General features: G+C 38.5%; 1 protein-coding gene across 2 annotated transcripts; it reads left to right on the forward strand.

Moving 5' to 3' along the window:
• Positions 1-6,385: 6,385 nt before the first annotated feature.
• On the forward strand, positions 6,386-55,510 carry AGTR1 (angiotensin II receptor type 1). Of its 2 annotated transcripts, XM_081063438.1 has the most exons (4): positions 6,576-6,669; positions 12,654-12,788; positions 15,843-15,927; positions 53,509-55,510. In XM_081063438.1, the coding sequence occupies exon 4, from the start codon at positions 53,549-53,551 to the stop codon at positions 54,626-54,628; it is 1,080 nt and encodes a 359-aa protein (XP_080919564.1). In that variant the 5' UTR covers positions 6,576-6,669; positions 12,654-12,788; positions 15,843-15,927; positions 53,509-53,548; the 3' UTR covers positions 54,629-55,510. The 2 variants fall into 2 exon arrangements, with proteins under 2 accessions (XP_080919565.1, XP_080919564.1); XM_081063439.1 differs by lacking the exon at positions 12,654-12,788 and having other exon boundaries at positions 6,386-6,669; positions 53,509-55,490.
• The last annotated feature ends 16,579 nt before the right edge of the window (positions 55,511-72,089 follow it).

Genomic DNA, 72,089 nt, shown 5'->3' on the forward strand with positions numbered 1-72,089 from the left:
CCAGATGTTGCTTTACTTGGACGCCCTTCAAGAAAGCAAGCTGAGTACATCCAAAATTAATTCATTCTTCCTCTAAAATATGCTCTCTTTTTGTATCATTGATTTTGATTAATAACACTGCCATCCACATGCCTCCCAACCCAGAAATCCAGTCATTTCCTCTCTACCTCGTCCTCACCTTTCCTGTCCAACAGGTTGATAAACCCCTTCCACTGCATTGTGGAAGCATGTTGCCCCATTCACAGAGTCAGTACTTTGAGCTCTCTTCATCTCTCTCCTGAAATTTTTAGCTCCTCTCCTGGAATATCTAACTCAATGTAACTGCAGGCTGGTCCTATTTGGAAGTATCTTTCCACCAGAATTACTTTTCATCTTCCTCCTAAACAAAGGGGATCGTAGGACTCCCTGCTCATTGACCCCTGTGACTCTCACTGCCCACAAAATAAGTCCCAACACTTAAACCTGGCTTTTCACAATCTTGTCTTCACCATATCCATTCATCCCCTCAACAAATATTTATCGAGCATGTACTATGTGCCAGTGCCATGCCAGACTATCGGTACAGCAGTGAATAAGACCAGCAGAAAAGGGGATTCCGATCAAGCAGAACAGATCAAGATTGAACCAAGAACCACTGCATTTCCCTCCTACCCATATTGGAAAAGGCACACTGTCACAGTGCCATCTGTATGTGTAGTGACCTTTATCCAGAATACTCTAACCTCAAGTCCTGGCCCAAATACCTCCTCTGGTATGGACACCTTCCCCATGTGTAACTGTCAGAGTTAATGCTGGCCTTCTCTATATTCTCTGGGCACATCTCTAGTGTTTAAACACAGCATCATACATTCCTCCTGCTCTTGCCTCACTGGATTATCAACATCTTCTATTTACTGGCTGTGTCTTATGGATGCTCCAGGCCTAACCCAGTAGTCATCACAGGTGCTTTAATTAATTAACTGTGTCTCTTCTGTGACTAAAGGCCAACAATTGACTTATATGCACACTACAATAAGAAGCAATATTTGAAAATATCAAATAGTAAAAAAATATTAAAGAGACAACATGTTGCTCATGAATAAACAACATGATAAAATAGTACTTTGCATTTTTAAATAATTAATTTTAATAATTTGCTTTTATATATTTGTTTAATTCAGGAAAAAACAAATAATTTTCCAATAAAAGCATATTTAGCTGTTAATGCTTGATTTTTATCTGCTAATTTTGTTTCTTATTTTAGTATGTTCAAAGCATGTTTTAGTGAAATATAAATCTCTTTGCTAAGAAATATTTGAGAATATCATCCTCCCAATAAGATATTTGTTTTATATGAATAATATGTTTATACCCTGTAGATCTTCAAGTCATAAACAATGCAGAGAATAGAGAATGATGGATAGGATGCAGAAAGATTCAAGGACATAATTATAATAATGACTATTCTAATCTTTAAGACGTGCCAAAGGGGAGTTCCAGGAAATTACCAGTTAACATCAGTACTAAGAAAGCATAAGAACAAATAATAATAGAATCGATCAGGAAGTACTTAGGCAAGAACAATTTAATGAGCAACTAGCAGCGTGTGTTCCTCTGAAAAGATCACGGAATACAAACCAGACAGAAAGTGTGAGTACAAGCAGAGTCAGCCAAAAGAACCTGAATGTGTCTATTTAAAATTATGCCAATAATCATGTGAAAAAGTGTCTTGAATCAAGATAATCCTATAAGGATAAAGGTAAAATTAACTTTGAGTTGATATACTAGAAAGAAAGCAATTAATTTTAAAAACTAGCTATCCAGAAGATAACTTCAGCCCAACCACCCCTCTCCACCACCAGACCCCAAGTGGTGTATATGCGTGCCAATTGTATTACTTCAATACTCTTACTCCATCTCCCAACAAAATTGCTCAAACCTTGTTATTACGCGATTTTCAAGTCAGCCAAATATGGACTATTAACCAGGCTGTCTTAGCGAATGCTTCCAGCATGAAAACTAATGTAGATGAAATCCTGACAAGACGACAGCTGTTAGTAATCCAGAGGCTGCAGGTGAGTTCACTGAGTTTTACTTTTGTAAAGATAATTTGTTTACGTGTAAGAAAGTATTTGGACTGACAGTCAAATTAAACATTCTAAATGGACAGGAGGAAGCTTAATTCATTAGGAGTTGTCTCTAACCTAATGGAGCTCAAATAAGCTATCACATCTCCCCTCTGTCAAAGACAAGCCTTTCACTGATTAGTGAGGAGCCAGGAACCGGGCAGCTCACTCAGTAGGGTGGGATGTGCCCTGGGACAGCAGGGGTGGTCCAAGGTGCCCGTCGTCAGAGAAGCAGCAGCCCAGGGGACAGCCTGATATTCTGACCTCTGTAGTAAGTCAAAGACGGCTAGCATGACTGTGGAAACAAACTATCTGACACTAAAGAAGGGCCCACTCACCAAAATTGAACCAAAATACAAAAATTGGGATTGTATTCTGAAGACAATGAGAATTTAACTAACATTGGACAGCCTAATCTCTTTATTTTTCCTCAGTTAATTCAAACACAAATTTGCAAATGTCACCCATTTTTCTAGAATTTTTAATCTGAAAGTTTACTGAGTTCTTTATATGGGTCAAGATATATCCTCTTTACCATCCACCTGATTCTTTCTAGGTACTTTATTTCTCAGCACCTCCATTTTTTTAGCATTTATTATATAAATTTCCTTCTTTTAAAGTTAAATATTCAGAAAAGGGAACGCTAGTGCACTGTTGGTGGGACTGCAGATTAGTGCAGCCACTATGGAAAACAGTATGGAGGTATCTCAGGAATCTGAAAATGGAACTACCCTATGATCCAGTAATTCCACTCCTAGGCATCTACCCGGAGAAATCCAAAACTCCAATTCAAAAATCTGTATGCACTCCTATGTTTATTGCAGCACTTTACACAATAGCCAAGATATGGAAACAACCAAAATGCCCATCGGTAGATGACTGGATTAAGAAGCTGTGGTACATTTATACAATGGAGTATTACGCAGCCATAAAGAAGAAAGAAATCTTATCATTTAAAGTTAAATATTCAAGAAAGTGATACCAGTCATGTATATCAGTTCCTTTGTACAGAGTATGACGTATTTATTCAATGATTATTAACAATAATGTTCATACATTTAAAACGCTCATATATTACAACTCTTCTGTTGGGAATTTTATTTGTATGATTTTTTTTCATTCTTTCCTATCATCTATCAACATTTTTATTGGTGAACATAGTAATCCTGCTTTGTTTTTAAAAAGTGAAATTAATTAAATCCTAAATTGATCCATCTTCACTTATAATATCTGATTTCATCTCTAAAGTTAAGAGTAGCTTTATTCTTGTTATTCTTCTCTTTCCTCATGAAAATTTAAATATTTTTAGATGTTTTATTCATAATTAAAGCAAAATATAACTTAGAATAATATTTTCCTCTTTTAGATACTTCCAAGCATCTACAAATTTTACAACATTCACCAGCTTATTGGATAATACCCTTATGCTGTGGTGAGTTACAGAACGTTACAAATATTCTTTCTCCATCTTTATAAATGAAGGTGATCAGAAATGGTAGAAATATTGTCTGATTAATGATCTATAAAGTTTATAACTTCGTTTTTTTTACAGACGTTATATTTGTAAAAGATAAAAAATAAGAAGGGTAAAGCAGTTGTTAACTCAGGCTACATATTAGTTTCTGACAGTATGCTACTATACGGACAATTGAACTAAACCACCTGAGACTCGAGCCTTCATTGCAGCACATAGCATTGTAACACTCAGTGATACTTACTGAGTCTGTCTGCATGCCCTGGCCAGGAACGCTCGGCAATGCCGCTTTGTCCTCAGTCATCTCTTCCTTCATATTTCTGTTAAACTATTTAAAGCAGGATACTACTTTGGGTAAAGTATATTAAGTAAGATAGATCCTTTAGGATTTCTTAGAATAGTGATTGTATTTGAATATTTGGACAACATAATGTTTAGAATTATTGGGGTTAATAATAATAATAAAAAGCTAACATTTATCGAGCACTAATTACAGACCAGGCATTGTTCTATTTGCTTTACATGTATTAATTCATTTAATTCTCATTCACATTGAATTAGGTGCTCCTAGCACCCCCATTTTACTGATGAGTAAACTAAAGCATAGGAGATTACATAACTTGCCTAAGTTCACACAACTAGTAAACAGGATATTGGAAAACCCTTATTTTCAGGAAAGATCTAGATGTCAACTAGCTTGGCCACGCTGCACTGATGCTTCTTGAGAGAATGGAAAATGGACTCAGGGTCTCAGCTCCTCGTTCACGTCTCTTCCCATAAAAGCACGGTCCATTCTATTTTCAGAAACAGCATAGTGATAGGCCCAGTCACAGGGCGGAAGCAACTGGGGCTTCAAGTTTAATGTCAGCAAAAACCATCCACAGAAGTTGCCCCTCATTTCCCTTGCTTTCCAAACTGTTCCTGTGCTAAGTTCTGGCCTTCTTATTCATTCTAATTTCTTAATAGTGATGCAACTGTTATATAAAATTTGGATAATATAGACAAGGATAAAAAGAAAATATAACTTAAAAATACCCTTAATTACCACATTCAGAAATAGCCACTGTATGCATTTTAGTGAATATACATCCAATTTTTCTCCATGTGTTTGCATGTGTGTATATGTGTGGTGTGTGTGTTTTAGATAATTTGAATAACAGTATACATAGTGTCCCACAGGCTGAGTTTCACTGATTTGCATATCATGAACAGGATCCATATTGTTACACGTACTTCCACGTGACTCTCAGTGGCTAAGATCTACTCTAGATGTATCATAATTGATTTAACCAACCCTCCATTTGGGGAACATTAAGGTTGTTTCCACTTAAGTGCCATCATGCATAACCTAAAACATTATGATCATTTCTATCACCAAGTTGGAATTTGGTATAGGCATGACTATGATTAACGAGTTATAGCACTAAATAGATTCAAAAATATAAAGCTTTCCTGAATTCTAAACAATAATCACAGGAGCATTTCCTCATTTTACCCACAAACTCTGGAATTTGGTTGTCACCCACTTTTGACTTTTCTACAAGGCCATCTCTCTCTCCATCTTCTGTGCATAGTCTTTACATAAATAAACCTGATCAGCTGCCTATCATAGCCAGCTCAATGCATCTCCCCCCACCTCCCCAGTTATGTTACATGCAGGTTCTCCATTCTGTCTTGGTTTCTAGTTCTAATGTGTGCAGGCTCTGGTTGTGTCTTGCTGATCCACTGCTACCCTTCTTCCAGCGTCTGATACTTTGATCCATACTACACAGCGTACCCCTCCTGAAAAACCTCAGCCACCAAATTCAATTCAAACCCCTCTACTAATTTCTGCACTCCACACTCATGGAGAGCTGACATCTTTGTTTTGTTCCCGAACTTAGACGTAGAAATATTGTCTTTCACCATTAAGCGTGATGGTAATGAGTTTTTCATACACAGACTACAGTTTGAGGACGGACGTTCCTGTCTATTCCTAGTTTGTTGAGTGCTTTTATCATGAAAGGGTGTTGAATTCTGTCAATTTTTTTTTCCAATTTATTAATATGAGCCTGTGGTTTTGTCTTTTGTTTTATTGGAATGGTACATCAGTTGATTTTTGGTAATCTTGCATTTCTGAGATAAGTCTCACTTGGTCATGGTGTATAATCCTTTTTATATGTTACTGGATTTGATTTGCTAATATTTTGTTGAGGATTCTTATCTATATTCATCAGAAATATTTGCCTGGAGTTTTCTTTTCTCCTGATAGCTTATCTGGTTTTGGTATCAGAGTATTTGGTATTGGCCTGACAACATGAGTTGGGGCGTGTTAATGAAGAATTTATATTTTGTTTTTTGAAATAGTTTATGAAGAATTTATATTAATCTTCGTTAAATATTTGGTCATATTTTGTTTTTCAACTTTTTTCTATTTTTCTATTTAAAAAATGCCATTCTGATAGCATGTCCAATAGGAAGAAAGAATTCTACCCTTTCACCCCGTAACCCTGAAATTAACCTATGGGATGGCTCTGTGATCCACAATGTAATGTCAAAGTCTGAGTTACAAGAAAGAGAAAGGAGTCATCTAATTCATCTTGAAAAGTTTTCCAAGTTAAAAAAAAAAAAGTAGAGGAACATTAATCTCGGCTTGACCCGCTGCTCGTGTACCCCCAGCTGGCTTCCATTTCTGGACACCTCCCCATGTGGGGTTCCGGGCCAGGTGGACGCAGACCTGACACGGGAGATGGCCGGCGTTGTCCCGCTTCCGTCAGCATCTGGAGAGGAAGAGGGTTGGGCCGAGAGGGTCTCCTGGGGCGGGGCGGAGGAGGAGGGAATGCAAAACAGAGCCTTGCCCCTGGAACCCAGGGTGCAGCAACGCCCCACCCTATAAATCCGGAGCTGCCTGGGCGCGGACGACTCGGCATCTGTCAGCCTGTGCCCGGGCAGTGGACGACAGGGCTCCTGGACTGGCGCGCGGCCAGCAGCCTTCCCCGGCCCGCGGCGGCGGTCGTGGGGAGCAGCACCGGTGACCGGGGTGGCGCGCCCGAGCCCCGCACCAGCGCCGCCAGCTCGCTGCCCAAAGTGGGCGCAGCGCCGCGGGCGCGGGTGAGTGGACGCGGCCTTGGGGGCTCGCCGGGCTTGGGGGCTTGGGGGCTGCGGGGCGGGGTGGTCAGTTTCGTGTCACGGGGTCCTCGCTGCCCGCGCTGTGCTGGGGGCCTCCCGGGCTCCACGCCCGGAGCTGGCCTCCCTTCCCAAAATCAGGTGACGCGTCTGGGTTGGGAGGGCACAGTTTGCGCTTGTTTGCCACGTGCTCCCCAAATTTCATTCCCATTTTACCAAGCTCTTTCAAGGACAAGCAAGAAACCTGCAGAAATGGGATGAAACCAAGTGAACTTTCTTTCCCAGGCTTTTAGCTAACTAACTCGTGTCTTGTAACCGCGCGACCTGAATGGAGAGCGGGTAGGACTCTGACTAACGTCCGTTCCAAAGTTGTGCTGCTTTTAAGGCGAAGTTACAGTGGTCCCCACACTCCCCTTCCGCTTTCCAGGCGATGCCGCTGCCCCGCTCATCTCCCCTCCCCGCGAACCATACCGAAGAGTCTTGGGCACCGGACGCCGCCAAGACCTGGGGCAAACGCTTCCACTTTCAGGTGTTCCCAGATGTCCTTTGATCCATCAAATTGAGGGAAGGAGAAATCCCGGGCATCTCCGCATCTTAATCCCCACAGCCCTGGCCAGTGCCTAATTTGTAACTGAGTCAGGATTTTAGGAAAAACTCTTGCTGGCTCCTTCCCTCCACTCCACCTCTGTCTAGCACGCAATTCTCCAATTCTGTTAAATGCCCATCCCAGTCACTCCGCAGTGTCTGCCTCCTAAGGTCTCCAGGGTACCTCAGCAAGTTTTACCCAACGCGTTCCCTGCCCGGTTGTCTGTGGGCAGCCACAGACCTGACTATTGAACCCATCTGGCACTTCCTTACCATATCGTGGTTTGCTGATGGCTCCATTCAGTACCCACTAGCGGCCCCCAGGAGCCCTTTCTTTTGGAGAGTCTAGGTGGTCACTCTCTCCTGAGATCACTTTAGGAACTTGGCTACATTCATTTCTAGTGTCATCTGGGGAAGAGAAAGTAACAGTGAAGGAGGCAAGAAATCTGGCACCCTGCTGTTCTGTGGTATAAATCTGTAGAGCAAATGTACCTCCTCCTGAAGGGACCTCATCCCCATCATGCTTCTCTTGGCAGTTACCCCCTGAGCAACATGGGTCCCCAGGCCTTTATTTCCCTTTGCATAACCTGCAGCCCCCTTACAAATCTTCTCTAAAAAGGAAACTGCCTGCTTCCCTTGTCTCCTTGTTTCCCTACCTCTAAAGGCCTGGTGGATAATCCCCCCTTAATCCAAGCGCCAGGAAGCACCAGCGACTCCACTTAACTGCTGTATGCTCTTCAGAGATCTGTTTCACAACTCTGAACCTCAAGGCCCTATCCATAATGTCCCTCCAGTGATAACGTTCTTTGATTCCTTTTGTTTCTTAGTTATGGCTTGGAAACAAAAGTCTAAAATAATTGCCCTTTTAGTTCATGTTTGGTGTTCGCAGAACTGTCAAAATAACTCTCCTGTAAATTACTGACTCTGGAAAATCAGTAGGTTTTCCAGTACTGACTCCAATTGTCCATCCCCCAAATTATGGCTGACAGTTCCTATAACTTGGCTTGAGGCCCCAGGAGTGACCCCAAGTTGCTAGGTCTCAACATTTGCTAAAGTTTCATGACTATTAGTGTCAAGTCTATTGTCTACTGTCTCTGCCGTGGTTTCCTGACTTCATCGGGTTTTGTGCCCATCTTGAGGCCTTGATTTCTGGTTTGACCTTAAACTAAATCAGCTGCTCCATCATCCAACTCAGAAGAAAACTGGTTTTCTTCCACTGGTTTCACTGATGCCAAAGAAGACTCATCTTTGAGATTTAGAAAGTGTCTTTCTGTCACCATTGCTACGACAATGCTCCATATCCCGAGCTCTGAGCTGAAATCTTTGCTGTTACTCTCAAACCCCAGTTCAGTGTTCAGAAAAGAACAGAATTGTGGATATTTCAGGTTTCTTATTTTGGTGTTTTTTTAGTTTGAGGTAAGAATTGTATATGATTTTGAGGTTTGTTTGTTTTTTGTGCTACTGCCTATACTATTGTTGTTATTACTAGGACTAAATGACTAATTATTTACCTTATGCTAGAGAAAAAGTAATGAAAGAAAATTTGATCTGCTGCTTACCCAAAGGCCAGGTAAAACACTTAGCTGAGAAGCGTTTTGAAACTCATAGCGTAAGTGCATGATGCTTGTCTCCTGTAGTTTTTTCTGTGCTGTCACAGTGTCATTTTGAAGCAGTTGCCTGGGAGTTGCTGTATTTTGCATTCAAATTTGTTACAGGGACCAAGCTCAAGAGTCTTCCTCTCCACACCTATTGGTTTACCTAGTCCTTTTGCTGCTCAGTCTGGCAAAAGGCATCGGTGGATGTCAGAGAGCCTCTCAAACAGGCTAGGAAATTAGGAATTTTATCTAGAAGTTTGAAGTAAATCCAAATGTTGTGAAGATTAAAAAGCTGTCTTGAAGACATGCTGTGGCAATAAATAAATACAAAACCAGAGCAATAAAATATGACAAAGTACCCAAGGCCGGTGAGCAACACTTTTCTCCATGTTCTTTAGCGCTGGACAAATCAGCTTTTAAACACGTTGCCACTGAAAAGTGCTATGATTTTTCTTCAAAAAAGTCCTATGCTTTCTCTTTCAAAATTGCCTAATGACGTTGGATTACATGGTTTGTGTTTCTTTTGATGTAGGTGTTTATTAAAACAATATACTAAAACTCCCATAAGCAAAAGTAAATTTTGTTGCATTCCCAGTGTAAATTTAGTTCACTTTAAATTTTTGATTTTATTTGTGATATGAATTTTTTCTATAGAAAATCAACTTTTTAATGGCTCAATATATAAAGCCATCTTAAATCAAAGAGTATCTACAGGGATTTAAGGTAATATTGAACTGATTTGACAAGTGAGTTCCATTATCCTATTAAAGCTCTAAAATATGTTTTCAATCACAGCAAAAAAAAAAAAAAACAATCAAAAGAACTATGAATTTGCCAGATGTGTTGTGTCATTAGCTAGTGGTTAATTAATGACAAATTGACAATTGGAAATAAAAAACAAAGTATATATTTAGAACAGTCATGGAAATGACAAGTGAATCTTGCTCTCAGCTCTGGTTGCTATTTGATTTTGATTTTTTCTCTTCATAGCAGATGACCACAGGGGGAAAAGAATTCCCTTGAACATGAAAACCAAAATTGTCTTCCAAAACAAGGAATTCACTATATACTGTAAATACTGTATGACTGCATTATTTTACATTATTCTTATAGCTCAATTTAGAAGAGTTGTTTTTTGTTTTATTTGTTTGGTTCGTAACCTGGGTGCGTCATCTAAATGTCTTAAGTAGAAATAAATGTCTAGAGTCTACCAGTTAAACTTTCCTTCTTATAAGCAAGAACACTTTAAATTGTGTTGCTAGTCTCACATTTAATTTTGTGACATTTACAAGTTTTGAAAATGGGTAAGAAATAGGCATGCTTTGTTTTTCATAGTCTCATTGTGCCTTCATATCCCAAGTTCCAATTCTAGATGTCCTTACAATTCTAAATCATATAATTAATAATCATTCAGCTTGAGTCAAATTTTATGGGATTTTTTTTTTGTTCATTTTATACGTATATAAGTTGCTTTGTTCTTCACCAAATGATGTTAAAATCTTATTTAGATCACTGGATTTAAGTACTTTGGTTAATTTCCAAGTAAGAATATTGCAGAATTATATATACTGTTGTATATTCTTATGAGAGTGTATGATTGCTAATTTGCTCTCTAAGTTTTCTTTAGATATTTCCCATTTTATATTAATCAAAACTTGTCTTATCTACTTTGGAAGATGAAGAATTATACCTATGAAATATATTAATATTGGTAGAAGATACTTACAGAAGGAGTACTATGGGTCTGAGTGATATTAAGCCCTGAGGACACACCAAAGTAGTGAAATGATCTTTGCCCTAGTGAGATGTTGGTCAAGCTAAGTGCAGGTTTAGATATGGGTCTCTCTAAGCATCTCAATGCCACTGCGATGGGAAGCCACATAGAAACAACTCTCTTTCTGTCCACCTGTCAAACCAGTGGAATGTCTGATGTGGTCACATTGTTTGATTCTGGCCACTTCCATGATAACCACCACAATTTTCCCCTGCCCATGGAATTATAACTCCTTTGATAGCATGGACCACATCCCATGCTTCCTTATATTCTATTATTAAATGCTTCGCAAGTCACTTGCTTGCCTGTTTGTTGTTTGTTTCTTTGTTTGTTTTCTGCTTGAGCTATGGGAAATATTAAATACATTTTCAGATCCTTATGTTTTAAAAGACAAACGTTAGAAACCCTTTTCTGATTTCATTTAAGTATACTCTGTTTTCCTGAAAATAAGACCTAGCCGGACAATCAGCTCTAATACATCTTTTGGAGCAAAAATTAATATAAGACCGGTTAAAATAAGACTAGGTGTAACATAACATAACGTAACGTAACATAACGTAACGTAACGTAACGTAACATAACATAACATAACATAACATAACATAACATAACATAACATAACATAACATATGGGTCTTATATTAATTTTTGCTCCAAAAGATGCATTAGAGCTAACTGTCCAGCTAGGTCTTATTTTTGGGGAAACACAGTATTACCCTGTTGTAATGAAATGACTTAAAATTGATGCTCTAGTCTTACTAATTGGGGAATGAAGTATTAATACCTTTTTTTTTTTCAGTCTAAAACTGTAATGGTAAGGGGCAAGTAGAGGAGAGAGTAAGAAAAAGAGAAATGAAAAAGAATAAAATGTTGAACTGTTAAATCAGTGGTTCTTAACATGTTAGGAAACAAGTAAGGCAACCATATTACAATCACCTGGGGGGAATTTTAAATCCATACGTATTGTCTGCACTTTCCTTTCTGCCCTTTCCCCATTTATTCTATTGAGAACCACTGTATCACAAGTTAGGAGTAACTATCCTCAATTATCTAAGGTATCAAGGCCCACAGATGAGCACCACAACATAACCTAGGGGCTTGTTAAAAATGCAGACTCTCAGACCCCACCTGGACCCACTGAATAAGAGTCTGCATGGTAACAAGACCCTCAGGTAATTCAAAAGCACGTTCAAGTCAGAGAAGCATGAAACCCGTGCCTTGTCCAGAATGATCACCCAAAAGTTCTTTTCTTTGTAAATGAACAAAGAAAATGTTTGTTAATGAACATTTTAAATAAAACTAACAGCACACGTAATGTGCCAAACTCAGTGTTCAGTCTTTAAACATTTTTTAATCCTCACAACATCTCTATGAAATAGCCACTGCTTTCTCGTCACTTTGTGGCTTGGAACACGAGACAGGTAGCTCACCCAAATGGAGTAACTGGTGGAGTCAAGACTTAAAGGTGGGGATTCTGATTCCTGCGCTCTTAGCGACTACCCCACCAGGTCCGCTCTACACCAGGCTGCCTGCTTTATAAGGCCAGCTCATTACTTGGGACTTGATATTAAGTTATAATTTGAAATCAAGTTCTGTTTCTCTCATAGAAAAAAAACAAGATCTACTCCATTTTAGTTATAACATTCGCCTGTGATCTTACCTGTAGGTACAATAATGAAGAATTCTAGAAATTCCTTCTTTAGTTGGGAAATACTAAAATGGACAGCCCTTTATTTAAAACTTAAGGTTGGATATCTCTATGTTTCCCTATAACTTCACTAAAATGTACTGTTTTTAACCTTTGGCGTTTTGACGGTATAAAAATAAAGTTATCTCAAATTGAGCAAGTCATTTCCTACATACATAAACTGTTCAGCATTCCAACTCAAATTGTATATCAGTCTTTCAGCTTTTAATGTAAACACTTAGTTATCTACAAGCAATGGTTTACAAAACTGTAGTTGAATGTAGTTACTAACCTGTCGATGTGCAAGTAAGTGGAAACTTATTTTCAGCCAGTGACTCCGTGAACAATTCAGACTCCGAACACGTTCTCCAAGGGTACCTAGATTCTCTGACAGCTGTCAGTTGGACCCGGCCAAATGTCTGTTGTTTTGATTGGGCTCGTTGATGTTGCTCAAAAGATTGAGGTGAGTATTGGTTCCTAGTGAGCATATTTGAGAGGAGAGGTGCGTCATCCCGACTGAGCAGCTGCGGTTTTCTCAGTAATAGAGGGACATCCCTGGGAGACAGAATTTCACCAGCTGCTTGGATCTAGAACTTTAAATGTACAGGCAGAGCTAACAATATATCGTCTAATTTGTATGTTACTGGTTACGTCCAAATGGAGAGGAAGCAGTGTTCACTGCTTATGGCAGGCAGTGTTTGTTAGTGGTAATAAGTTACAACATGCCAGTGACGCTCTTAGGGCCCTTCCGAGGCCTGCTGGTTTCACTATGCCCAAATACTTGTGACTGTGACTCAATAGATGCTTCAGGTATTTTTCTATATAATTTTTTAAAAATTTCACTGCATTTACTTTAGTAAACTTCATACATTTATAATTTTATCATTACATATACTCTTTTTTTCAATATTTGACCCAAACTTTTCTTGTTATCCAATTCAGATGCATTTTCCAAGCGTCTAACTCTCTGTGGTATGCTCCTGGAGCAAGAATGTGCCATTAGCCCAGCTCTAATCATCTCTTTCCAATCAAATGATGTCACTTCACATAAAACACATTATACCATGATGTCTCCCAGCCCTTAACCTTCACACAATTAATCGCTGCCACTTTATCAGGAATGGAAAAGAATCTGATGTGATTACTACATAATGATTTCTTGAATGTGTTCTGGCATTTGATTTACCAAGTTAACAGAATGGATCTTTGAGAGAAACACAAATCTATTCCTATTCTTTGAAATTCCCATTAGGTTAAGCCATGCATATTTAATATAAAATATATTTAAAATATTTAATGATAAGGAAAGGTAATCGGAAGTGAATAAAGCAATGCATAAAATAGAAATCATGACTGTGATCCAGTGTGTGTGTGTATTTGGTAGATTCTCATCAAAGTACCATTAAAGCGCTACTTGGGTGTTTTAATGAAAATAATTTAGGTATATTAGCACTGATTCATGAGTAACATCACTGATATTTTTTTTTAAAATGCCTACATATTTGTAGAACAGATAACAAAGACTAGAAAAAATATGTAACAGATCTTAAAAGCTTTTGAGTGTTATTAAGATCAAGGCTAAGATCAAAAGTGATTTTTTCTTTCCTTTTTTTTTCATGTGCTTTCAAGATTTCCAATAGTGAACCTCTGTTACTCATACTTTTTACTTTCTGTTTGTCTTGGAATTTCTATTACTTTCCTTCTAACTCAGTCTAGATTTCAGATCTGAGACAACCACTGTTAACTCTCTGGAGAATGCAACTGACAAATCTGACCCTGTCTCTATTTTGTTTTTTTTTTCTCCTAAGGTACATTAGAGTCTTTCAAGCATCCACAGAATTCACACCACAGTGGTATTTTGTAGGAGAAATCATCTTACGGGAAACATCTTTTGCTATAACAACAAAATCACCAAGAAATAGGAATACAAATAGATCCTTCTAATGTCAAAATTCTATATAACAATGCTTTAGTAAAGTTGATGTACGTTATTTTTAAAAAGTAACCTATGTACAATCTGCCTGATTAACTCTTCAGCTTTAAAAAAATTCTTACTTAAAAAACAAACAAACAAAGAAAAGAACAAAACAAATCCATAATGAAATACATTGACGAATTTGGCTACATGAAAAAAAGAAAAGAAAAGAAAAATGGCTGTGTAGTAAAACGCACCATAAACAAAGTAGAAAGATAATCAGGAACTTGGAAAAGCTATTTGCCACACATTATATGTAAAATGACAGTTACATTAACATATCATGAGCTCTTTAAAATAAGACATAATGAACAACCAAATTGAAAAATGAGCAAAAGTCATGGCTGGGCAAACTAGTAGAAGAATAACTATGTAAAATAAGAAAGCAAAGAGAAGCTCAGTCTCATTCATAACCAGAGAAATGCAATTTAAAATACACACTTTTTACTTATCCAACTGAGAAAATAATTTAAGATTTGATAAAAGATTTTTCATATTGTAAATTGGTGTAATTTTTATAGAGGATACTTTCTAAGTATCTTTCAAAAACTTAGAGGGTACAAACAATTTGCTTCAATAATTATGTTTGGAACTTATTCTACTGATATATTCATATAAGTACAAAAATACATATGTATAAATATCATTGAGGCATTTTTTTTCAAGCAGTCAAAAAGGGAAACTGAAAAAAACACAAAAAACCCTAAGGCCCATTAATGGTGGGCTGGTTAAATAACTTACCATGTATCCGTGCAATAAATATAATACTGTATGGTCATCGAAATGAATAAGGTAGATTTATATACAGTGATGTAAAAAGTTCTGCTAGCCACATTATTAAGTTAAAAATAAAGAAAGCAAAGAGTAGAATAGTATGATGTGTAAAATGAAAAAAACATGGATACACACATGGATATACAAGTCAATACATTTTATTAAAGTCCTAAAAGGATACATAAGAAACTATTAGTAGGAAGTATCCATGGGAAGTGGATCCAGAGAGACAATAAGGGCTAGGAGACATGTGATTTTATATTATACTCCTCTGTAACTTGACATTTATATCATATGCATGTATTATATGAAATATAAAAATAGGAAAATATATTTTAAAATATTTTACAATTATGATTCAATAACACTTATCTAAGCATTGTATTAAAAATAATCATTTATCAAAGCTTAACTGTAGATTCATGAGTAAAAATCTATTATATTTATTTAGTAATTATGTCTACATTAGTGTCTTAGAATAAAATTGTACGATTTCACCCCAAAATATTCTTTTTTCCTTCTCTAGTGTGTGTTTACAAGGGTACCGGGGTACTGCTGGCTATAAGCAGGAAGAGAGTGAGATCCCACGACAGAGCCATTTAGTGCAGCCTAATGCTATATAAGGAAAAATATGCCCTTAATGGGCCCAGATGATTTCATTCCCTCTGAAAATATTCATAAGATGTAGTGCTAATGCTTACTCTGTAAATTGAAATATAAAAATCTGACCATATTCAGTGAATCACACTAATCTTTTTTTCTTTCCAGATTTCATACATGATAAATTGGTCTAAAATGGCTGGGTTTCTATCTGAATAAGACACTGAAGCCATCCCAGAAGGTCTGCATCCAAGTAAGTGTCTTATACCTATAGCATTGTATGAGGTGTGATCAAAGCATACGATGAATGTTTAAATAAAAAATAAAAAAAATTATTACAGTAAAAGACACACTGCCATTAATACCCCTCAAATACTTCCCCTCACTTCGAACACCCTTATCCCATCGTTCTGGCCACTTTCTGAAGCAGTTCTGGAAGTCCTCTTTTGTGAGTGTCTTTAGTTGCGCTGTCGTGGCTACCTGCATGTCCTGAATCATTCTGACATTGGGGAAGAGCCAGAAGTCACACTGTGCCACATCCAGTGAGTAAGGTGGATGAGGACACACTGTAATGTTTTATTTGACAGAAATTGCCGTACCAGAAGCGTTGTGTGACACGGAGCATTGTCATGATGGAGGATGATTTACCGCACACTTTAAAAGACTCCTCTCAATTGTAGTTCACACCTGACTGACTGCACTGAACAAGTTGAAACTTGTCACACACTGTTACTAAGGTTCGACGTGTCACTTCCCACATTGAAGATCCCTGTCTTTCCGGTGGATGGCACTTGGCAGTAGCATGCACCGTATTTTGTGATCACACCTCGTATCTGTCAGTAGTTTTGTGTAATATGTCAATAGCGGAGGTAGCACAAAAGTCACAGAGACCATTGTCTAGTGACAGAAACAAAAGGAGCAGAAAAGAAGGAAATTACAGTCTTATCTCATCCCTTCCAATACAAGGCTTAAGAACACGTGTGCATTTCTATGATACTAAATGTAAGCAATGTCAGAATTACCAAGATGTGCCCGTATCTGTGCTGACCTATGTGAGAGCAGTGCAGTGCCAGTGACAGGCCCTCCTTCTGGCCATGGGGGACTACTCTGAGCAGTGCAGCACAGGCCTTCAGGAGGGAAGTGACTGTGCTCTTTCATCAGCCGTGACATGGGACGCTTCGCCTTTGTGGGGCCTCGGCACTTACTTCCAGAAGCACAGAAACCTTAAAACTTGACCTACTCACTTTCTGAAAACCCTAATGTTTCAATCTCATTCTTACAAAAATTTCCCTTACTCCAGGATGATGTAGGGAAAACAGCACTGTGAAATTGGAGGTAGAGGTGCCCCTTTATCCCCATGCAGTCTTGCCCCCTGGTAGAGTCTCACAGAATCCCACAGCAGGGCTTTCCACTCAGAACCTGACGGGGCAGCTGGTGACTCTCAATTAGTCCAACTGCTGTCATCATATGCACTTGTACGATAGTGTTCATGAAACTGCTCCGGGATTGACCCAGTTCGCAAGAATTTTTTTTTCCTAATTAAAATTCACCTCAAAGAATAAACTCTCAGCTTCCCAAATTAACAGTGGAGACACTCTCTAATCCCTCCAGGGAGAATGAAAAATGTAGCTTGTCCCCTTCTGAATGCATGTGATTGCATTTTTTGAAAGTAGATAAGTGGTAGGTGGGTAGACAAAAGTTGAGGTGAGTTTATTCTTTGCTCCATTGGCAAGTTAGGAAACACTTGCTGGAGGGCACTCCACAGTGGTGTTAGGAAACTATTTAGGACTGCTTTAATCTTAGAGACAAAAATAGTAACATTCCACAGAGTTCTGTCACAGGAAATTTTTAGTTTTTTTTTTTTTTGAGGTGCAGTAAAGCCTAGGAAGCTGCACTATGTGTGTTTTCAGCAAAAATCTAGCTCTGGATAAAGTGCATGAAAATATATGTCATTGTTAGGAAGACACTGAGGCAGGAAGCTTTATTTTATGTCCTAAGAATTCTGAATAGAAGGAGATGTTTGTCCGTAATACCCCTTCAGCCTTACCATGGGAGAAGCAGGACAGTAACTGGGGGAGTCCTGCTGCCATGATTCTCGAGCCTGCTGCCCTCCTACATTTTGGAAGCCCTCAGTTTCTGACTAACATTCTCACATTTATAACAAAACTTGCAAAGTAATATGACATTTTGCTTACAAATAGCAAAACACTGAAGAAAACATTCTGTAAAATTTTAAACTTTTTCAAACTTTTGAATTTCAGATGAATAAGCAAAACATGCTTAATTCTAAGAATTTTTTTTTAAGGACTTATGTTTGTTAAAGAACTGATGCTATACCAATTCTGCCACTAACTAGCAACTTTGCCTTTGGTTTCCTGTAAGATAGTCTCCAAGGCCCCATCCCACTCCGTGAACACTATACTGAAACACAAACGGTGTTTTCAGAAAGAACTTCTGAACTTTGTAATGTTCCTTTACCCAACTTACGACTACAGAACTCTGATCTCTTATTGATTGAAGCCAGTAATGTGTAAATAGCATTTCAAACCTTGTTTTATAGGTCCAAAAGAATTTAGGTTGAAATCTTACTTATAAAATGTGGAAAACTGTCAGAATTAAGAATATTAGAAAGAATAAAAGCCAAACTGCCCCATATGCTTGAATTGTTTTTAAAAACATACAGCAATACCATTGGAGAGAAAACAGATATACCATAACTGTCTAAATATACAAAACAAAAATGTCAATCTGTGAACAAAATTCTTTTCAAGAGGTATCTGCAACAAACATTCAGAACACAATCATTCCTTGGGAAATGGAGTCTCCTAAGCATGACTATTATCTGTCTGATGATATCTAGAACCACCTAAATTTTATGCAGAATCATCTTGGAGTTTGCCTACCTGGAACTTCCGGTTACAGAGCAGAGAACCCTAAGCCCTAAAGGCAGGGGCTTGCCCAGAGCCTGTAGGCGGTTCCAGGTCTCCTGGCTCCGGGTCCATGCTCCTTCCATTTCGTCACATTATGCTCTAGCATGTGGCTCCAAACCTGACTACACACTGACACCATCCAAACTTAAAAAATTCTGATGTCTGTGCTCTACCCCAGATTTGTGGTTTATTCAATTGTGGTATAGCCTGGGCTCTGACGTTGTTAAGAGATTCTCAAGTGATTCTAGTATGCAGATATGTTTGGGAACTTCTCAGAACTTATGAGCCAGAAGAATTCCCTGTAAGTGCCTGCCTTTTTTTTAAATCAATAATTATAGTCCTATTAGTGAGTATCATTTTTGGCTGCTTCTAATTTCTAACAACCTATCCCTAAGACCTTTGAGTTTACTGTTTATAATCCATCGTGGGCTTTTAAAAAATCTGCTAACCAAACCAGTTAAAACTAGCTATCAAATAAAAATAAAAAATCTGTGCTGATTGAGAATTGGGTTCCTTCATTTGCATACACTTTGGTATAGTTATGTTAGCTTCTTAGATGCCTTTGTCAGGTACAGCCACGTTGGGAAATAGGCAATTTCTTATACACTTAAATAAATGCTTAACAACCGACCTATGCTGCTTGTAGGTATTTACCTAGGAAACATAAAAATATATGTTCACACAAATACCTGAACGTGAATGTTTATAACAGCTTCATTCATAATCACCAAAAACTGGAAACAATCCAAATGTCCACCAACAGGGACATGGAAAAAGAAACTATGCTCCATCCAGACAATGAAATACCACTCAGCAATGAAAAGGAGCAAACTAGGATCTCACTAAGAGAAAGAAGCAGACAGAAAGTGCTACAGACTTTGTGATTCTATTTATATGACATTCTGGAAAAGGCGAAACTACCGTGTTTCCCCGAAAATAAGACCTAGCCGGACAACCAGCTCTCGTGCGTCTTTTGGAGCAAAAATTAATATAAGACCTGGTCTTATTTTACTATAAAACTGGATCATATAATATGATATGATATGATATGATATGATATGATATGATATGATATATAATATAACATAACATAACATAATAAATATAATATAATATAATATAATATAATATAATACCAGGTCGTATATTAATTTTTGCTCCAAAAGAAGCATTAGAGCTGATTGTCTGGCTAGGTCTTATTTTCAGGGAAACACGGTGTTGAGACAGAAATCACTCAGTGACTGTCAAGGACTGGGGTTGGGAGGAGGGGATAGACTAAAAGAGGTATAAGAGAATTGTGGGAGATGATGAAAATATTCTGTATATTGACTGTAGTGGTCATTACACAGCTGGATACATTTGTCAAAATTCATCAAATAATACATTTTAAAAGGGTGAATTTTACTGTATATAACCTGTACTTCAATAAATTTGACTTTAAAATTTTTTTTAAGCATTTTATGTACTCATCTAAAGTTAGAGGTTCTTGTTTTCTTAAAAATTGTGAAAAGAGGTACAAACAGTTTTATTGAGCTAATATATGCCTGTTGGCTTGTTTACCTTCATCATTGACATCTCCGAGTAAGAAAAACTGCAAAAGATGTAAGGTCATTTTTATAGGCTAATATTTCTTCCTTACTATTTATATTCTCTAAGATTTTATTTTTCCTACAATGATAGATATGCCTCAATTGTAGTGACCAAAACTGATTTATGTTTTATTTAGACAATTGGAGAGCGAAGCAAAATAAATCTTAGACCACTTCATCTTCTTTTCTTTTTTTATGGGAATGTACAAGATAGAAGTCTTCATTTTTATTTTCAAATTATACATGTCACAGATAACAGTAGTCTGTTTTTAATTTTAATTAATAGAATCACCCCTTGTTATAGATATTCTAAAGTTCTTAGTTACCATTTCCCACTAATCCGATCTAATTATTAGAACTTCAGTCTCCCTTACTTTCCAGTCACGTATACCTTGCAGTTCAATTACATTTGGTTCCTGTACTAATAGTCATGCGTTACACAAGGCAAAAAATTAAAAACAAATTTGTCTTTGAATCATTGAAGCATCAAGGATTTGAAATAGCTACATAATTAGCTGTGAGAAAGACATAAATATCCCGCCATTATTCCTTTTACTCATGTAATAGTATCATTTTTCAATGAAATCACAAATAATAGAAGTTTGGACCCAATTTGGAACTGTCAAATATGAATCCTAGAGCCTTACCAATAGAAAAAGGCAAAATGAACATTTGTGGGGTTTTTCAATAAACAAAAATATAGTGTTTTTTTTCTAGTTTACTCCAAATCACCTATTATTCACACAGTTTATCTACAGAAACACCGTTCCTAGGCTTGAATAATATAGGTAGATAGGCTTAGAATATAAATAACTATTTAGGAGATTTTAATTTAAATTACATTAGTATTAATATTTTTATTAAAAGAGCTCAGAGAATTAGCCTTTGAATTTAGAGGCTCTGTTTTGTTGGCAGAAGAGTTTTTGACCAAACTAGTGATGGCATCCTCTCCCTTCAACTACTAGTCATTCCTTTTAAGTCTTTTAAGGAGACTTAGACGTTTAGGAGTAACTTTTTAAATTCCAGAAAGGTCTAGGCTAACCTTAGAAATGTACCAATACAGTGCATACCTGGCAGAAGGTAACAGTTACCTGGATGTAGGTCTGTGGCATCTTTCCAGAATGTAAACAAGTGCTAAGTCACCCATGGGGCCCTAGGACAAGAGGAACAATATCGTACCACACATCCAAAGTCCATCGGGAGCAGCCTTCCTCTTCTCACCCAGGCAAAGCCAAAATAGCTCTGCACCCAGCACGGGCCACCACAGAAAGTAAACAGTGCAGAACGTCTGTCTCTTGAGCCTGAACTTTGGCTCCTCAGTGATACTCCCAGGTCACAGAAAGAATCATGTGGGTGTTTTGCTGCCTTCTGGTCCCTCTAGTGTGGTCTGTATATAGAGCAGGAGCATAAAACGACTGCGTGGCTTCCTTAACAAGGCAAAGCAAGAAGTCCAACCTGCTTCGGCAGTGCGAAAGCAATGCAAATTCCAGTCCTTGACAATGGCTTCTCATGTGATATATGTAACACGAATGGGCTAGCCATATTTTATTCACCTCTAAACCATTAATGAATGCTACTCTTCACCTTACAAAGAACACGTTTCTCTATACACAACTGAACAAAGAGGGAACATTGGAAATGGCCCTGTGAGAAGTACTGGACCACAATGCACCAGCTTGCTTTGGGGCAACTGAAGTGGTTAGTAGGCTCCCCCTGGATTTCTGCTAGAATTTAGATTTAATTAGATGGGCAAGTTAAACAAAGTATATCGTCTGAATTAAAGAGTGAGAAATACAACATGCACCAGTTAAGTGGAAAAAAGTTATACTATAAATGAAACAATAAATGTCAATAAATTTATTTGAGTTTATTTAAGATATATGACAAATTTAACAGACCTAGTTTAACATCTTAACATGAAAAGATCTGTGTAACCAATTTTGTGATTTCTATCTCCTTAGGAGGATGTTTGGATATCTTTAACTTTCATATTTAATATATTTTTTCTTTTTTTAGTTTCCATGGTGTCACCATCCATAGAAACAATCCATATTGGTTGAATCTGTATATATATATTTAGCTAAATATCCCAAGAGAAAATAATTCTGTAATCCTCCTCAGCAATTCATCTTGACAATTAAGAACCCTTAAGCTAAATAGAATAATTCATTTCACAAGAAACTTTTATTCAATGTGCCTAATTAGTTTTAGTTAACTTTATTAATGAAATGTCGTAAATCAATTAGGTTTGCAATAATCAGTTGCTGAAGACCCAAGAGGGTCCATATCTCTCACAAGAGAGGAAGGTGATACACAATTTAGTTGGAAAGCAAATGTAATTAGATTTGATCAGTTGAGTATTTCTATCCTGATGTGGAGTCAGACACATAGTCAAGCCTGAGTATATAGTTGAAAAGAGGTAGAAAAAACAGTGTCACTTAGGAAATGTCTTCATGTTCCTACTGGCCATACAGTGACAGCTGAAGCGGGCCTTGGAAACCACAGGTAGACAGGTTTTCTCCAGCAGGCCTATTTTTACATATCCTTTTTAAATCTCAATGCCTTTGGGTGGGGTTGTATATAAAGTCTCCTATTTATCACAGACCCTACCGCTCCTTAATGCCTTACATTGGGGGGCTTCACACAGTTATGTAACTGCCAAAATCCTGATGGCATTTCAGTTTGCAACTATCGTGACTAGAGTTTTGTTTTTGAAAGGGTGTGCGGTAATCCTAGAGTTTCTTTTCTCCTCGTCTAAAATAAGGATATCAAGGACATGTCATGACAGCAAGAATCCTTCTCGATGAGAATTGTATTAGATACAACTTATTCCTATTTAGGGCTGCAGTTTGCAACAGATTCTGCTGTGATTCATTCAATAAGTATCTTTGTTGGACACGTATATGCCAGACACTGTTCTCAGCACTACAGACCAAGTGTGAACAGGCAGACAAAAAAAGCAGGCCTCATCGAACTTGTATTCTAGCCCATGTAGACAGAGAAAACAATCAAGTAAAATATACAAAATGTTGTAAGACGTGGAGAATCGGACTAGAACGTGGAAGCGGTTGGAGGAGAAGGTACAGTTTTAAAAGGATGTTTAGGGAAAGCCTCCTTAGAAAAAAGGAAAGAACTCTATGAATCTCTGGGGGCAGATGGCTCTAGGCAGAGGGCAAAGCAAGTGCAAAGGACCAGAGGCAGCATATTCGAGGCACAGCAAATAGGCCAGTACCCTTAGAAAGAATGACTAAGAAAGGGTGATCAAGTATTGAAAATATGACACACTAACAGGTAGAAAATAGTGACATTTAGAATGGATGCTGGGAGAGGGGAAGCAAATGGGATTTTAAAGCTTACATGGTATAAAGAGTTTATCCGCTTTGACATGTAGTGAAATGTTTCCAAAATTGGATATTTTAGAAATTTAGCTCTATGATTCAATCCCTAATGGCTGGTTCTATGGCTATAACTAATCAGAAACCTGCATTTGATGTCAGTTCCTCCTGGACACACAGCTGATTTATTTGGTGCCTTTGGTATATTTCCAAACACTGCCTGTCACTGACCTGTAATCCCACATCTCTGGGCCTTAAAACAAAACCCCTCCAGTAACAGAGAGTTGGGGGGGTGCACGATGGTGTCATTAGATTACTTTTAATAATAATTCTTATTCTGAGACAAATACACCAATAAACAAGTCCTAGGAATACCACCAAATGGAAAACGATCACATATACTGGTTATTCCATTTAAATTATTTTATCTTCAAGTCCAACAAAAAGAAAATTCTAAACAAAAAGATATAGTTAGGATTGTATATGTGGCATCCATGCACATATAACTAGGAATAAAACTATTTAATGGAAAAATTCAAATTCAACCAACTTGGAACATGTAAGGTGATCTGAATGGGAAGGAACAACCCTGACTTTTATTTTTCAGTGGTGGTGGTTTTTCAGAATCCCATGCCTTTTTTTCTGGCCTGCTATTCTTCAAGATTTCCTAATGAGGATTAAGGAACAGGCGTATTTAACAATTTGTATTTGCCGGTTGGAAACAAGAAAATGAAGACAGATAGTTTCTCTCCTGATAATTTGATTCTCTAAGCTCTTCTCCTACTAGCTTAGGCAAAAGCCTTAGTTACTATTTCAGCAGATGGGACCATGGAAAACACAAGCCTCTGTGATTGCATGCTTCTCCAAATGGGCTGGTTCTTTAATTGCCTTACAGGCCTCCACTAGAGATTTCTGGAAGAGTAAGAAGCGAGAAGCTACCATAAATAGAATGAGAATTTAAAAAAAAAAAAAAAAAGCAACTTCCTTTATTCTAGAAAAACGATACCCAGTGGCTGGTTAACAATGCTACTGTAAACATTTTTGTACATTTCCTGTGCACATGTGGAAGAGTTTTAGGGTATGTACTTGGAAGTGGAAATTATGATTTGATTTCCAAAGAGGTGGGGATATATATATAAGTAGACTCCTGGAAATGGGGTTGTGCTGACTTGGCGGAAAGAGGTTGGGTTCAATCCTTCACTGCCAGTGGGTGGCTAGCTTTTAAACTGAAATATGACCCCAGAAGAACTTCTGATGTAATTCCAGATCCTAGGACTAGTTCATGATACAAACATTTATTTGTAACTATATAAGAATTTATTTCCCAAAACCTCTCATGTCACTGACATCCCATAAAATCAACCTTGCAAGGAGCTAGAACATTCTGAGAATATACAATAGATAACTTTAAATGAGAGGTTTTCCTTATCTCACACAAAAACATGAAAGTTGGTAGGCATTGACTCCGACTTCTGTCCAGGCAAGTGCCTCTAATTTCAGAAGCATGTACCTCTTTTGTAACTCCAGGGTGTCCTTGGAAATTGCTGCGGAAAGACCAAACTGCCAAGTCTAGTCCTCCTCCTCTTAGTAAAACATTTTTAGTTGTATGTCAGTAGTTGGTCTTTGTTCTCTTAGCGCCATTGCAAAATACAACAATTATATTTCTAAATCCCAATAATATTGGAAAGACAAGTTGAGTTAAAATAATGCCTGAAATTGAACCAGAATTCTGACTCTAATAAAAAGCTAGTTAGTCACAACTTCCTTCAAATCCCTCTGCCACAGAAAAGAGATACTGAAAAGAGATACTATACAGCATTTTAGGGCAAACAAACTTTCCTCAATTGCTAGGGGTGGAGTAATGAAAGGGGTGAAAATCGCATTTTAAGCACGATCATTTTATTTCTTTTAAATCCCTGAGGTTGATCAGATTTTTAACTTCAGTTTTTTAACTGCCCTGAAAATAATTTCTGTCTCTAGGTGACTCTTATTTCAATGCAATATTTTATCTTCTTTATCTGGTAGAGTCACTCATTTAAGTCATCATCCAGATCAGAAAGAAATAAGTGAGACGTAAAGTAATCTAAATAACACATCTTCTCACCAAGAAAACAAATGAAAATAAAAAATTCAAAATCCAGGAATGAATCATCCTTAAAACTCGCCCAACTTTTGATCTAGTTTTATGGGTGAAAACTTTGGGAGACAAGTTTGGGAAGCAACCAGTGCCAGGTACTGTTTCATGCATATTATCTTATTTACTTCTCAAAATAACACTTAGATGTAACTCTGATTATTGCCATTGTATTATATTACTGTTTTGTAAATGTACACACAAAGGATCAGGGAAAATCATAAACATCTATTAATTGGACATTTACTGGATCAAGCACTGTGTCAGGCACTCCAGCTGCATTTTCTTACTTAATGCACCAAAACAACAACAAAACCCCCTGCAGGCTAGGTTCCCTCATTGGCTTCATTTTTTCAGACTGAGTCTAAGGGCCCACATTGCTAACCAATGCCAGGACCAACACTGGAATTTGGGACGGACTCCAATGCCCTGGTTGTAATCATTTCTCTCCCAGATGTAACCCATCAAATTCTCCAGAGCCTGAGACCTTCCTGTTGCTGTTTTTAAGTGCTACGCTATCAGTATTTTTTTAAACATATGTATATGTATGTAAGTGAACATTGTTAATATTTGATTATAGGTTCATACTGATATTAGATGCAAGTATAAGCGAGCCTTGTTTTGAATAACAGAACAGTCAGGAGCTCTGAAAGGTATGTTCAGGATTGGGTAAAGCAGATATTTTTCTGTCACATTTCAGTGAGAAAATTGTTAATTCATATGCCACCAGCCATATACAGAAAAGAAACAGGAAATGAAGAAAAACGAAACTCCTTTAAATAATGTGGTCTAAAGTACAAATGACGGCATTGTGAATTAGTTTCCTTCTGCTGTAGAATTGATCATTTGGGTTATGTAGACAAGCAGGGTAAGACATTACTAAAATTATCTTGAATCCTAGATTTGAGATCTGTATAAAACACTAGATAATTTGCCTGTGAATACATAGAAAACACTTTTTAAAAGGATTGGAATGGGTTATTTCCCCCCTCTGTTAAATATTACCCTTTGAAATGCACCCAGCTGATCTGCTAAATAACACTTGCAAATTGTTGTTTTAATAAAGTGACAGACTGAGAGAGATGCCACACTAGACCTGCTTATATTTCTGGAGGCGTTACAGGCCAGGAACATGATGCAATCATGCCTTTTAAAAGAGGAGAGCCTCTTAGCATGACACCTTGCCTGGCAACAAATGTAGCCACTTACTCCAAATGCAGGCATAATTAGAATCTGAAAATCTAGCATCACAATCCCAAACCCCTGGTGCAACACTCAGTAAATTACAGCTTTTATGCCTGCAATATTTCCAACCATGCCATTTAAATATGTGAATTTATGAGTGCGTGATGTTTTAGGAGTCCTTCTCTGTAAGACTATGGAGAGGTTTCATCATGACTAGTCAGGTGTCCTGTAAATGGCCTGCCTCGTTTTTTTAGATTTCTGCAGGGCTCCAAGTCCGCACTACTGCTGGCAGAGGGCCGACCCAAATGGACCATTCTAAGGAAAATCCCAGGGCGAACATGCAGCACAGTGAAAATGTAGGAGACCCGATTTATAGAGGGTACCATTAGCAATCATCATTTCTTTCTATTAGAGCTTTAACCAGCCAAGCCCAGCCTCGTGCATCAGTTTATACAATTGCAGCCGAGCCTTATTAAGTCATTCTGAAAGAACATTAATTTTCAATTTTATCTTGGACGACTGATACAAAAAAATCTTATTAAAAACACTGATAAAAGTCGTAAAATTGGTGTTCGAAATGAACTAAACTGAGAATTAATTCAATTACTTTAACTTCTTTTGTTGCAATAGGAAAATAAAGGCTTTAAAATTTAAAGTTAGCATCTTAAAATACATTGGGATGAACTATTCTAAAGAAAATAAATTTCGTTCCTCTGATTTGTGACTGACCGTTGACTTCTGAGTTGCAGAGTATGAGTTGTGCTCAGCTGGCCACATAGCAAGAGTTAGCATGGAAACTCGGTTCCCTTCCAAATGGAAGAGTTCCTGTTGGTTTTTCTCCTTCATTTCCTAAAGTGTTGTGATTTTTAATCCCTGGTGTTATGTCTCAAAGAGATTTGAAATCTTAAAATATAGAAATTTGTATTGAAATTGATTGCTGAAAGTCTCAGCCAGTTGGGTATGACTTTTTAAAATAGGTAATACAGACCTCTAGTGGTTGAACAGTTTGAAAGCCTCTGCAAGGAAAGGAAATTGTGAGGCAAGTGCCTGCATTTTAAGGAGAAAAAACAGTTGTTCGTTAAAATGACTCACATGGCAAAATCCACATATTTCATACAAACAAAGAAGGTAAAAATGTGCTACAGGGAAGGTAGACTACTTCCCATCCTTTTTGATTCTCTCTGATTCCCCTAAAATAAGCAAGGAACTTCCCCCCAAAATTCCAGCAAGTAATCTGGATCTGTATTGAGTTTCCCCTAAAAGATGAACGTCCAGGTCACTTATTACCTGGTTGGAGCTGGCAGATACTTGTGTTCTGTGAATTATTTTCCTGGGGACACAGTGTTGCCTCACCGGAACTTTTCTTTCTCCAAACTCCAAGGGCTGCCCTTGAAAATGCAGGAGACACTCACACAGCCACGGCCTGTCCTGCTCCCAAGTCTCTCCCTGGCCAGCCACATGCCACTGGAGTGGGCTCAGTGACTGGGGCGGCTCTCCAGGCCGCACGAGGGGCAAACTATTGGATCCATGCATGAACTTTTATAGTTTTTGTTCTGACTGATTTTTCATCTTTTTTTTTTTTTTTAACATTAACGGCATCTCTTAAAATTTAATTTTTGGATTTATAAAATATTTTCAAAGTTCTCTTTCACTTGATGTGCAAATATTGCTGAGAACGTGTTATTTAAGTTCTGTGAAGTTGATCTGACGTTGTAAAAGTGGCTTCAGTGTCACCTGTCTAGCTTGCTCAATTCATGGTGAGTGTGAGCACCCCTCCAAGCATTAGAAGTGACTAGTCACTTGGAACCACAATTAAATGTCTGATTAGGTGTATGGGGAAAGTGGGTAGGATCTGCTTTTGTGCATGTTGAAAAACTAAGGGCCTAAATAACATCCACATTGGAAAATCCGGCAAAATAAAAAGCTTAAGCTAAAACCATAAGAGTCAACCTATTAGAGTAAAGCGTGGGTAAGTATATTTTTCAGACAAACTCTATTATAATTCCATCATCTAAATAACTTCCTATCGTAGCATGTTGTCAACCTTAATTTTGAAATACATAATTTTAGATCTTATGTCACGAGGTAGTCTTTAAAAGCCTCTTGCAAACTTTTAACATCTAGTTTCAAATCAAACATAATATATTAACAAGCCGTAGGATGGAGGAAGTACATAAATTATCATCATTGCCCTGCATGCACAGTAATTCACAGGTTTGGCTCAGACACAACTTAGATGAAATAATTAACTGTACAGTACTTAACAGTATAAAAGTAATTAATCTAGCTCCCTCATACTGGTTTGGCCTAAATAAACATGCAATAAAAAAGCCATACAATTTTATTATTTTCTCACTCCAGTTACTACTTTAGTAAGTTGGAATTTTAATATGTCAGAAGAAAGATAGCTTTCCTTTAAAAAGAAAATCACTATTTTCAAATGTTAATGTACTGATTAGAAGCTGAATGACGTCCATATATTTATCATGTGGGCAGATGTTCTCAATTACTAGTTCCGTGCATTCTGCTTCATGTTCAGTGAAAATAATTATTTTTAAAAAAGTGTAAATAAGAAAAAGTAATCGATTTTTAACCACAAATCACATAGACTCCTTTGGTACCACATTGGTACCACAATCATGTGGTAGTGTACCTTTGGCAAAAGGATTCAGGTAACTTTGGTTTGTACTCCGTGGGTTCTGGGAGGAGACAGGTTGCCTTTTGGCCTATGGTCCTTTCACCAGCAGGTTCACTAGGAAAAGGGCAGAGTCATTAGTTGGGTTGAGGACAACAAATAAGGCAAGTGTGGGCAAGAGAGAAGGACTCAGGTGATTCCTGCTCAGAGGAGAGGACCATCCCACTTGGGTGATTTTTTCTTAAGTCCACTCTCAGTGTATGGAACTCCTTTGCCGATTCTTATAGACTATAACATGCTCTCCTCTCTATGATTCTATTGATTAATCACTGTATTATTATCCCCATTTCATAAATGGGCAAAGAAGAGGATGAGGCTGAGTAATTCTTCCAAAATCAAATAGTACACAAGATATAGGGTCAAAAATCAAACCAGAGACTTCTGCTTCCAGCCAAGATGCAGTAACAGGGATTTAATGTCTCACAGAAAACAATTAAAAAATTAGAGACAGAGAGATATAGACATAGACATAGACAGATATAGATATCGACAACAAAGGGCAGTGATCTCTGAGGGATGGGAAGCAAACGGAGTGAGCCATATGACTGCCCAGCTCACTGCCTAGAGGGAGTCTGAAGCATAGCACCGGGATGGGGAATCCAGAAGGAGATACTAAATCTCCCTGAGCTGAGGAGATGGAGCTGGGCGTCCAGAGAGGCAAGGAGCTAGACATCATAGGGAAGAGTACCAGAGTATAGAGAACTTTACAAAGAAAGAGCCCAGAGATCTGTAAAGGGGCCCTTTGAGTTTCAGTGCAAGTGCATGAGCCATCACCCCAAAAGATTACAGGGAACAATCCCCAGAGATCATCCAAAGCCAGAAAATAGTTTCTGTTCCCACCATCCAGAGTGGAAAAACCTCAGAGTTCATGGGGCATCAGATAGCATACTCAGAAGGGTTTTGCCTCAGGAATGGGGAAAAAAATCAGGCCTAGACTAAATATTGCTCTGGTCCCGCCATACAAAGCCTAAAAGCCAGATTTGAAGGGATCAAACTTCAAATAATTTAACTGCTTCCCAAAACAAAGCTGGAGAATTTTTATAGGAATACAAAAACTTTCAATACCCAGCAAGGCAAGATTCACAGTGTTTAGCATCCATTAAAAAATTACCAGGCATGCAACAAACCAGGAAAGTGCAATATATAAAGACAGCGGGGGAAAAAAATGAATCAATGGGAACAGACGCAGATGATAGAATTAGTACATAAGGACATTAAATGGTAATTATAACTGTATTCCTTATGTTCAAAAAGCTAGAGGAAAGTTTGACCATGTTAAGTAGTGATATGGAAGACATAAAAGAGACTGAAATTAGGTTTCTAGAGATGAAAACTACGATGTCTGAGATGAAAACCCAAATCAAGACTTCAGATACTAAGACCGTATTCCTTCCACTGACTCCCCAATATTCTTGCCTGCATCCTGAGTTTGATCCCAGCAGCCTAACACTTAATACTTGCTTAATACCAAAAGTCCCAGGTAAATGCTCTCCTTAAGAAGGGGGGATACCAGCTGAAGACAACAGAGTTTCTCAGGCCCTTCCCATATCCCTCTGGTTGTCCTCCTCTTCCCATCTCCCTCTGGTCGTCTTCCCCTTCCCATCTCCCTCTGATCATCCCTGGTCTGTCCCTGGCTCATGGAGCAGACTCCACCATCTTCCATGGACTGACACTCCTTCATTCTGGTGTAGTCTCCTCAGTAAAGTAGCTACTAAAGGTCCTCATGTTATCTTCTGAGTTGCAAGGAAGTTTACATTATCAGAACACCATTTTCCATTTTTGTTTTGTCTCACCTTGAAAACTCTATGTAGCAGAGTTTTCTGGGTAGCAGTCCCCCCTTATCCATGGGATTTATGTTCCAAGACCCACAGTGGATGCCTGAAACCATGGATAGTACCAAATCTTCTATATACTGTGTTTTTTCCTGTACATAAATACCTAAGGTGAAGTTTAATTTATAAATTAGGCACAGTAAGAGATTAACAATAATAACAAAATAGAACAATTGTAACAGTATACTATAATAAACCTTATGTAAATGTGGTGTCTCTCAAAAATATCCTACTGTACTCACTCTTCTTGTGATGATGTGAGATGAGAAAATGCCTACATGCTGCAGTGAAGTAGATGAATGCCATAGGCGTTGCGACATGGCATTAGACTACTATTGACCTTGGGATGATATGTCAGAAGGAGGATCGTCTGCTTTAGGTGATCCCGGATCATCAAGCTATGATGATGTCAATGCCAGGAGCAGATGATGTCGATGTTTGGGGAAATTTAATATTTGTGGACCGCAGTTGACCATGGGTAATTGAAACAATGGGAAGAAAAGTAGTGGACAAGAAGGAACTACTGTAATTTGAAAAGCATAAAATTTTCTCTCTTCATATAACATTAAATTAAAATGGAACTTAATACTTTTGCAGTTCCCCACCCTTCCCATCCAAGGTACGAGGTACAAAATCATGAGCTGTGTTCTTCCAGCTAACCAAGCAATTAACCAAAATGTACCTGTTCTTTTACAGAATTCAAAATATTCTCATGAGAATGAAACCACTTTTCCAACAAAGCTGAAAAGTCAACTTATTTGTCCAAGAAGTTTTATTAGGGTTAGAGTCCTAAGACTTGTATATGCTAGCCAAGTGTTTATCAGAAATAATCCCTATTCATCGAGAATTAATACTGCATAACCCCCTCAGTCAATGTATCCACCTAATCAATAGCAGACATATTTTCTTTATGTATTTCCTTTGTGTTCTCCTAAACCTGCAGTGACTGAGTTTAGAAAACATGTTAGTATTAAAAACACAAATGTAGCCTTGTGACATAAGTGTTTAGATAATTTCATGCTTAGAGCATCACAGTTCACCTTAGAAACACTTTACTTGACAACAATGCTTTCAAAAATAAATATATTTTTTTAGCATTTACTAAACATAATTTAAAATGTCATCTCATCAGCAGTTATATCGCCAGGGACATTGGTCAGTTCAGTGTGGTTCTATGAAATAGCATCGGTCCCTTTCACTGTTGAAAATCTTTTGGGCACTACATGATATGTTTGAATAAATGTTAAAATAATATGTAAGAATACCCAAACATGAGAAAAATAAGCTGCGGCAGGAACAATGACTCAGGGAGGTGCTGTCCGGACTGCCATTCTGAGACAGACCTCAGGCTGGCTCAGCCAGTGTCAGGATACCCAGCAGGGAAGCCCGGCTGCGTGAGAGCAGGGCTGGGTAATAACCTCATCCCATCACATCTCTGTTCTCCCTCTACCTCGAACTCTTCAGTCGTAGGATGTTGTTAAAATGGAAGGAGGGGATGTCTAATCGAGGTATATTTCAAGTATTTAGTGTAGTATGAAACAGTGCAATTCAGGTCTACAGCATGTTGCTGGAGCTTAGAGCCTGTTTTCTCAGTTGTAAAATTAAGTGTTTGGCCTACATCCTAAGTTGTAAATTGGCAGCCCTTGAATTAGATTTGATCTGTGGAAGAGTTCTGTTTAGTTCAACATAGTGTTGTTTTTTGTTTTGTTTTGCATTTTTTTTTTTTTTTTTTGCATTTGCGTTTGCATTGGCTTTTGCATTTGCAATTGTTTTTGCATTTGCATTTGCAATTGCATTTGCATTTGCAATTGCATTTGCGTTTGCATTTGCATTGTTTTTTGCATTTGCATTGTTTGCATTGTTTTTGCATTTGCGTTTGCATTGGCTGAAAACATTTCAACCAAAATATTTCACATAAAATGTGTAATTTCCAGCCTATTTTAAAAAATCAGCCTGTATCTCCCTCTGATCACAGGTGGCCCAATTAGCTGTAGCTGAGTGACTCTCACACGTCTGCCTCCTCTGAGAAAGGGGAAGCGTCTTCCATGTACCACCATGCCCTCTGCACCCATCTCTGTCACTCCCAGGCCCTGTGACTAATTGACTATGTGAACCCTGGAGTACAGAATTTCTAGGGACCATTCCAGCAATGAAATGTTATGAATCTCTGACTTAAGTTGCTTCAATAAAAGCAAAATATAATAGAGAATAATAGTTCAATGACATTATAGGTTACAATAGTCTTCTCTTGGATAATCTGACAACCAAAACATCATTTACAATATAGTAATTGCATATGTTTACAGGGACTAAAATATAAAACTAATATTTTTCCGTATTTTGCTAAACTAAAGCAATAAATTTGACCCATAAATTTCCTTCTATAACAGAAACTTCTGTGACTTCCTGATCCGCATTGAGACAAAGCTTTTCTCCAAACCTAAATTGAAAGTCCATAGTTGCAGAATGACATTTTGTGTAAAGAGAACATCTTAATTTGTTGGTGCAACATAAAGAAACCTTGTAATTTATCTAGAGAACGGCTTTAAGCTGAGCGTTGACACATGTACAACTATGCCTACTGAAATAGACTGATTCTAAACATATTTTCTCTGAATTGTAACCTTTTAATATCATGATACTCAAAATTATTAGCATATTATATTATTCTCGCAAAGTTCTAATGAACTTCACAAATCTGCCTGCTCTATTCGGAGTACAAAAATATTTAGCCTAATTTGTTTTTCCATTATTTTGTATAGTAATAAAGTAATACCAAAAATGCTATTACCAGCAGCAGTACGGTGTTGTATAATTATTAAAAAGTGAATCTCATGAAATCATATTAAAGATCAACAATTACCACATGTTAACTCAAACAATTCAAGGAAGAGACTTATATGAATACTAGGGGAGCTGTTGTCAAAGAAATGTTTTTCTCTCACTCCGGCATTTTGAAGGACAGTTTTGCCGTTTAATTAGTTGAGGTATGATTCACCAAGCAAAGGTCTGTAATGTAGTTTTTCGTTCTCCAACTTAAAGTAACCTTGAAGTCATCTGTGCTTTAGATGTTCATACTTCCACTTCTTAAAAATGGATCCTTCGTGGATCTGTTCTATTGTTATGTGGGATTAATAACAAATTATAGCACCCTATTGGCAGAATTGGATAGCTACGTGCAAAAGAATGAAACTGGACTGCTATCTGTCACCATGTACCAAAATTAATTCAAAATGGATCAAAGACTTAAGCATAAGACCTGACACAATAAACTGCATTGAAGAAAACATAGGTACTAAACTTATGGACCTTGGGTTCAAAGAGCATTTTATGAATTTGACTCCAAAGGCAATGGAAGTAAAAACTAAAATAAACAAATGGGATTATATGAAACTGAAAAGCTTCTGCACAGCAAAAGAAACTATTGACAAAATAATGAGGCAACCAACTGAATGGGAGAAGATTTTCGCAAACAGTTCCTCTGATAAGGGGCTAATATCCAAAATATACAAGGAACTCATGAAACTCAACAACAAAAAAACAAACAACCCAATTGAAAAATGGACAGAGGACCTGAAGAGACATTTCTCCAAAGAGGATATACAAATGGCAAATAGACATATGAAAAAATGCTCAACATCGCTAATCATCAGAGAAATGCAAATGAAAACCACAATGAGATATCACCTCACCCCAGTCAGAATGGCTTTCATCAACAAAACAAATAGTAACAAGTGTTGGAGAGGCTGTGGAGAAAAAGGAACTCTCATCCACTGTTGGTGGGAATGCAGACTGGTGCAGCCGCTATGGAAGGCAGTGTGGAGGTTCCTCAAGAAATTACGAATAGAATTACCATATGACCCAGCAATCGCTCTCCTGGGTATCTACCCCAAAAATATAAAAGCATTTCTCTATAGAGACACGTGTACTCCAATGTTCATTGCAGCTTTGTTTACGGTGGCCAAGACATGGAAACAACCAAAATGTCCTTCGATAGATGAATGGATAAAGAAGTTGTGGTACATATACACAATGGAATACTATTCGGCGTTAAGGAAAGATGATATAGGAACATTTGTGACAACATGGATGGATCTCGAGAGAATAATGCTAAGTGAAATAAGTCAGACAGAAAAAGCAGAGAACCCTATGATTTCACTGATATGTGGTATATAAACCAAAAAGAACAAGACAAACAAATGAGAAACAAAAACTCATAGACACAGACAATAATTTAGTGGTTACCAGAGGGTAAGGGGGTGGGGGGTGGGTGATGAGGGTAAAGGGGATCAAATATATGGTGATGGAAGGAGAACTGACTCTGGGTGGTGAACACACAATGGGATTTATAGACGATGTAATACAGAATTGTACACCTGAAATCTATGTAAATTTACTAACAATTGTCACCCCAATAAAATTAATTAAAAAAAAAAAATTATAGCACCCATTGACAGGGCTCCTAACATCATTCCAGTCTGCTTCTTGGCCATGTATAATAATGTGACAAGTAAAATTTTATGGGGTAATTGATGTACTATTTGGATAGGGACATATGAATTTGTATTGAGACTATATATAATGATACTAATACTAGATAATATGTTTAATGAGTATGTAATATATGGCAATCTTTTCCCCCATGTTTTATCTAACCCTCACATTAACAGTATACAATAAGTTTTTATCCCATTTTAAAGAAGGAGGCTAATGCTCAAAGAGGGTGAGTAGATTAGCCAGTTAGAAGATTAGTTGATAATGGATCCAGGATATTAACAGATCTTTGTGACTTCAAAGCTCATGGTTTGTTTGTTTCCTATAATGTCTGCCAGCCAATAGACTCTGTTAACATTAATTAAATTAATGTTCCCTTTTAAGATTCTAAGTGCTGAATACATACTTACATAGATTATTAAACTTGTTTTTATTGTATCTTTTCTAGTCATATTGAATGAGTATAATATACTCTCTTTTAAGGAAATTACTTTAAATATATAAACTAATAACATTCTTCCAAGGGCAGGTAGAGGCTTTAAAGCACCATTCCTGTTTGTCAGATGGAAGTCCAGTAAAGGTGTAATGATTTGCCTAAGGCCTCAATATCTAGAGGGGCAAAGAAAAAGCCCAAGTCCTCTGCCCCAAGTTCTAGAATAGAGTTTGTTCTAAGTGTTTTCCTCACCCCTGGTAAATCTTCCAATCGACTAATTTCTACTTTTCCACTTCTTCAATTATGTTACTTTCTTACTCATTGCTTTTGGTTTTATATATTAAAATCTGATGTCAGCATTCACCATATCTTTCACTCCAAAGTCTGAGTGGTTCCATCTGATAGCTTATTTTTGTACTTTATGGGCTTTTTCTTTATTTCTCTTTGACCAATTACCAGGAAAGGCTGCCTGAATCTTTTGAAAGCTCTGATATCCTCAATAAAAAGGCCTTCTAAATGACCTTGTCTGTCTCCCATGGAGTGGCCTATCACAACTTCAAATGCCTCACTAAAATGTTACCCATTTGGCATCAGTATACAGAAAAGGCTGCACTTTGTGATAAGAAGTACACTGGTGTTTAGGATCCTAGTAAGAGAAGAGAGCTCTTAATGAGAAGAAAAGGGGAAGTATAATTTCCTCAGATTTAGCTGGTATTTCAAACACAATGGTCTTTTCTTCTAGACCTAGTCAGAAAGCAATGAACAATTCCAATTTTGGTCATAGAACTCTATTAATATTGCTCCTTTAGGGACCCTTTTTCCAGACATGTTCTTCTTTGGCTACAAAAACAACTATTTAATGTCTTTATAGATCATTAACGCAGTTGGGTAGAAGATGCAAGTAACAGAGACTCAAACTGAGTAACTGAAATTCTTTGGTTGCCAAGCTTGCAGAAATTTTCGTTTGTAACTAGATATGTTTATCCTGTCTCTTTCTCACGTTTCTCTACTTGGCTTCATTCTAATGAGAACCTTGATGACTGGCTACATTTAATGTGTTGTTTTTCCACAGAGGAAAAACAAATGCTTCATGTGAAAGCAAAGCTGAATTTACATTCAGATATTGCACAGTCAGTTCAGACCCTAACTGTGCAGACTGACTCCCTCTGGCCCTGGTTCCTGACACACCACCAGAGGGCAGGGTTTGGCTTCCAGACTTGGTGGCTTCCTCCCTCCAGAGGTAACCTTGGGGCCACTATCACAGCCATCGAATTCCTTAAAGACCTTATAATGACTCTAAGCTCAAATTCTCTCTTCCAATGTACTTATGCAGAATACTAGAACTCTGGAAAATGCTTAGAGAGGGTAAAATCTAGAATGATCTGACACAACAGCTATTTAGTCAACTTGCAATTTCAGAACTCCTACTAAGTACACAACGTGACCTTGGACAGGTTACTTGACAGGATTTTATTTTTTGAGGGATGTATAGTTTCCTTGGGAAGATATGAATATAATACCTGAAACAAGTCACCAATAAAATACTTCATACAGTTAACTTATTCCATAAAAGACATGAACTACAGACTATCAAGAATTGGGAGGGAAAAGTAGAGACTAGAGCAGGGTTTCTCAACAGCAGTACTATTAACCTCTTAGGCTATAGAATTGTTTGTTGTGGAGTCCTGCCCTCTGCTTTGTAAGATGGTTAGCATTATCTCTGGTCTAGCAACACCTCCCTCCTCCTGCTCTCCCTGTTGTGAGAACCAAAAATGTCTCCAGATATCATCAAATGTCCCTGAAGGGCAAAATTACCCCTATTGAGAAGCACTGAATAACAGTATGGAGAAATGACCTTACCGAAAAAAAATAAAAAATAAAGAAACTGAGCCTTGAAACTTTAGAATGTCAAAAATGTAAGGATCTGCCTTCTAAGCCTGTTTCCTCATCTGAAGAATGGGCACAATGGTGCCTTCCCTCAGAGGCCTCCTATTCGTCTTCTCGGGCTGCCATAACAAAATACCACAGACTGGGTGGCTTAAACAACAGAAATTTATTCCTCACACTGCTGGAGGCTGGAAGTTCAAGATCAAGGTGTTGGCATCACTAGTTTCTGGTGAAATCTCAATTCTTCCCTTGTAACGGTCACCATGGTCACTGTCCTTCACATGGCTTTTCCTCTGTGCAAGCCCATTCCTGGTGTGTCTGCCTCTTATACGGACACCAATAATATTAGATTAGTGCTCCAACCTTGTGACCTTATTTAACCTTAATTACCTCTTTGAAGTAATTAAGGTTAAATAAGTAATTAAGGTTAAATAAGGTTAACTGACAATTAAGTTTGCAAACTTGTTGCAACGATGTTGCTAACCTTTTTTGATATCAGAGGGATCATTCATTACGAATTTGTACCAACTGGACAAACAGTTAACCAAGTTTACTATTTGGAAGTGCTGAAAAGGCTGCATGGAAAAGTTAGATGACCTGAACTTTTTGCCAAAAATTCATGGCTCTTGCATCACGACAATGCAGCAGCTCACACGGCACTGTCTGTGAGGGAGATTTTAGCCAGTAACAAACAACTGTATTGGAACACCCTCTCTACTCACCTGATCTGGCCCCCAATGACTTCTTTCTTTACCTGAAGACAAAGGAAATATTGAAAGGAAGACATGTTGATGACATTCAGGACATCAAGGGTAATACGATGATAGATCTGATGGCCATTCCAGAAAAAGAGTTCCACAATTGCTTTGAACGGTGGACTAGGCGCTGGCATTGCTGCATAGCTACCCAATGGGAGGACTTCGAAGGTGATGGTACTGATATTCGGCAATGCGGTATGTAGCACTTTTCACAAACTTAGTTGTCTGACCTCGTACAATTAAGTCTTCAACCTATGAATTTTGGAGGGACACAGGGCTCTTATAGATATAAAACAAATTATCACAATGCTTGGCTCATAGTCAGCATTTAGTTAATCATGCGTGTTACTAATGCTAATATTAAGCCACTATTATAAGTACTCTGTAAATCAGATATCAGCTAAAACAAAGAAGAGTGTAAAACAACTTTACATTAAATAAGCTTATTTGAACACCTGTGTGTCACTTCGTGCTGAAGTTACACAGCTGAAAAGTTTAAATTGACATTTTCCCCACTGACATCACTAATCATTTCAAGGATGCTGTTTCCTTTATGTGAAGGCCAAAGGGCGGTAGCTCTGGCATCCCCAGCATCTGATGAGTTGTTGATGATCCAGAAATGAATTTCTAATCGATTTTAGAGGATTTGTGTGTAAAAAACGTCTATGCAAATATTTCTCCAACAGGAGGCAGGACTGACAATTCACTTTCACCCTCTTAATTTTATTTATAAGCTTCGCCTGTCTTACAAGGAGATAAGAACAAAAATAAATTGGCAGGAAAAAAATAAACACTTTCAAATAGCCATGGTCTTCAGTTGGAACTAACTGGAGAATTTGAAATCGCAGTGGAACACGGCCCTTCTTCAGCCAAACATATTTGTGTATAAAAACTAAAGGATGTTAGAGATTGCTATCAGACAAGCTTATCATCTGAAATTTCTGCTGGCTCAAGTGAAATGGTGCTGCCCTATTTCCTACTGGGGGATTCCCTTCATAACCAAAATTGCTTTAGGATTGGAAGCTTGTACCTTTGAGGGCAACAACAGAGTAGACTTAGCTAGCTGGACAAACAAGAGCAGAGTTTTAATATCTCATGAGGAAGTGAAGCACTAACAGGTTGTTCCAGGAAGTTCAGTAGGAGTAGAGTCGACGTTGACAGTTCCTACCTGACAAATTAGTTTTATTGTTGGTAATAAAAGCAGAAGTCACTTCCTGAAAGTGAAGGTGTGAAAAGGAGAAATTGCAATAGCAAAATTAAAAATAAGGGAGATGGTGGTCTTGGTGTGGCACGGAATGTTCCAGAATATGCTCCTTGCTCTTAGTGAGTTGCCTCTGTATGAATAATGTGCCACATCACGACATCACCCTCCTATGCAGAAATGCTACCTTTCCACTTTCCAAACCAAGGGATGCATTTTACTTTACCTTTAGAAGAGAAACAACAACCAAAGGCAAAAGCCCTACATTATCTTAGGTAGCTCTCTTGGAAAGAGTTCGTTTTTTCCTCCTGCTCAGACTATACAAATACTGGGAATATATTTATTTTCAAATCTGATGTATGACATCTGATAACTCATTTATTGCTAATGAAGTTTTCACAGGAAGCAGCAGTCACAGGTATCCGATTGTATTTTTCAGTTGGCAAAGTGTTGTTTACCTTTTCTTGGTCCAGCATCCCCGCCTCTTATCACAGGCTCATTTAATTAGAAAACACAACACACCACATAGAAAATGGAGTGGTAAATAATAGTACATAGAATGGCCTAAACTTTTAAAATTACAATCAGTGGTGTGGTACTATTGTAATTTAATTTCTTAAATTATATAGGTGTTCAAGAGAATGATTAGAGCTGACAAAACTGTCTTGTCCAAGTAGCTTTCCAGCAGTGTCAGTCAGCCCCTCTCTGAGCCTTTCCATTTGTTTGTGGTGCTTCAGCTTCTCTCATTTCCGGCACTGCACACAGTTTCCCAGTCTGCCTTATCCAAATTTGCTTGCAGTGAGAAAGTTAGTCATTTACAACATAGTGTGAATTTAATAAGACTAACGGAACTCTCACAACTACACGAGATGCTACTATAGCATTTCCACATACATGATCTCACTTGGTGTTGCGAACAACGCTGTGAGCCAGACTAGACAGGTACTTTTTACTTCATCATGACCATGAACTTCATTGTCATTATCATCAGTTTCAGATGAAGAAAATGAGTCACGGGTTAAGTGAGAAGCTGCAGACCCCACAGCTCATAAGAGGCGAATCATGTATGGCATGCCTTGTTTTATTGCACTGTGCTTTATTTGGCTTCAGGAGTGTTGCATTTTTCACAAACTGAAGGCAAGACCCTCCACCAGCAGAAAGGTTACAACTCACTTTGTTGTGATACTTCCTTAATAGTGATGGTCTGGAACTGAGTCCACAATATCTCTGAGCTATGCCTGTAGCTGGTTTAGACCTTTAGGTTCCCATAACCACGCTCTTGAGTCTTTTAACTCTGGCTCTCACAAAAGTCAGTGTGTACCCTCCCCCAGGTAGATCTTCATTCTAATGGATGCATGGGGGTGGGTCTCGCCCACCCCACTTTAGTTAAAGAAATTCCAGACACCTATGAGTTGGTGCAAGTATTTTACTAGGTAATATCCTATGGGTCTTCCCATGACACTTGTCCTAAATGTTTCAAAGAAATATACAGTTTACTGCACTTAGGTTTTGAGGCCTCAGAAGAGCCAAATGAAAACATTTTATAAAACGTTTATAGCTGAGGGCACTTGTGTTGTTTGCTGAATTTGGTTTTGCCTGTTAGAATAATCATCAGTATGCGAGGTCGTACAATTAAGTTCGCGAACTCATCCTAGAAAAAATGTTAGATACCTCATTGCTGAATATCACTATGTCACCTTCGAAGTACTCCCCTTGGGAAGCTAAGCACCGACGCCAGGGCCTCGTCCACCCTTCAAAGCAATTTTGGAACTCTTTTTCTGGAATGGCCATCACAGCTGTCATCGTGTTATGTTTGATGTCCTGAATGTCATCAAAGTATCTTCCTTTCAATATTTCCTTTATGTTTGAGTAAAGAAAGAAGTCATTGGGGGCCAGATCAGGTGAGTAGGGAGGGTGTTCCAATACAGTTATTTGTTTACTGGCTAAAAACTCCCTCATAGACATGCCATGTGAGCTGGTGCATTGTCGTGATGCAAGAGCCATGAATTGTTGGCAAAAAGTTCAGGTCATTTAACTTTTCCACACAGCCTTTTCAGCACTTCCAAATAGTAAACTTGGTTAACTGTTTGTCCAGTTGGTACAAATTCATGATGAATAATCCCTCTGATATCAAAAAAGGTTAGCAACATCGTTGCAACAAGTTCTCAAACATAATTGTCACACTGCATATAAACCGTAGTTGTAAATTAAGATGCTGATGGGCAGTGATTTTAGCACTTCAGTGTACATTACAATCACCTGGAGGGCTCATTAAAACTCAGATGGCTGCACCCCACTCACAGAGTTTCTGATTCAGTAGGTCTAGGGTGGGGTCTGAGATTTGCATTCCTGAGGAATTCCCAGGTGACACTAGTCCTGCTGTTTCAGAGACCACATTTTCAGAACCATTGCTACACGGTAGGTGACATAAGCAAAAGAACACTAATGCTGTGGCCCCGAGTGGTGATGGAGCACTTGAAGTGTGGCTAAGTTCAACTAAGATGTGCTGGGAACAACCATTAGACTCTGGATTTGGAAGACTTGGTATAAAAAAAAAAAAAAAAAAAGAATATAAAGTAACAAATAATTTTCTATTGACTACATGTTGAAATGACAATATTTTGGATATGTAGTCTTAAATGACATATAGTAGCACAATTAATTTCACCTGTTTTTTACTTTTTTAATGTAGCTACTAGGGAAATTGAAATTACATATGTGCTCATAGTGTATTTCTTTTGAATAGCACTGACCTAAAGCATCAGAAAATAGTGAGTGGTGGGGATTAGTGAACTGTAGAGGATTCAAATCCCCAAAGCTGTAAATATTTTGAGGGACAAAGAAAATATATCTGTTGGCCAGATTTAGCCTGAGGGCCCCACGTTGTACCCAAACATTTGCTGTCACAAGTATTACATGTAGAAGCTACACAGTACCTATCATTTTGCCTTTCTTTCATCATTAACCAAGTGCCTCATTATAATTCTTGAAATAAAAGCATTTTAGATTATACTAAGGAAAATATGTCTGCTTTTCGTAGACACAGAGAACAGACTGGTGGTTGCCAGAGGTGGGGGGTTGGGGACAGGCAAACTGTGGGTCAAAGGGTACAAACAGTTATAAAATACACAAGTCATGGGGATGTAATGGTCCGCATGGTGACTACAGTTTATAATACTGTATTGCATATTTGAGTGTTGCTAAAAAAGTAGACATTAAACATTCTCCTAATAAGAAAAAAATCCGTATGTATGATGACAGATGGCAACTAGACTTATTGTGGTGATTATTTCACAACATATACAAATATCAAATCATTATGTTGTACACCCGAACTAATGTAAGTTCTATGTCATTTATACCCCGATTTAAAAAAATTTCTACTGAACCTCTGAATGAAAAAATTTCAATTAGTCTTTTGAAATTCTGAGCTTTCTTTTACTAAATTTATTTTCAAAGTGCTTTTTTTATGTATTCCAAAGACATTACTTTTTACCTTTATCAGTGTATGAGAACAGGTTTTGGTATTCCCACTCTAAATATTTTGTAATATTTAAAGGATAATAAAGTAAGAGATTAAGCTACTTGCATATGATTATGCTACTGGTTAGTGAGAGAAAAGACTTTTCAATAGGACTCTAGTTCAGTGCTTTCTCTGTCAGTCTGTTCTGCTGTCTCTCCATTTTAACAGCACTTTAATGGTTTGTTTTTTTTTAAAAAAAAAAGAAGAAGAATACATACAAAACTGTTTGAAAAAATGTAACTATGAATAAATCAAATAAAATTACTGTCATGCAGGGTGTCATGCGGGGTCTCTAGTCCCACTCCCCACATAAGAATGCAGGACACGGTGAGGCCAAACAGGAACACCCACGGAGCCATAGATAGGGGAGTCATATCACTATATTCTCGCTGGCGGCTGGGTTGGAGACTCAGGAAGCAGGAGCCACACGATCTGCAACCTGCTGTCCACTTGTCTCTGCCAACCAACCTCACTTGCTAGCTGCAATCAGCCTCTCTGCAATCCACAATCCACACTCTGCCCTCCACGTTTGCTAGCTCAGCCACCATCCTCTTGCTAGCCCCCCATCATCTGCTAGCGTAGCCACGGCAGTTATATTAGTGGCCAATGGCTTACGGGTTACAGCTGACGGCCAACTAGCCAAAGCTGATGGCCATTTGATCACAGTTCATGGCCATTTACTACCCGAGTGAGGGCGAGAGCCTGAAAACTGCATTCCTGGCTCTGTCCCCACAATTACTCTTATGGAATTCAATTTCTCAGGACAAAAGTCCATTTAGCTCTTCAAAACATTGACTAATATAATACTTCAAAATGTTATTCTATTAATAAATAATATATTACTCTGAGGTTCTTTTATAATTCTCTCCCTTCACATCTGTTTATATCTGGTCAGCTGAACCACCTTAACTAATTCCTGAACTTTAAAGTTGGATTTCCCACAAAGAATCTGAGAATAGGTTCATTTTGTATGAGTTATTTTAACAATAACACATCGTGCCAGCTTTTTCATAGGATGGCGTAAACTTGAGTGCCTAACTTCAGGGTATGCTTTTAATTTTGATTTACAGCCATGAACCAATGTCTTTAACCTTTCACCTGGTATTGCCAATGAACAACAAAGGGGATTCCTGAGAAGTTCAGAGTCTTTGGCCATAGATGGAATGAAACCAGCTAGTCTAGCTAGGGCCCGAACCTGTAACCTTGACCTAATTAACCTTGGATCACAACCAGTTATCCAAATGTTGTGCTGGGGAAACATTCCTTTGAATAGATAATTTTTTTAAAGGGAGGGGGAAAAAAACCCACTGTCACTATAATACAATTATCTTTTTTTTTTCATGAATATCATCTTTATTGTTTTCTGTTAACATTTTCTATCTAGAATGTGATGTATTTTTTTAAATTTATTGGGGTGACAATTGTTAATAAAATTACATAGATTTCAGGTGCACAATTCTGTAATACATCGTCTATAAATCCCATTGTGTGTTCACCACCCAGAGTCAGTTCTCCTTCCACCACCATGTATTTGGATCCCCCTTACCCTCATCTCCCACCCCCCCACCCCCCTTACCCTCTGGTAACCACTAAACTATTGTCTGTGTCTATGAGTTTTTGTTTCTCATTTGTTTGTCTTGTTCTTTTTGGTTTATATACCACATATCACTGAAATCATAGGGTTCTCTGCTTTTTCTGTCTGACTCATTTCACTTAGCATTATACTCTCGAGATTATCTTATATGGAGTTTCTTTATTCATCTTCATTAAAAAGTAAAATTATGTTCCTTTTTTTAAATACAAAGCATTCTTATATTTAATTATGGAATGTTATATCATTTGGCATTAGTAATAGTTATATTGATAATAATTAGCTGATTTACCAGGTCACTTGTACTTGTCAAGCCATTATTACCTTTGTCTTCAAAAGATGTATTCCTATTTAAAAGAAAGATTATGAAATGTCAGTGCTTCGGGAGATTTCTTTACACATGTACCAGTTCCCTGAGGATGGAGAGGTCTAGAGAAGCTAAGTGACTGGCTCAGGGTCACCTAGCTAGTGAGTGGGAAAGCCAAAATTAGAACTAGTCTCATTACACATTGTGCAGGACTAATTAGTAAACTATCATTTGAAGACCTACTGCAATCAGGACATTGGGAAAGTTGGGGAAACATATACAATATATTGAATATTTAATTCTTCCAGCTTCATTTAAAATTTATGGTGATGTGATTTGTATAATGTTAAAAACTTTAATCTGAAATAAATTGCTATGTGGCCAATAATCTCTAACATGAAATGCATAATACATATAAATTCTATAATAGTATCATAATTTCTTAAGGGTATAAATTAATTAGTGCTTCCTTTCCTGCCCAATAACTTTCCTCATGCCCCATAAAATGGAAATTGAAATGAGATGAGCAGTTTCTGCTGCTGATTTAGTCTCAAAGAAGGAAATTGGAGTGGCCTCCCAAGTTTAATAAAGCAACTATGGTTGACCAAGGGGCCCACCTTTTTTATCAGATGTAAAAGAAAAGCTTGTGAAGAGTCTCCAAGAGCCATATTATTAAAAATGATGTTTCCTTCCCTTTGATGTCTAAGATGCTGATCCTTTGAAATGCGTTTATGATTCCCTCAAGGAAATTCTATGAGTCCATAAGTTTGAAGAATTTGGGAATATGCTAGGACAGGGGTTCATTTCTACATAAACTTTCTTCCAAGTCAGATTTATCATCCTTTCCTCCTAATCCCCGGAGCCCTGCTTTGTCTAGGCTCATTAGAATGGCCCTCTATATTTACCATAACAAGAATATTTTCTACTAATACTAACACATCGAAGGAAGATTTTTAAGCACATTACTAGACGTAATCGCACATCTTTCACCCCTAACTGTTTCTCTTTTCCTTTTGAAATTTAAAAAAAGAAATCGTACAACACAAACAGCCAAGAGCTTCGGATAGAAAAGTACAAAGGGAAATATAGGAATGAAGACAGTCGTTCAGCACAAATGAGTTGTTTAAACCATCATTTATGATAGGTAGGAGCTTCTGAAGTGGAGATGGATTTCTTTATAGTTTAATGTTACATTATTAGATATTAGAGTATTGAATAATTTCCAAGAAGCTAAAATTTAGAATTAACGTTTTACTTTCCTTGAAATGTGTACCCTAACTTGAAAAGAACTTCTGAAGATCCTTTCATAAAGCTGAATTTCTTAAGTTCTTGGGCAATTTTGAATGAAGCAAGGTGATGGGGGGGCAGTTGAGGATGACAGAATACTTCACCACCATCACCACAGTCGGTTACAATTGGTATGTGCAGAAATAAGAAAGCAGCTCGTGCTGTTTTCATTTCTTGTGAGGGCAGGCCACTGTGGGTAATATGGACTTGGGAAGAGGGCCCCAAACTGAGACATAGCATGCAGCCATTCTCTAGGTCTGAGGAGATTGATACTTAAATACTTAATTAGTATGGCATTAATCATTTTAATAAAATGTTTTGTATTAAGAGAAATGATCATCCAGGAATTTCAGAAAAAGAATCACCTCTAAGGAAGTTAGTCTAGGATTGCCAACCAAGAGCCTGACATTCTCCTGTCCATCTGACTTGAAAACAGGTCCAGTCACTTGTCCAATATGCGGGCTCTCTGCCATGTTCCCTTCTTCGTGGCTGCCAGCATGGAGGAGAGTGCTACCCGGAAAGACTTGGATGCCTCATCAAAGGGCATGATGGGGGTGGGGGACAGGAAGAGGGGCAAGACTATACTCCAAAGTTTATTGGGTCCAAGGAACTTAAGTACAATCTCCAAAGAATGTGCAGGGCAACTTCCAGTCAAGGTGAAGACAATGGACTATGCAGTTATGGACATCCCCCTTCTTTCTGTAAACACATGAAATATCAGATCATGGCCCTAAATGGAAACTGCAGGAGCCAGAGAAGAACCAGTACCAGATACACAGCTGAGATTAGGGTTTCCAGCCGGGAATTCCCACCCGCTGTCGGGAATTTTTTTCACTTTTCTGTTCCCAAATCCCAAGAAAGGGGGTCAGGAAATCGGGAAAATCGGCTCCTTAAACCCAGGTGGTTGGTAGTATCGGCCATCACTTTGTAGAAATGATTCATCGTGGAGAACAGAAAACAGTTTATATCTCCGGGTTCGGGAACAAGAAAGCGAAAACAATCCTGAGAACGGGCGGGAATTGCCACCCAGGAACGCTAGCTGACATAAAGCTCTAATGACTGCGAGGATGGAAGTCAAGACCACAAGACTCATGTACCGAGGGCAACTGAAACTGGGTTTCCTGGTTAAAGCCAGGAACTGGAAAAGTACTGCCTATTGTGACCAAATACTAGAAAACTAATGTAGACGAGCCAAAATTTAAGAATGTGTGAAGAGTTTAATCTGTAGTATCTGCAGATAAAGTATGGGATTGGAAACTAGGCTGGGAACTGGCATTAAAAACTGTTCCAGATCAAGTGAGTGTTTGTATGCCCAAGCAGAACTTTCAGAGCCCACCACCATCCAGACATTAAGGCCTTCTAAGAAAATTATTTCCCACTGACCTCAGAGTCAAAGATTACAACACCTAAGATGAGGGCAAATACCAAGAAAGAGCCTCTACCAAGTAAACAAATAGAGCTTATACCTTAAGGAACTACAAATAGTAAAGCAATTAGACAGGGACTCTTAACATACAGATGTTCAAACTGTTTAGGGAGAAAAGGGTAGAAATAGATCCCATAAAATAAGAGCAGGAGGTTTAGAAATAAGAACAAGTAGATTTGAAAAAGAACACGTAAAAACCCTACAATTTTAGTGCTCCTTCTACGTCTCAGTGAGCTCACAAATGGATGCTGACTAACAGTTGTTCCCCACAGAATGCCGCATTCGCTACTGCAGGGGAGCACAGAGGAGCGGAGGCGGTTGCATTCTAAAGTCTGAAGTATAAACTCGAAGCAATAAAGAGAATGACTTTTAAATAGGATGGTTTATTGAGCTGTCCAGCCTTACAAGCAAATGATGTACAAACGCTGGCCTACTCTTTTTGATATTTGAGAAAGATACTTTGATAGAAGATTATTCGAAAATATAATTGTTGGTCTTTTAGTTCTCTCTTTATTATAATAAGGAACTATGGGGTATTTTTTTTTTCCTTTAGAGTGCAGACATTTAAAAAGACTCTTGAAATGAACAATTTTATTACGTAAGACCTTAAGAAGGTATTAATATTCTAATCAATAGTCTTGGACAGATATTCTTAGAATTCAAAAGGAAAAAAAAAATCTTCTTTCTTACGCTTGTTTTTAAGAGCCCAAGAAGCTGTCAAGGCATACAGGTGACTCCCAGGGGAGCAGGCGGTAGATTAACAGGGAGAGGCATCACGAGCCAGCCTTGTGTTTGCAGCGGACTGAAAGTTCCCACCTGACTCATGGCAAATTTATTCAGCTGCTTACAATTATTTTTTACTCATACTTGGGAAGAACAATAGCTTAGTATTTTTAGCCTTTTAATGGCAAGAGGAGGAGATTACCAACAGCAAAGATTTAAATAAAGCACATCTATGAGACACTTCTGTTTGAAAGATATGCCCGGTACTTTCACGTTATCTCATCTAATTCCTACAACAGTCATGTGCAATGAGGTCATTGTTCCCATTTCTTACAGAAAATGAGGCTCATGTTCAGAGAAATGGGGTGACTGACCCAGAGCCACACAGATTTGTAAGTGGCACAGGAAGATTCCATGACAAGTCTTTTGACTCCAAATCCCATCTTCTTTCCCTCAAGAGAAAATGGTTCTGTAGAATTCACATAAGCCACAAATCTTGGGTGGAGGCTATGGTGAGACCCAGACAGAGGGAGAGGTGGAGCCCCTGGAGTTTTTTTCATCAGTATCCTACCTACTTACATACTGGGAGAAGAAACAGGATGAAACTAAAATGGAGCTGCTTTCTGGGACTCACAAGTTTGGTTCCTAGTAAAACACATCATTTTGTCCTTCAGCTCTTCACCAAAACGGCATCCTTTCAAAGAAAAAAGAACCCTGCTTTTCCCCACTCATGTATCATCCATGTAAGGTGGCTGCCAATACTAAGTTCAATTTTCCCTCCTTCCTGAGAACCAGGTTTCCTAGGAAAGCCTATCAGTGGGAGAAATGGGTGAAGGGGGGGTGGCAAAGTTAAAAAGAAAAAAAAAAAAGGGGGGCAATCATTATAAATGTTCACACTAAAAACAAAAGAAAGCCAAAACGAGTGCAGACCAGAGAATGACATTTCTTATTTCTTACACATCAGTAGGGCCTGTTCTCCTCCCATCCAGTGCACCTTCAGACCCCATACCCCGGCTCAGACACTGGTGCAGTGTCTGTTAAGTTTACAGGAACAGTTTCCCATAGATGATGCTGCAGACATTTGTAAGAATGAAGTGATGACACATCTCTACTTCGCCTTGGCTGGCCAGCTGGTTGGTTCCCTTTAAGTTCTAACCACTCTGTTTTCCACACACCCTCCGAAGCCAAATGCCACCTTCTTAGGGAAGTACCCATGATCACCCCCTACACCACCACTACCAGGCTGGGTCAATGGTTTACATAGAACATTCCACAGGCCTCCTGTATGGTAAAGTATTCAACACACTGGAGATAATTCTGTCTTTAAGGGTCCTGTACCCCCAGCTAGACTCGAATGGAAGAGAAGGAGTGTGACTTTATTCACTATGCAACCCTGAGCCCAGCACACAGTAGGTGTTCAATGAATACAGGATGATGAGTGGATGACTACCCACAGAATGCACTATTTGCATTTCTGCTTCTCTGCACTCCCCTCGCCCCCGCTGTTTCCATCACTTAAAATTCTTCTCCCCCTTTCCTCTACCCTCAAGTATGAGGAAATTTGTTTCCTTATTAGGTAGGAAGTCTTGGCAATTACTTATATAAACATTTATGTAAAATGGTCTTAGGATTAGTATAGTCAGTACTATGTTCAGAGTTTCTCAAGTGACATAGCCATTAAAATAAAATATGCCTCACCGAAATTTCCAGGGATGTTCTCTTAGCTGTTCAGAGCAACCTTTACATGTTCAACATTAGTCAGTCTGGACTGATGGCAACTGAAAGAGAGGCTGACCTCAAGTCTGTGAAGAAACTGCAGTCCCAAACTCTGTTTCTAAATTGGTCGTTTTAAATGCAAACTTTTTCCCATAGAAATTCTTTTTATAAATGGTGGTTACAGTTTCAGCCTGTCAATAAAATTCTGCCTGCTTTAGATATAGGATTAATGAACCCAACTTTAGCTGTGTGCTCTCAAAGGAGGGTCAAGAAAGGAAAGAAGGGGGTGGGGGGGAGGGGGGAGATGCAGGGAGGGAATTTCCTCCTTGACTCCAAGCTCAGGCCACCCGAGGGATCCTAATGCATCAAATTTATTCTTTCCGATCTTTTAGTGCCCTTGTGCCCAAACTGAAACAAATATTTACCTCTGCCCTAGTTTTTCCTTATGGAGTTCACCCAGGCTGTTTTAATCTTTGAGATTCTTTAACCTTGACATTTTAAATTTTTTCCTAGGCAAAATCCAACTTATCTCAACTAGATGTTAGCAGAGAAAATAAGTAAATGAATCCACATTAAGATATAAATGACTGCTAGCCAATAAACCTTTTATGAAACAATTTTTAATAGAAAATATTTACTGAAATGAAGTTATACTTCTAATTTGGAATAATTTCAGTAATTATAATAAAATGTACTGAGAAATCAGCAAAGTGTAGGGAAATCCATCTGGATGAGAAGAAAATAGGTCATACCTCCGTGAGATCCTAGCCTTAGTTTCTGTTAAATTATTCCTTCTTTTCATCTTCTGATTGGTAAACCACAGGTTTCTTAAAGTGTCAACAGCTTATTTTTGTTTGGTTTGTTTTGGTTTGGTTTGGGTTTGGGTTTCTCATCCAATTTGAGGCCCAGGTTGACTTGGAGTATTTTCTGAGATTCTTTGAGGAGCAGAATGGAAATTGATTTCATTACCCATAGAAATTAGTCTCAATAGTCTATACTATTAGCTTTTAAGTTATATGCTATTCATTCATTCGTTTCTCCACTCACTGTCTTATTTATCAGACATTTATCATATGCCCCATGGGATGTGCCAGGGCCCACACTAAACAGGCCCTACCCTCAAGCAGCTGACAAACCAGCGGAGAAGACAGATATGCCAACAGAGCATCATAATACAGTCTCAAAACCTGCATCCAAAGTGCCAAAGCAGCTCAGAAAATGGAACAGCCAATTGCCCACAACAGTCAGGAAGGCTTCTCAGAGGATGGGACATTTGCCAGTTTGCAGATGCTAATGTCCCTATGAGTGAGAAGACAAGAAAGGGATTTAGATTATATAAAGCTGAGTGCAAAGGGGACTTGTTGATGAGACTCCCCAAAGCACAGATGGAGAGAATAACTGCCTCTGCAGGGGAGGCAAAGTAGCCCCTTAAGAACCCCTGTTCCCAGTTACCTCTTAAAATCTGCCTCCTTGAGTCTCATCTCTTTCACAGCAGCATTTTGCGCCCAGGTGGACCCTACCTTAGGCCAGTGTGTTCATCCAGCCCTCCCAGATGCAAACACTGCTGTCCTGGGCAGGCTAGTAGTGTCGCACCTGGTCCTCTTGCCCAGGAAGCGTTGCTGTGAAGAGAATGCACAGCCATGCTCGCTAGGGACCCGCTCCTGCAGTAGCAGTAGGACCTTCACCTGGCACCACTGCCCCGCCTGGCCAACCGCGCCTGTGCCCAGGGCTGGCCTTCCCCGAGCGTGCTGGTGCCACATCCTGTGATGCTTCCCTCACAGCATCTGCAGTCTCCTCCCCGAGGATTCTAGGAGGAACCCTTGTCTAGAGCAGAATCTATTGATGTTTTTCAATCACATCAATGAATAGTTTGATTGTTGATTATGTCAGATATTGAGCAAATATTTGCATTAGTCTTTATGGAGCTCATTCCTAAGCATCTGATTCTTCCTAAAATCCTAAAGAACTGTGGCTATCTCGAGCCCCCACAAAGAAACATGATTGATTGATAATTCTGACCTAATCTATTCACTTGACATCCTTGTTATACAAATAGTTTACCTTAAAGTTAACTCCAGAAATACTTGGCAGGCACAAAAGTTAGGAAATTCAGGCCCTTTTGCTAGACTGAGTTGGAAGTTAGAGTCAGTGGTTACGGCCTGTAGCAAGCAGCCTGGAATCCATGGGAAGTGCTAGTCCCCAGAGTCCCGAGCCCTCCTTCTATCCCCTCTCAAGACAGTTCCCCCAATAACCAATTCCTCAGAGAGACAGCTATTCTGACCACTTAAGGGAGGATGCTAATAGTTTTCATACTTAAGACTGGGAGATGAGATAAATGGTTTACAAAATAAGATGCAGATGTGTTACACTTCTGAGGTTAAAGACAAATTAATTACTTAGCCTTGCTTACCTCAGGAAAATTTCAAGTCTTTCTGAATAATTTAAGTCAGTAGTGTTTTCTGAGATTTAGATTATGTTTTCTAAAATCACTTTGGAAGCTAGGATTTACTTCTAAAAAAAACCCACAAAGGACCTAGAGAAGTTTATTCATCTAAGCCCCCACTTCTATTTGGAGGATATTATCACTTCCTAGAAAAACAATGTGTTCTAAAAATTAAGTGTGTAATCTAAACTTTATCAGGTCACAGTTTTTCTCCAGAAAAATGTGACCTAATTTTTTTCCCTTAAGATTAAAGTTGAGTTACTGAATTTATGATTGAGAACTGAAACTTTGTTTGTAACTGGAAGTTCATTTTTTTCTTTACTTTTCCATTTTCTTTTTCTTCAGGTGCGTTTGTGTCTGAGACTAATTAACCCAGGAGATCAAAATGATCCTCAACTCTTCTGCTGAAGATGGTATCAAAAGAATCCAAGATGACTGTCCCAAAGCTGGAAGGCACAATTACATATTTGTCATGATCCCTACTTTATACAGTATCATCTTTGTGGTGGGAATATTTGGAAACAGCTTGGTGGTGATTGTCATTTACTTTTACATGAAACTGAAGACGGTGGCCAGTATTTTTCTTCTGAATTTAGCCCTGGCCGACTTATGCTTTTTACTGACTTTGCCGCTGTGGGCTATCTACACCGCTATGGAATACCGCTGGCCCTTTGGCAACCACCTCTGTAAAATCGCATCAGCCAGCGTCAATTTCAACCTCTACGCTAGTGTGTTTCTGCTCACGTGCCTCAGCATTGACCGCTACGTGGCCATCGTCCACCCAATGAAGTCCCGCCTCCGGCGCACAATGCTTGTGGCCAAAGTCACCTGCATCGTTATCTGGCTACTGGCTGGCTTGGCCAGTTTACCAACTATAATCCATCGAAACGTATTTTTCATCGAGAACACCAATATCACAGTTTGTGCTTTCCATTACGAAATGCAAAATTCAACCCTCCCTGCTGGGCTGGGTCTAACCAAGAATATACTGGGTTTCTTGTTTCCTTTTCTGATCATTCTTACAAGTTATACTCTTATTTGGAAGACCCTAAAGAAGGCTTATGAGATTCAGAAGAACAAGCCAAGAAATGATGATATTTTCAAGATCATTGTGGCAATCGTGCTTTTCTTTTTCTTTTCCTGGGTCCCCCACCAGATATTCACTTTCCTGGATGTGCTGATTCAGCTGGGCATCATACATGACTGTAAAATTACAGATATTGTTGACACCGCCATGCCCATCACTATTTGCATAGCTTACTTTAATAATTGCCTTAATCCTCTCTTCTATGGCTTCCTCGGGAAAAAATTTAAAAAGTATTTTCTCCAGCTTCTGAAATACATCCCCCCAAAGGCCAAATCCCACTCGAGCCTATCAACAAAAATGAGCACGCTTTCCTACCGCCCCTCAGATAATGGAAGCTCATCCACCAAGAAGCCTGCCCCGTGTGTTGAGGTTGAGTAATGCACTTGAAGTCTGTCTGAAGTGATCTGAAAAAAGGAGCAAGAGAAACATTCCTCAACCGCACTTCACTACCAAATAGACATCAGCTACTTTTCAGAAATTTAAGGGAGTGGACTGCCTTTTGACTGCATTGACTTCTCACCTCTGAACAAAGCTTTTCTTTTCCTTTGCAACAAAACAAAGCAAAGCAACATTTTGCCACATTTTGCATTAGATAGAGCCTGGTTGCTCAAAGAACAATGTCAGAAACTGGTCAAATGGGTTGATTTGGAAAATTTTACTTGCAGAAATGCCATCTCCTCAGTCCTCTTGTTCTGTTATTTTTGATTTCCACCTAAAGGTATTTAGAATATGTTAAACGTGTAGAGGAGCAAGACAATATCAGAGCTCAAGGTAATTTTCTCCAGTTTCCAAAGGGCCACACAGCTTTTGTGCTTATTTAGCTATTAGCAACTGTGGTCCCCTTGTACCTGCTACTCCATATTTTGTACACAGACTTGCTAAGCAGTGGCTGTCAAGTGTCAGAAACTTGTGCAGTTCAACTAGTCTCTTATTGGTTCACACTGCCAAAACATGCCAGCTAAATGGCTTATTTGTATAACGATGTTTCTAAAGCCAAGTATTAAAGTTAAACTCTTTGGTCCCAAGTAGTAGTGTCTTCCTAGTCATATTAGTTTCATTTCACATGTGAGAAGTATATATTTTTGTGGTAAAAAGATTATATGTCATAAAGTATACCTTACTGTTATAAAAAGTATATATTCTACTTATATATGTATATGTATATCTATATATCTAAACTGTTGTTACTTGATTAAAATCTGGTAAAGTTATATTTACATTAAAATAAAATAACTTTATTGTAACTTAATCTTCATTACTTAAAATAGGTACTGATTATTCAGCTTCAGCTTCAGGTGTACACTGCAGTGGTCAGGCAACTACACTGTCCATGAAGTGGACTCCCTAATAAGACAAGTGCCCATCTGACCTCTTACAAAATCTTTACATTATTGATTATATTCCTCAAACTGTCTTTCATATCCCCGTGGCAATACTGTGGCTACCAATTTGTGCTTTCTAATCCCCTCCCCTTCTCCTTCATCCCCACCCCGCTCCTAACTAGCAACTATCAGTTTTTCCTCTATATCCCTGAGACTATTTCTGTTTAGTTTGCTCATTAATTCAGTTGTTTAGATTCTACCATATAAGTGAGATCATATAGTATTTGTCTTTCTCCGTCTGACTTATTTCGCTTAGCATAATATTTTCTAGGTCCATCCATAACGTTGCAAATGGAGAGATTCCCTTCTTCTTTATGGCTGAGTAATACTCCATTGTGTCAACTATAATTTTATATATATATATATATATATAGTCACAGGATGTGGAGTATAGCATAGGGAATAGAGTCAATGGAACTGTAACAGCTGTATACGATGTCAGAGGGGTAATAGTTTGGGGGAGGGGGTTACCACTTTGTGAGGGGTGTAAATGTCTATTATATTGTGTTATACACCGGAAACTAATAAAAAAATACACGCAAACACACACACACACACACACACACACAAAGACACATATAAGGAATGACTGCCAAGTTTTATAAGATGCTAAAACCTATTATACACCTATTTTAATAAATGCATTTTTGTTAAAAATATAGATACTGATTTATTTTTAAAACAAGACAATTGTGAATAAGTACAAACATTTCCATTTAAATGTTGATACAACTGATGGTTTAATACTGTTGGTTATAGATTTTATATTCTACCATTGAAATAATACATTTTATTCCAGTGCACAACATGGAATAAATACATCATTTTGAATTTTCCAAAGTTTTTCACACAACAAAGAAAAGAACTCCTTCCTTATAACACTAAAATAATAAATTATTATCACACATTATTAATAATAGGATTTTTCTAATTATATAGATATTCATTGTACGAAATTTAGAAGATATAGGAAAGCATAAAAAAGAAGTCATATTTAGATCTTTCACTCAAAAATTATCAATTTTTGACACTTGGCTGCATTTTCTTCTACTTTTTTGTATTCATTATATACGTGTACATATATAAATAATGATATTGGAGTCACAATGTATAGAGTACTTTGTATACAGATTTTTCACTTAATGTCACAGCATAGTAGATTGCTACATGATTAAATATCCTTCTAAGACATTTTAACTATGAAGTTCGTTTATAACTTCAATGATTAATGTTGTTTTTTCAGTGAAATCAACTTAATATTGAAGTTGATAGTCTACTTACTAAAATTATAGGATGGGATGCGATAATTTATTCTTCATGAACATATTTACAGGTTAGGTAGACTCCTTATTTTTTGGAGTATTTTTAAAATTTATGCAGAAAGGAATATTTACCACACAGATCTAGGCACCCAACAGAACTCAAGGGCAATATGTATTTCCTAACTTACATTCCAATTCTTGTTTTCCCCATCAAAGATTTGTCTTTTCAGTCAATGATTCATTGATTCATGGAGTCTATACATTTTGTATTATATACCTACTCTGTGCTGGGGAATTAGAGTTGTGTAACATATAGCTTAGAACATATGCCAAACATTTCAATCAGCTGCTGTGCACACTATGAAGGAGCCAAGTGAGAAGCAACTTGATTTCTAAGGCATGGAAAGGCTCACAGAGGTTTGATACCACAGATTCTCAGTTTCATAACTCAGTATACTGAGGCTTTTTCCCCCCCAAAAAATACATGCCAACCTGAGGAAACTGGGAGGATAAAACAGACTCAGACAGGTCACAAAAGTGGTGAGTGAAGAAAACAAGTTCCAGAGAATTTTGGATAGCGGTATGAAGGGTGAGATCCCTGAGGGTAGAGAAGAAAGTAAATCAGGAGGAGCTGAGATACAAAGAGACTGTGGACAGTAGTCACGCACGGCCTCAATGGCCAGAATGCAAACCTCAAAAGAGAGCTTCATGCAGATGTTTAGGATGCCAGGACCACTGGACCCAGACCAACCAGAAGAGGGAACCTAAATATTAGGGAGGGAAGTAAGCTATAAACAAAATGATATGGGGCAAGACTCAAATGTATCTTATTTATATATTTTAAGTGCATGTTGGGAGAGAAAAGGTCCTCTGTAGAGCCATACCGGAGACTTTGATGAGAATGAAGAATGAATAGAAAGAGAATAAGGAAATGAAAGAGGTGGAATATTGGAACTCATGATCAGAGTCAGATTTTCCAAATTTAAAATTTTGATTGAAGCAGTTAAAATATGACATCTATAACTGCATCTACTCTTGTCTAATATATTTTTGTAGTGGATCCTTGTGTGCAGTGTCCATTATCATGGGAATTTACCATCTCACCCAAGGACAGGACTACCATTTTCCTACCTAACCCTATCCCCAGGCCACAGCTAGTGGGTCCAATGAACCAATCTTTTAAAATGAGCCAATCTTTTTTTTTCCTTTCCTAAGGATTTTTCAAACAGGTACTAGTGAGAGTGACGTTAACAGTAAAGTCAAGAAAGCCCTAGTGTTGTTTGAGTCCTTTATTCTACGTATGTCGGATGCCCAACTATATCCCTGCCCACCTCACATTTGAAACCAGCGTCCATGCCTCTAATGAAGGGACAGAATATAATATCTACAGCTGGGATCTACATGTATTCCTCCCTCTTGATCAATAAGAATTTCCCTTCTGAAGTGTCCAGCACGTCACCCATTGGCCACCCAGAAGGAATGATACCAGCTTAGATCCCAAACTATCTTGGTCCATATCTTAATAAGTCATGTGGACTGTCTCTCTTCCAAGTGCCTTATTATGAGAAGGTGAAGACCAGGACATCCAGGAGTGTGTGTGTGTTAGAGGAGAAGAGGTGTGATGATATAGGAGGACCTATAGTTGGATGGGACTAAGAGTACTACAGTACCTACTACTTACTACTGTAACTACTTACTACTGTAAGTTATTGTAAACTGAGATCTCTGGCTGAGGTGGCACACTGGTAAAACACTCTTCTCTTACCCAAGAAATTGTAACAAATCTGATTTGGGCCATGAAATAGTAATTAAAGAGAGGAAACGAGCTCCCTGCACCACCTGAGAGCTCAAATACCTGGTCTGCAGCTGCCTGGACCCTCCTCTGCTTTGCGACCTGGATGTTCTCTGGTTCTCATAGAGCCTGACAACACAGCAACATACCCTGCCCAAATCCCGTGGGAAAGGCCTTTGTTCAACGAGGCCACCCTTTACTTGAGAAATGAGGTAACGGGGGTCTAAAAAATGAATTTTCACAATCAGAAAGAGCCAGAATTAGATTTTTTTTAAAAGACAATAACTTAGAATGAGAGAATTTAGCTTAATATTTCATTCTAAATCACTCATATACAAAGAAGCTTTGTATTTATATATGAGTGGTTTAGAATTATATATCTTCTATGACTTTAAAACCAAGATTTGTACTTCAGGCAGCATGATAGGAAAATATTTATCTATGTGCACAAGAGACATAAATTTGATGAATAAATGATGTTAATTTTGTAACTATTAAAAGCCAGTTTAATACTATGATAACTTTGCTTCAAATTCAAAATGATCATGAGCCATATATGCCCCTGGGCTCATTTCTTGATGCGTCCCATGTCTTTAAAAGTTTCTTTCAAAAAGCAAAATGAGCACTAGAAATACTTGCTGAACCTTCCAATGAGTTGGAATATAGCTCACAGAACTTCTTTTTCGAGCCTAATGAAGTTCCCCTATGCCACATGGGCACACACAGTTGCTACATAATAATTTTGACAAAATAAACTTCAATTCTCCAAAATGGCATCTAGACAGCAGGCTGGGTGGTGTTAACCAACAGGCAGAAGCCCTCATAGAGTTTATCACAGACAAGAGAGCATCATATATGCAGACTCCTGAGCAGATGTGCTGTGAATTAGCAGGCACTGTGTGATGGAAGAACCCCCAGATGTGGATTCATTTTGACTGGTGGCATTCTCCTAGCTATTGCTGTTAGAGAAGTTTCTAAGTCGTACTGAATGGACACAAAGCAAAGTATATTAGTCCGAGGGTAGGAGGGCAATTCTCTAACGCTGCACCTGAACTTTAATCATTGGAGACATGCAATAACAACAACAACAATAACATACACACTCACACACACATACACATACACACACACGAAGAAAGAAAAGAAGAATCTCTAAGCAAATAATCTGAGGCCCTTACAAATAAGTAAGTGCCATTCTCATTCATTCATGTAACAAGTGGACAGTTAGAGGGGGGGAAACAAAAGAACCTTTCACTGATGATATCACCATTATAGCTGTTCCTTGAGTCCCCTATCTGTTCCATCTCCTTCTAGAAATAGCCCCTTTATTTCCATTTGGGTGTCTACCCTTTCCAACATTTAGTGCAGAGACTGGGTACGGCTCTCTCCTCATTGCCAACACATCCAGCAGGGGATGTGAGAAGATCTAAGCAAACTGGTCCATCACATTCCAGTGACTGCTATGGGATGGGCACATAAACTAAATGGACCCAATTAAGGTGAATTTTCTGATTTTTCCAGGAACCACCAGGAAAAAATGCTTGTTCTTTCTCACTGTATGGAATCTAAATGGGTATGGGGACTGGTTGTAGTCATTTAGTTGCTCCAAAGGGAGAAGCTAGAATTTCGTGAAGTTTTCACAGGGAACATAAGAAAAAGCCAACATATGAAGCCAACATAGTAAAATCCTGGACCAAGAAATGGAGAGGGACCAAGTCCTCACGACACTGTTTGATAATTGACTTTCTGTACCAGGAGCTAGCACTACCTTCCAGACTTCTCTTTTTTCCTTATGCCAATTAAGGGTGGGTTTTCTGTCAAAATTGTCCACTAAAATCCAATCTTCAACAAAATCATTATAGCTACCATTTATTCAATGCTTATTACAGAACAGTCACAGATTTCTCTGCTAATATGGACTGTAATATTTAATCCTCACAATGACCAGTCTTGTCAGTTCTATTATCATCCTATGAGACAAAAAGAGACTTCTAGATTTTATGTGATCGGTCCAAAGTAACTTGACCAGCAAATGCTAGTGCTGAAATTTGAACCCAAGCATTCTGACCCCACAATCTGTGATCTTATTTGCTAAGCCATCTTGCCCCCTGTAAGAAAAAGAGCATCACAAAATATGAATCACGTAGGTATTCCAAAATACTGTCTGTCTAGTTGTTCAAAATCAACATGAGAATATTTCACTTTTCCTTAAACTCATACTTACTGGGTTTCAAGCTAGAATTTCAATAATCTTTGTCCTTGAAAGTTGGGCTCTTTAATAGAAAGTACTAATTGACCTCACACAGCACAGCACTGAATTTTATATTTGCTGTAATTTGCTTTTGGAAAAGCTTGTATTAGATCTAGCAAATAAACAGGCTACAACTGCTGCCACAGTAATTAGTTCAATACTCTGTTTTTTCTGCAGCCAAGAATTTAGATAGCATTTACGAAATGAAAGGGGGAAGGAAATTCCTAAATTAATTTTCAGGTCAAATTTTACCTTCATACAACCTAATGAAATGATATTCTTTTGAAAAAAATATTGTGGAGAAACTACATAATATTCTGAGACAAATATCCTTTGAAGGAATACAGTTAAAATTTGGCAATAAAGTCAGAGGAAGAATACACCTGGAGTAATGAAAACAAAAGTGTGATTTCTTTCAACTCTGCCCAGAGACCAGGAGGATAAAGGTGATAAGATCAGAGCCATCAGTCCTGAGGACGGTTCTAGCAGCATGATTGCTAATCACCAGAAAATGTATGTTATTCAAGACAATGAGAAGTAAGAAGAGAGTTGTGACAGAATAGGCAAAACATACTCACAACTTCACCTTTTGTTTCTGGCTACAGAACAGGTAGAAAGAAATGGTTGCACAGAAAACATGACAAAACAAGGTGATTCAGCCATGGTTGAGAGAATGGCCATGGTGAAACTTCCACAGTCAAGATGAATCAGAAAGTAGTGATGAAGCCTATCATGATTGGAAAGTTGGGCATAGAGGTATATCAGTGATTCTCAACTGAGGACAATTCCCTCCTCCCCACCATCCCCCGGCGATATTTGGCAATGTCTGGAGACATTTTTGGTTGTCACGACCTGGGGGAGGAGAGTACTACTGGTATCCAGTAGGTGAGGCCAGGGATGCTGTTAAACATAGTACAAGGCACAGGACAGCCCCACAGAACGAGGAAATGTCACTATTTCCAAGGTTTAGACTCCCTGGAGTCGAGAAGGAGGTGAAGAGCACCATGTACGCGGTATGAATTAGTGGCCACACAGGGTGGTAGTTCAAGAAAGTGCTGGTCTCCTGATTTTTATGATCCCTAAAGTGCCTCTTCCTCCCTCTGTCTTTTCTATGCTCCCACTCACTTTCTCAGATTGCATTGCATGTGAACTTTATCCAAATAATCTAGTTCCTGGAAAAAATTGCATGAAAAAGAACAGTGGCATTTCTGGGACCACGTAGGCAAATCTATTAAGCTAATGCAAGAAATTGTATATTTAAATTCACTCATGTTTGTTAGGAACAAAGGCAGCTGGTATCATGACGTGAAGTTAAATGACTGCACCGCTACTTCCATGGGAGATGAGATGAAGGTGTGGGTCCCACTGAGCAGCTGATCCTCAGAGAAGACACTAAATGCAGAAATGAAACATGCGGGCATGGCGGTGCAGCTGGCAGTGCCTCCAGGAGCTCTATAGTATTTTCAGCATTTGATGCGATTTAATGAAACATTTTTGAATAAAATCAAAGGTGTATTTTATTTTTTACTCTAAATATTTCCATAGAAGATTTGAGCAGCTTCCAGTGAAGAGCACATTCAACAGGGTAGTATAATAGAAATCAAAAATAAGGTCCATAGAAAGAAAAAAGGAAAATCTGGGATGCTGCAGACTAAAAGAGTTGTTGTGACTAAGAAAAATATTGGGGTAAGATCTTGCAGCTGTGATGAAAAGACGAACATCACCACATTTCCAGTTCTTCTTATCAAAGCCACAGCAGACCAGGCTCCCAAATAGAGCAGAGTCTTCTTGACACTCAATTCTGAAAGGAATTTTTCACAGAGGAATGTGGATGGAGATACAGAGTCACATAATGGATCATTTTTAAGCAGTATTTTTCATTCAGGCCTGATTCTTATATAGTTGGTTTAGTGTGTTCTTCTATAAAAGCCAAGAGCATTACACCACCAATTCAATAAACACAGGGATGGGAAGGTGTCCAGTACGATGGATGCGGGTAATCCCATGGTATTACGTGACAGGAGTAGCAGCATATTTGTGATGTCAGCGAGGACCTCTGGGTCCACTGAAACGTAAATGAGATGGACTCAGACTCCCTGAGAATGTCCAAGATCTCTTATACCTGAGAATGTTACATTTCCACAGTCACACTCTCACCCTCTACTTCTCCCAGTTCAGTTTAGAGATCATGTCACTATTCCATACAGGCTGTAGGATACCCTTATTTCATGTGTCACAGATGTGAAACAGCTCCTCCATTCACACCTACAAACACACACACACACACACACACACACACACGCACACACACAGAGACACACACATACCACATTCATAGCCATGAAGGGATATCCTTGATTCAAGAAGTCCTCCATCCCTCTGGACATTTCTCCCTAGACTGCACGCAGTCCCCACTTTCACTACAACTCACACATAATCCCTTTCCTTCTCTGCACCTTTTCCTCTTTTATCACCACCTCCCTTGGGGAAGCAAACCTAATTTCTCTTATTTTCTCACATACAACAGCCTGGCCATTCATCTCATGAGCTTCCCCCGCTGCTGCATATCAACCATACCTGAGGCAGAGACTCATCTTCTGCCCCAAGCAGATTGCCGGGGTATTTCCTTAGAGAAATTCCAGTGCACACACTACTGAGATAAAGAATCGTTCACCCTGTTACTGACAGTCCAGTGGCTCTCGAACACTAGTACCAGTTCTAGTGGTGGAAAGCAGAAAAATATCTCATGGAATGTAGGGTCTCAGAATTTGATTTATTCAGGATTCATGCCCCATCGATCCTCATGTTTTGCTGTAAATCTGGTATGTCACTTCCTGCTGTCTCTACTTGCTGGGGACTATCCACTGCTTTGTGTATGGAAGGGCCCCATGACCTATGTGGACATCCACTCACAAAGGCACACTCTTGGGGTTCATCCAATGGATTTTTAAGTGGAAACACTTTCTCAACGTTTTTCCCCTGATATCCATTTAATACATCATTGGGCTTAGTTTTTAAGAAGTTCTCATATTCTGGTTATTTAAAAATTTTGAAAACAAGATCATTTTTATTTTAAAATACAAATCCTGATGTAACTAATACTTAGAAGTACACATTCCAAGTGATCATTTTCTCCATTTGCCACATGGAAGCATAAAAAGTATTGATGTTGTTAATATCACCTCACATTTTAAAAAGTACTCGTGGCAGGTGATTACTTTTACTGAAGTTAAATATTAATTTTTGTTCCCTTGAACTATATGTTCTTTTCATAACCTTCTTGGCTAACCTCTTACTTCCCAAATTCCTTGGGTGTAAACATTTTTCTTCTTCTGCCCCTTATCCAGGTGGGTTTCAGTTCCTTCAGGAGGTTCTAATAAGTATCATGTGTTATCAATTGTAGGGAAGAAAACGTCACCGGACATGATCTTCTGCAACTGTCTCACTTTACAGATGATAACACCAAGGCCATGGCAGGTCGCCTGAGCTGTCCTAAGCGCTTTTGGCTTTAACACAGGACAATGCTTCCCAAGGAAGGAACTTCGGAAGTGGAATATCAACTACTAAATATCAGGAGGGCAGAGAACTTTGGAGCAGAAGATGTTTCGTGGTCTCTTAAAAATCACACCATAGGTCAACCCTGATAATAGGAAAAGGCAATTAGAGAAAATGACAAGTCACGCCCCAGGGGATCTGGAAAAGAGGAGAAGGGGAAGCAGGTAATTAGGAAGAAGCGTAGTAGTCCCTGGGGAAGCTGCTCTAATAAGCAGAACCCAGCTCAGTAGCAGTCTGTCCTTGTTAGCTCTTCAGTGAGGCCTTCCACTTGCCCCCAGGAGTCACGTTCCCCAGCTCCAGAGACACTGAGCCTGCAAAGCAAAGGTCCTGTGGCAGGGCGGAACCCAACCCTGCTTTAGCTGTGCTTCTCAAAGTTCAAGGTGGGGATCCAGTCAGAAGGTCAAAGTTCAACCAGAGTGTGAACGGAAATTCCCACTTCTTAGGTATGTAAGCCACATGTCACTAAGGAAGCACTTCCTATACGAGAGTTGTACTAAAATGAACCTAGGAGAGCTTCTGCTGGAAACTTGAGTTTTGTTACTTTTGACATGGTGACTGTGAAATACCATTTAGACTGCTTGAGAACAATAATAAAAGAAACTAAAACACTAAGAGCATTCAAACCAGAAAGCACTTCCCAACCACAAACCAAGGTTGCTACGGCTGCTCCCACTCTGATTCCAGGGTTTCTCTAATACCATTCTGAGTCATCAGACCTCTCTGAAGTGCCTATGACTAAGACCTGGCCATTTAATTTGGTATTGCTTTAAGGAACAAGCTGCAATTTCTCGCCTGTCTCGCCTGTGACAATGCTCAGACTTCACGTATAATAGATTCTAAGACTTGGTCTGTGCAGCAATGCACAATCGCAGGCAGTATTTAAGGATGGAGAGAGAAAGCCTTTATATCTCTTTCAGGCTTTATCGTCTCTCAAATGTGTATGATGCACAGCAAGCCAGCACCAATACCACACTTCCCTGGCCAGTGAATATCTTAATTGAAAACAGCATCACAAATATGATTGCTTAAGTGCCAAAAACCTGGCCCGCATAATGGTCAATCAGAAAACTACATGATCATTAAATCTACTTGGGACCACTTCCCCACACCCCCGAGGGGAATATAGTTAAACTCTAAATATTCCTATTGTTTTCCATCCAGTGTATTTTATATTTCTCTTCTTTTCAGTATCTCAACTTCCATTTCACTTTTGTCCTCAGACTTAACCCCATGCTATAAAAGTTTATTATGGTTTTGTTGTTGGTGGTGATGTTTTTCAGCTAGAGTTCGTAGCAATGCTGGGGATTAAGGAATAATTTGAGAGAATGACACATACGGTGTTGCCTAGTAACACAGGCAGATCTGCACAAAGCCATAAATTGCAAAATTTCAAAGCAGCGTAAAAACTTTTACTGGCACTTAAGCATATTTTTCTCTGATTGAAGCAGAATTCATGCAACAATTACAACCACATGACAAAAGCTGGTAATGATTAGCCTTCAAGAGCTGCTGTTATTTCTTGACAGTTCCAAAGCTGTTTTTGTTTGTTTCAGGAATAAAAGCATCAAATTCTTTATGGACTAGGCTCACTGACAAGGCAGAATTGAGCCTGGTAATTAGCCAGTGACAGCATTTTAACTACAGCTCCCAATGAAAAATGGAAGTTGTGTAATAATTTACAATTCTAATTAATTTATGTCAACCAAAACCAGCTCTAAATATACCTATACACGCTTTAGAGGGCAGCCCTCTTATTATGTAATATAAAGGTAGAAATGCATAACCTTATAACAGCACAAACATACCTATGAGTATAGCTATCATCGAGAAAAGAACTTTATGAAAATGGAAGCTGTAATCCAGGAAGGTTTTCATGTATTGTAACAAATATCTTAAGGAGCTATCTTAAGATATCTTCAATATTTATAGTTATTGAAGTGAAAATTACCAAACATAGTTGTTAAAGAACCCAGGAGTAATTTTCATAATGAATTCAAGGTAGCTTGTTGAGTAATATCCCATAGCCAGCCCAAAGAAACTGAGTTTGTAGAAATAATAATTTATCATAACACATACACACACAAAGAATGAGTGTTTCACTGACTGTATACGGGGTGATTTCTTTTTCTCTCACAAACACATGTTTCTATGAACAGATTCACCAGTGTCAAGAGATTCATACTACAGCTCAAGGAAATTGAGGAATAAATGCTTTGATCCTTCCATAAACTTTTCATTCTTCTAGCTCTGGCTTGAATAAAAATGCTTATAAAAATTTAACAGGTGATGCAGGCACAAAAGAATGCATTGTGAAACACATGGGAAGACTTTTATGTTCCGGCTGAGTCTTTCCATGAATTTTGTGGGTGAGCTTCCTGGTGTACATTTCAATAAGACCTAATTTACTTTCACTTGCGCCTCATAATGTCAAACTTCTGATTTAGTTTTCCAGAATCCCTAAGCCCAGCACAGCTCCAGCAAGATACTTGCAAAGACCCAGATGTGAACAGAGGAAATGGAACAAAGTGGCACTGAAAGAAAAGGTGGATACCTAAAAATAAAATAAAACCAAATAAGAGAATCTACCTAATCCAAAGATACCAGCCCTAAGAAAGGCCATCTGCATACCACAGAAGTAACACTTGGAATTCATGGAAATGGTCCAGAAGTACCATGAATCCACAACTTAATGACTGTGGAACCGTGAACAAATTGCTTAACCTTCTTGAGACTCGGTTTCCTCCTCCATAAGATTAAGGGATTGGATTAGATGAGTTCTAAAGTCCCTATCAGCTCAAAGATCCTGTAACTACATCCTTCCATTGATCTATAAGAAAATCCCCATGGCTTCCTATTCTGTCATTTTACTACAAGTAACCAGCAGTCAGAGCTGAGAAACTAAAATTAAGAATTTTAACTATAATTGTGAGGTTTGATATGCTTTCCAAACATACAATTTCATGTTACAAGATGAGACCTGGGTGATTATTTAATGTGCTTGATGGATAGAGGACATTCAGCAAAAATCATCCCTCACTGCTGCCGCTCCTATATACCCACAAACCTCCGAAGAGATTTTGCCATTTGCCCTCCTTTATGGAGGGAGCTACTGTGATTATGGTGTCAATTAGGAAGACTTAAAATAACAAATCTGAGAATCACCGGAAGTCCAGCTGAACAGAAGTCCTACAAGTAAGGACATACAGAAGAAGCCACCTGGAGACTGGTGGGGGGAGTGGAGATGCTGAATAGGCTTGTACTCAAACCCATGTGTGGTGGTTAAAAATCGAGAGGAGCATCTCAGCTGCAGAGGTATCTGCTGAGGAGCGAGGGGTCCCAGCCCCATACCAGGCTGCCCAGCTAAGGGTCCCAGTGCTGGGAAGAGAAGTCTCCATAACTTCTGGCTGTGAAAACCAGAGGAGATTGTGGCTGAGTAAGACAGAGAGCGGCTGGAGTCCCAGGCATTTTTCTTAAAGGGCTCACATATGGACTTACTGGCTGACAGACTTACTCTCTCTGGGCTCCAGCACTGGGGTGGCAGATAGAGGGGCACCAGGGACACAGAGGGAGGAACTGAATTTTCTGGCTTCAGGACAAGGGATGGAGGGGCAGCTTTCTCCCAGATGGAAGAACTGGTGGGGACCATTATTTCTTTGTTGAGCCCTCCCCACTCCCTAAGTCCCGAGTGCAGACTTAGGCAGCTGACATATGTGACTCTCCATCAACCTGGCTAACACAACGGCGCCACTCTGGTGGAAGTAGAGCCCTGAGACCTCACCCCACCCAACTTGCAGGCCCACCCAAGCTGCTTCTAGTGGCTTTCTCATACAAATCGCCTGTCTTGGCTCATGCCAAGGCCTGTTCTAAAATCGCTCAAAGATTTACAAACCCCAAACAAGCAGCATCTGGCCTTGGCGTGCCCCTGTAACTCTAGCTAAGAAGCCCCAAAACCATCATTAGTGGCAGTAGGCCTCGGTTCACAGCTTACCCAATGCAAGTCACTTTCAAGCCCACTGCAGGTGGAAGACATCTGTGGATCGCTTTGTGGCTCATGCCAGGTTGCCCCACGCAGGACACAGGCAGAGGCTGAACTTAGCCTGTGGAAGGATGCCTTCAAGGAGGTCCCAGGGGCTGGCTTCAGACTGCATGGGAACACCACCAGGCCACCTCCAAAGATGGCATGCCAAAAGGGCAGACTGGCAGTCACCAGAGTCCCACCAAAGCAAATCCTGCTCCAGATGGTCAGCCACTACACAACAGCTCCTCCACTGTAGTCACAGACAGTCTTCACAGTCAATCAGCCTGAAGGTCATTCCCTCCCATTGATGTGCAAACCAAGGCTCAACTACAATAAGAGGGTACACATAACCCACACAAGGGACACACCTACAGCACCTGGTTCAGGTGACCAGGGAGACTATGTCACTGGGTCCCACAGACACCTACTACCATAAGGCCATTCTACTAAGACCAGGAGACATAACAGCTCTACCTAATACATGAAACAAACAGTGAGACAGCCAAAATAGGGAGACAAAGAAATATGTCCCAAATGAAAGAGCAGAAAAATGCTCCAGAAAATGAACTAAACAAAATGGAGACAAGCAATCTACCAGATGCAGATTTCAAAACACTGGTTATAAGGATTCTCAATGATCTCAGTGACAACTTTAACAAAGAAATATAAAACATATAAATGGAGACAGAAAACATAAAAAAGAAAAGAACCAGTCACAAATAAAGAATTAGAGGCAATCAACAGTAGATTAGATGAAGCAGAGAATCGAATCAGTGATTTAGAAGATAAGGTAACAGAAAACACCCAATCAGAACAGCAAAAAGAAAAAAAGATTTCAAAAATGAGGATAGTTTAAGGTGCCTCCAGAACAATATCGACATTGGCATGATAGTGGTACCAGAATGAGAAGAGAGAGAGCAAGGAATTGAAAACCTATTTGAAGAAATAATGATGGAAAACTTCCCTAACCTGGTGAAAGTAATAGATATACAGGTCCAGGAAGCACAGAGAGTCCCAAACAAGGTAAACCCAAAGAGGCCCACACCAAGACAGATTATAATTAAAATGCCAAAGGTTAAAGAGAGAATCACAAAACCAGCAAGAGAAAAAGTAGTTAGTTATCCACAAGGGAGCTCCCACAAGACTGTCAGCTAATTTCTCAACAGAAACTTTGCAGGCCAGAAGGGATTGGCACAAAATAGTCAAAGGTGATGGAAAGCAAGGACCTACAACCAAAATTACTCTACCCAGCAAAGCTATCATTTAAAATTGAAGGAGAGATAAAAACGTCCCAAACAAGAAAAAGCTAAAGGAATTCATCAGCACCAAACCAGTATTACAAGAAATGTTAAGAAGAAGAAAAAAGATCCAAAATATGAATAATAAATGGCAATAACTACATATTTATCACCAATTACATTCAATGTGAATGGATTAAATGCTCTAATCAAAAGACATAAAGTAACTGAATGGATAAGAAAACAAGACCCTTACATATGCTGCCTACAACAGACTAACATCAGATCAAAAGACACACACAAACTGAAAGTAAAGGGATGGGAAAAACATATATCATGAAAATGGAAACAAACAAACAAAAAACTGGGGTAACAATACTTATATCAGACAAAGTAGACTTTAAAACAAAGGCTATAACTGGAGACAGAAGGACCCAGTAATTCCACTTCTGAATATTTATGCAAAGAAACCCAAAACACTACTTTGAAGAGGCACCCATATGTTCATTGCAGCACTGTTTACAATAGCTAAGATGTGGAGGCAGCCTGGGTGTCCATCAGTGGATGAATGGATAAAGAAGAGGTGGTACATACATACAATTTACTCAGCGATAACCAAGAATGCACTCTTGCCATCTGCAACAATATAGATGGACCTAAAGGATATTGTGCTGAGTGGAGTATGTCAGTCAGAGAAGGACTAGTGTCATATGATTTCACTTACGAGGTCAGACAATTAAGTTTGCAAACTCACCCTAGAAAAAGTGCTCCATACCTCATTGCTGAATATCACTATGGTCACCTTCGAAGCGCTCCCCTTGGGAAGCTATGCACCAATTCCAGCGCCAAGTCCACCCTTCAAAGCAATTCTGGAACTCTTTCTGGAATGGCCATCAGAGCTGTCATTCTATTACACTTGATGTCCTAAATGTCATAAAAATGTCTTCCTATCAATATTTTCATTATCTTTTGGTAAAGACAGAAGTCATTGGGGGTCAGATCAGGTGAGTAGGGAGGATGTTCCAATACAGTTATTTGTTTACTTTCTAAAAACTCCCTTCCTGACAGTGCCGTGTGAGCTGCATTGTTATAATGTAAGAGCCATGAATTGTTGGCGAAAAGTTCAGGTCATCTAACTTTTTCATGTAGCGTTTTCAGCACTTCCAAATAGAAAACTTGATTAACTGTTTGCCCAGTTGGTACAAATTCATAATGAATAATCCCTCTGATATCACTTAAGGTTAGCAAACGTCACTGCAACAAGTTCTCGAACTTAATTGTCAGACCTTGTATCTGAGGAATCAAAGAACAAAATAAACAAACAAACAAACTAGAAACAGACTCATAGATACAGAGAACATTTTGATTGTTACCAGCTGTGAGGAGGGGTGAGTGAAAAAGGCTAAGGTATTAAGAAGTAGAAATTAGTAGTTACAAAATAGTCATAGGAATGTAAAGTACAATATAGGGAATATAGTCAATAATATTGTAATAATAATATTGTAACACTGTGTTTAGTGTCAGATGGGTGCTAGATTTATCAAGGTGATCACTTTGTAAGTTACATAAATGTCTAATCGCTGTGTTGTGCACCTGAAACTAATATAATATTGTATGTCAACTGTAATTGAAAAATTAAAAAAATATTTAAAAAATAACATAAATAAATAATGTTAAAAAATAAAATGGCAGTACATGGCCTGGATTATGTATAGACTGAGTGACAATTTAGTCACTAATTTTGCACTATGTCGTAAGTCTGAAATTACGACATAATGATCCACTTAGATATTTTAAAAATAAGTTGACATTCATTAAACAAATCCTAATGATAAATGAAACATATTTTCTACACTGTGTTACAAAGCAATTGAAACATGAAATTCCTGAATGATCATTAAATGAATTAGATGGATTATGAATATTTTATGCTTCATTAAAATTAATAATTCATTATGAAAAGAAGCTACAGAGCATGGATTCAATGCTCTACTGAAGCTCAGAGAAGCCTAACAAGAGTAACAGAACCTCAGAGGATCCTTCTACAATCAGTCGAAGAAGAAAACAAATATTATTAGATTTACCAAATTACTACTCATTTGTTGTTAGGATAAAACAAAGCATACAGATTCCCTGAAATATATTTTCTGAAACATATTACTTGAAATTTCCAAACACTTCTTGAGGATGAATATTGTACAATCTCTAGTAACTAAAGTAAACATTCTAAAATCTATGGGTTATTGGAGACCTATGTAAATTTTGCAGTTCTAAGTTAACTGAAGTGTTTAGACACTGCCTTACATAAATACATTATTTTTATTAGAAGTCTGGCTCCAAA

Source organism: Rhinolophus hipposideros (genome assembly GCF_964194185.1).
Source record: "Rhinolophus hipposideros genome assembly, chromosome: 2".
Classification (NCBI taxonomy): Eukaryota; Metazoa; Chordata; class Mammalia; order Chiroptera; family Rhinolophidae; genus Rhinolophus; species Rhinolophus hipposideros.

Coding starts and splice junctions, on each gene's coding strand:
- AGTR1 (XM_081063439.1), top strand. CDS start 53,549: ATGATCCTCAACTCTTCTGCTGAAGATGGTATCAAAAGAATCCAAGAT.